We start from the raw sequence: 53,907 nt of genomic DNA, 5'->3' as shown, positions 1-53,907 counted from the left end.
CCCTAATAAAATACCTGCTTTTGCTTCCTCAGCTATTGTGACTTTATTGGAAAACTCAGCTTCACAAGAAAACTGTTGAAAAAAGTTTGGTTTTTTTCCCCTACTTTCCACTACAGTTGCACAGCTTATGTAATGTTTTGGACTCTCACCTCATCCTCTACCTTGTTCCCTCCCTTTAATTCTGTATCAGAAGTCTCTAGCTCTGTGGTTGAAAAATTGATGCCAAGAGTCACTTTTATCAAAGGAACTACAAGAAGACTTGGTTATATCCAGCAGCTGAACTGAGTTAGCCTTTTACTTAACTTACATTGTCAAGTCTGTGCTTTTCTACAGGAGAACAGAGAACATAATATTTGATAGGTGCCTTAAGTGAATCAGGCAGGCTAAGGCCTTATCATTAGCCATATGGAACACAATTACTGTATGGAATGAGCAATCAGAGGTAGGTGTGTGCCCTTCTGCCTGCTGCAGTAGCATGCCAGGGGAGGTGAGTCTGCACAAAGGTGTAACTTCTTCTAACGCAGGAAAGTGAGCTGTGCTCCAGAGAAAGGATTGGATTGTGACAATTCAGTCGCAGCAGCCACTTGAGCGCAGTGGCACGGTTCTGTGTGAGCCCTACCCTGCCCCTCTGGTGCTACCCTCACTCCCCCTTTTCCTGGAGGGAGGAGGAGGATGTCACACTCTTCAGGCATCAGGGCATAGGTGGGCAGCATGCAGTGTTCAGGTACCCCAGGTAGCCTTGCAAGGCCCCACATGGAAAAGCTTAGAAGGGAGTGGAGTGATTTAAATCCTGTGATTTAGGCTTTTAGACTTGGGATGGAGGGGGTTTGCCCCAGTGTTTGGGAGAGAAGAACTAGTAGCAGGGATAAGCAAGGAAAAGCTGCTTCTCCCAAGGCTGGGAGTCTGTTAAAGAGCAAGGAGACTTATTCCAGTATCTGTGGCAGGTAGTGCATACAAAGGCAACAAGGAGGGGCTTTGCCTTTTGGCTAAAGCACAAGTTTGCAGAAGTAGATGGGAAAGATGTGTGACTTTAGGGAAGTCAAAAATGCACACAAAATTCTTAGCACACACTCTTAATAACAATCATTCATAATTTGCTGCATATCTGCTTTTAAAAGACGGTTTTAAAATGTCTAGTGTGTTTGTTTTTCCAGCTTTGTCTACCTTTTGTCCTTGACAGCACAGAGGCTGAAAACAAAGAAGAAAAACAAACAAGAAAAACAGCTGAGTTCTGCCAGCCATGCAGGACTAGTAATTGATAGTGCCAGGTTCTGGGAAGATGCTTTGAGATGAAGGTGGAAGGCAAGAGGGACACATCACTTTTGTTTTCTCTAGTTGTGGTTAGTGAAAAAAGTAATGAGGACTTGTAATGGCTATTTGGATTGAGGGGTTGTTGAATTAGTTTTCTGTCAAGGTATCAAGGTATGAAGTTTACAGTGCTGTTGGTGTGAAGGATGCAGCTAGCACTCTAGGCAGGAAGTATGATCAGCTGAAAGCCTCCCTCTCAACAGTAGTACGTCCCATTAGCATTTGCAGGAAAGACAAACAGTTTTGCATGTGTTTTTGTCTGAGTATATCTGAATTTAATAATATTAACTTCTTGCATGTGAACCTTTGTACAGGTGTGTGGTAATGCTTTCTGCTTCCTGCTACATCTGCACTTTCATTTCCATGTTTCCACCTCATAGTCAGTTGACAAATGATAAAGAAATATCCGGGTTGCTGATATCCAGGCCTTTGCAGGCTATTGCTCAGCTGGTTCAGGCTATTGCTAGTGAAGTGTTATTACCAAATACATAGGAGATTTTGCATTTACAGAGCAGGTGTGACATGTAGTAATGATCAGAAAAAGCTGGCTGTTTAGACAGAAAACTGAGCAAACAGTGACACAGAGCAAACAGTTCTTTTTGTGTTCAGTGCCTGTGTGTATGCTTCTATAAACAACAGAGGAATAATGTCATTTGAAAGGATTTTACCAGCACCTGCTTTTCAGTTTCCCTGGTGAGACTATCTGAGTCTGACAGGCAAATTTGCTCAAGAGGGAAAATTGACTCATCTCATTTGACGCTTCTAGGTTTATGGTTTGAACCCAGTGGACCATTCTGCTAAACATGGTTGCATGTAATGAGACTTTACAAAAGAGATGCGTTTTTTGCCTTCTTGGGTTTTAAACTCGGTGTAGTATCATTTTATGAATGTAGAGCCTCATAATATCCTGTTTTTCACTGAACAGCCACAAAAATGTATGTCAGTAAATTTCATTTAAATGCATCTAAAGTTACTCCCTGTTTATCACAACCCAGCCTGGATTTTAACAAAAAATCAGTCAAATGCAAACAATAAAACAACGTACAATCTACAGTAAATCCACAACATGTGTGAGAGTTTATTCCCTGAGCGTCATGGAATGTTGTCATGCCTGTCACTAATCCTGTCCAAAATACAGGCATTTCACTTATACTGTTGTTGTTTCAGACCTTCTGGTCTTCTTCCTGGAGGCACCTACTTCCCCTCAAGTTTCCATTTAGTCAAACTGGCCAGTGAGACTATGCCTACTCATCTTGGATTAAATATCAAATTATTTGGGTGACAAAGCCTAGATCTAGCATCTATAAGACTGTGATTACACTTGCTATTTGTAGTACCCTCAAAGGGATGATCCCAAGAAGGAACTGATTAGAAGTGTGCTATGAGAGGATACTAGCAGGGTTAGTACGATAATCAGAAGCAGGTTTTTTTCTCCTGTACTTAGTTTCTTATCTATTATAATTTACAAACAAGGGGTCAGGATGCAGCCCCTTAGCAAATAGACTTTGAGCAGGAATTAAAGGTATGTCAGTGAAGCCTTTCCCAAGACTGTGTCTCACTTACAAAATGGACAAGAATATTCCAGTTATCTCCTACTGAAGTGGCAAATGCTTTGCTTGAATCACTTTATCTATTTTCCCCACAATGGGCAGTATTTGTGCCAAAAAGTTCACCCTGAGTTGGATGTCTGTTCACTAAGTAAACACCTGTGGTAATGACTTTGGAAATTAGTTCAAGTTCTTGAAGACAGTTGTTGTAGAAAAGATTGCCCTGCCCTGCCAGCCTCCATGAGTTCAGTCTGGATAGCTCTTCCGCCTGATTGTTTTTTTAAATTTGTCCACTGTGGATAGAGCTTCTACTGATGTATTTTACTGTCTATGTGACTTTTTTATTTTTCCAGTTTCTGTACTAAGTCCATTAGGAAACTGCTTAAATGTTCATTATGTTCTTAAATTTTAAAAGATACCTTTCCCTGGCTTTACATAAACAGCAAGCTCATGTCATGATGATGTAATGGCTACATCATGTTCTGGAGGTGTGACATTCTACATTAAGCTTTATAACAAGGATTTTATAGTCTTTGGCAATGTACTTTGGACTGTACAATAAAGGCTCCTTCAACTCCTGTTCTCACTTAATGGTATTGATAAGGTAATTTTCCACTGACTAGGCATTTTAGCAGGAGATTAAAGGAAAGTCATTCCAATGTGCTGTCAAGTACTAAATTAAAAATCAGCTCTTCACACTATCTACAGGTAGGTGGATAAAGGCTCCCTCCAAGAAGAAAAGGTAATGAGTAACTTAATTATAACCTTACATGCTGGATCTGGCATGCAGGACAAAAAACAGCTCTGAATTCTTCCTGCACTTAAAGCTTGCTATCATGGCAGTGTGCACACGTGGGCTCATTCCAGAACAAAGGCAAGGTGGGAGGAAAGTCAGCTTGTACTAACAGCTGTTTCCACAACACATATAAAGATCCACAGACCTTCTCTCACAAATGGATCATGAAACTTAAATGCCTCAGCACTGGCTTATGATACTCACATGAAGAGAAGTCCTTCTATGTTTTTTCCAAAAACTGTTTAAACGATGCCACTGACAACACACATGAAGAAAACAATATAATCTACATTAGTTGGCTTGAAAATGGTCACACTTCTAAAGACTCTGATCAATAGTAATGGCTGTAAGAGTGCTGTGTGAAAGACCAAGTTTGTGATTGTATGAACACATCTTCTACACTTCTTTTCCAAGTCTCTTCATGTATTTCTGATTCTGCAATCACTCTTTGACCATCACAGTAAATGCTACCACAAAAACAGTTTGTGGGTTGGAGTTTAATTGAACTAAGAAAGTACAAGATTTGTGTTAGGTGTAGGACTAAGGATATGAGACTGCTTGTAGTTGAATACTGAGAGTTCTAGTATTTAGCTACTCCCTTCTTCTCTTTGTAGACCATCCTCTGCCTCCCTTTCCCATGTTGTTCTACCAGATGTAGCCTGGTTCCAAAAGCTGATCTTCTGAATAGTAACCCATCCAAAACCAGTTAACTTTCCACCAGAGATATGGATAAGAGCCTGTAAAAGAGCCTAGTATCAAATGCAGGCATGTTGAGCAATGCCTAAAATAGTGCTTTAGGAGCTTTGCTGACATTGCAACTTTTTTCCTCAATTGTTTCTCTAATTGTATTCGATGTAATGTGAAGAAACACTGGAAACTTGGCAAGAATATTGGCAAGAATATTGGCAAGAACTCTGAGGCGAACTCCAAAATACCAATGTCTTATCCCAGTTTCTGAGGCGAGTTCTCTGCACACCTGTCCTCTACCTGTGTGCTTCCCCAGAGAGCCACGACCACAGACAATGGGCCAGATCTGTCAGCAGCAGTAAGTTAGGCTTCTACACAACTCTGGTGTCTTTCCTGAGATTAAAAATTAATTTAAAAAATCAGCAGTGTCTGATCCTTAAGGTTTTAGTCATTCATCTGCCTAAGTCCCTTCAGATTCTTGCGCATGTCTGTTCCCTCTGCCATTAAGCACTTAATTCAGTTGTGACTGTTGTCCAACCTGCCAGCAGCTGCTTTCCTTACAAACCAGTATTGCTGTCACCCTACCATCACTACCTTACTGATCATGTGCTGCTGCTTCCCATCCCTACTAGTACACCTGTGGTGCAGTATCCCTTATTTTCTTCCAGGAAAATCAGCTGGAGTTATTTTGTGCAAAGTCCATATCGCAAAGGCATGTTGCATCACCTTTGCTGCATCAGCTTTGCTAAACAGATTAGAACATCTGAGTAATCAGTTTGGTGGAGGAATGTGGAACTGGAAATTATGAGAATAATACTTTTATATCTTAGGGGCAGATGGGGAAGATGCTGCTTCATGTGTCTATTTCCCTTTTAGCAGCACTTTCCTGTGCTTAGGCCAAGGTTGAGTAGAACCATCATACACATCCCTAGACAAAAAAGAAAACAGTTGCAGCAAAATTTTGTTAGATTCCCTGTCCTAGCATAAAGAAAGCTTACCAAATTAGGCTGACAAATGCTTTGGGACAGCAACAGGTGCAGACTTTTTGATGGGCCACAAAGAGAACAGCATTGTTTCAGAGGGGAGCACATGCCCTGTGTGGAAAAAGCAGGATGAGGCAACAGTGTAACCAAGATCCTGGTCAGCCTCTGATTCAACGCACAAGCCAAAATCTTACTCTGCAATGCTCTGACCACATCTGTGTAAAGGAACTCTCTTCATATAGAAATTTGTCACTGCACTGTGTGGCTGTGGAGCAATAATGATTCCTCTGGAAATCTTGAATGCAGGAGCAGACCGCTCAGCCCAAGATGCTCCTGGATTGCTCTCTCCCAGCAGTCAGCATATGCTGCAGTCAAAACATCACATTTGTGGCTCATGCAGCGTGAGGCCTTTTTTGGTAACTCTGACCCCTGGCAGTCAGCCCTGCTGATGAGAAATTGGAAGGCAACCCCAGCTGGGTGGATGTAGGCTTCCACAGGGAAAGGCAGCAGAAAAGCACAGACAGCTTTTTTCTTGAACAAGTAGGACAGCAGAAAAGTATATTGGAGAAAAATACAGCTTTTTGCAGCCACTCTCCTGGGAAAGAGCTGAAAAGGAAATGTTCAGAACCAGATTTTTGTGAGTTGGCTTGCACTCATCTTGCCTGGGTGGAAGAGAGCAAAAATTTATATGTTGAGTTTTAGTTAAGTGGCCTGGTAGATCCAGATTCTCCATCCCCAGAAAATACAAATCTAGAGTAATTAGATAGAATTATGCAAACAGAAAGAGTACAAATTCAGAAGAAGAAAGAGCACAAATATTTTTGGCTCTGCTCTCATGATTTACTGAACCATAACAAAAGTTAACTAATCCCTCAGTACCAAGGAATGAGAAGCTACCGAATGACAAAACAGATAATTTTTTTTTTTTAATAGCAAGTTCATGGAGATGCTATAGAGACTATTACGTCAGTCTACAGGCATTAAGGGGGAAAATTAACTGTTTTGACTTGGATAATATCTGCTATATTTCTGCAACAGAACTTGGTTCCATTTACAGCAGGCAAATGGTGAAAGACCATGGCTTCCACGTTCTAACCCACATTGCAGAAAAAGTTTTCTTAGCAGCTTAAATACAGAATTCAAAATATGTTTTCTGTGTAGCCAAAAGTTATTGAAAACCAAAAAAATCATTCATCTTTTGCATATTCAGCAGGCTCCAAAATACCAATGTCTTATCCCAGTTTCAAAAAAATCCCAAAGAAACAAGCTAAGACTCTGAGGAATTACAATCTTCTCACTTAATTAGGAAATTTGTGGTGTGAAGAACTCAAAAAAGAATTGTGCAAAGTATTCTTCAAATTTACTGCTTCCCATAGGAATAACACAGCATGGAATAACACAGGCTAAGTACAAGGAAGAGTTATCCTTTCTGTGAACTTTCAGTATTTGTTCGTGAAGAAGAAGGCAGTGAACAGCCGGAAGAGAAAATGATATGAGCAGCACGCAAGCCAGAGTACTTAGACAAACAATGGATGTCATAAATCTCACAGAGATTTGAAATGCAGGGTTTGCAACATCAGAGATGACTTTTGAAAACAGAGAACAAAGAGACTGATGTGTTTTTTTGGCTTGGGTTTTTTTCCCACAAAGCATGCTTCATGACAATGGGACAATTTTTACAGCAAAGAACATATTAAGAGGAATACAACTTTCGAAATAATGTTTCTTCTTTTCTGAGATGTCTTTGTCTTCTTGGTGGGTTTTTTTTCCTTAATTGCAAGAGATAGTTTTGACAGCCTGTTAGATTCATGCTTCAATCAATGAATTCTGAACAGATTTGGTGGTTTGGGGTGATACTGTACCTTAGTGAATATGTCTATCTATGTCTCATCTACCATATGTGTTAGCTTAAACTACATCTGGCTCCTTTCCCTGCATTTTCCTCACACAGTAATTCTCTTATCTTTTTATATATTCAAAACCACACTCTTTCAATTTATCTTATTTTGTGCACTCTGCCCCACCTCCCACTTGAAATAGTCTGATATTTCCCAGCATTCCAAATGTATTATCCAGCAGCTAAAATCCTGGTACTGGGTCTTATCTGCCTAGAATCCTGCTTGTGCCTTTCACATTGGCTTCCCCATCACCAGCATCTTATAATTTTTCTGGTGATTTTGAATTCCTCATCCTCACTTTAAAGGCCTTTTCATTTTCTGCAGCTAACAATGAGTTGATGTCTTCCAACATGTTCTCCAGCAAAATTAAGGTGCTTTTCAGACTTTGCAGGGAGTCACTTCAGCATTTCAGGCAGGGGAAAAAATAAATAAATATCAGTAACACAGCTAACTAAAAAATATGGGAAGAAAACAAGCTGGTAAAACAGAGTCACAGCAGCCAGTGTTGGTTAAGCCAAACTGAAGTCCTCATGCTGGATTTTTAACCTACAAGGACTCACTACAACAGCAAATCTTCAGAGGATAGCTCGACTTACACTGTTTCATGAAACATCATCATAATTTTATTCTGCTATTTGTTCTGCTTTAAAGCAACACCATAAATCAACTGTTGTCTAGGTCAAACTGAGAAGAGGAATGTGGCAAACAGACAGCCCCCATCTCTCCCATACATAATCACAAGCACATACAGTTGTACATGAATACAGTCAAATAGGAGCTAGGAAGAGGTTTATATTCTCAGATTCTACAGAAATCCTGAACACTTCTTGTGGTACATGTGTTAAACAAAATATCAGCAGTTGTGGTAAAAAATTTAGTGAGACAAACTACAACTGAAGGAGAGGCATGTGCTACACTTTTTAGACTTATTTCTAGTACAGCTGCCACATTGGACTGAACCGTTTTATTATAGGTCAGTTTAATCAGGCCAGTGACTGAGTAATCTTATAAATCCACAGAAGACAGGAGGCAATACCACTTAGTAACAGTTCGTGGATTAACCAAAAATCCTTAGAAGCAAGAGAGCTTATATTTATCCTGTTCCTTCTGAATCTCCCATTTTTAAACTCACACGCTGCCATTTCGTTACCTCTGTAAGACTGCTCAGTAAGCGAGCAGGTGATGTTAGTTAGCCTCACAGTCACAGCTAAGGAAGTTTGGGACACCTGTAAGGAGGGTGTCAGGGAAGCATGAAACACAATTGCCACACACTGACAGCTTTTCAGACTCTAATGTAATGAAAGGATGTGCCTTTCTCTGAAATTCAGAAATCTAATTTGAGCTGTTTGTTCCTTGTAAGTCCATCTTGAAATCAGGCTGCAGGAAAAGAGCTGTAATGCCAGAGAACACCAGCATACTGAGTAAAGTAGGCATTAAACCATTTGTTCTTCCTGGCTGAAACATTTTAACCTTTGGCTTTTGGAGTTAATGTTTTGTATAACAATTGCACTAATCAACTCAGGCTTTTGCAGAATAGAGTGTATTTAATTACTAGCTCAGAGGCAGCAGTCCCAGATGTACTGGAACATAAAAAGCATTCAGACAAAGAGGTCTGTGTTCTACACAGCTGGCTAGCAAATGAAAAGGCTGCCCCTGGGCAGGCTTTAGCCTGGCCAACAGCGACACCGCGAGGAACACAAAGGTTTTTTAAAAGGCTCTGCTATGCAAGTCCCTGTCCAAAATGCATATGCATTTTCTTATTATTTGGAGGAAAGTAATCAGCTGTATGGAAAAGCAGTGCTAATAATTTAGCAGAAATGAAAGACTTCTAACCAGTATTTACCTTTGTACCAGCTATCCATTGGGCAACCATGTTCAAAATGTGAGCCAAGATGCTTACTCCAAGCAACACTTCAGTGGCAGCAGATGTTTGCACACTGAATGCAATTAATCCATTAGTTTTCAAACCCCAAGCATGTACCACATGACAGCATGGTTGCTGATTAAGGAACACCAAAGAGAAGATACTAAAAAAAATCTTTACTAAGTCACAGTTTTTTACTCAAGAATTTGATTCTGTGTGATTAAGTCATTTTACCCCTATATTATAAGCCTTAATTATTTTTCTGCTTCCACCTAGGAAAACAGGAGGACACACTTGTGCAATACATGACCAACACATTAATGCAGGACCAAGAATGACAGCGATTCAAAAGGAAATCCAGGCAAAGTCTCCTTACTCTCCTGTAATTTACACTTTTTCACATAGTTACTAATGAAATGAATGCAGAGACACGAACAGGTTAGTACACGTAATGAATCTTGAATGCAGCACCTAAATACATGATTTCTTATACAGAAACACAGATGCCACAAATCAAAAGTTCTGGCAGCCATATGGTTTTGAACTCATCCAGCAACAACACAGAATGATGAAAACACCAGATGAAAATAACATGATATAACATGAATGGGCTGGTGTATTACTGCTGAAAGAAAATGGTGAACACTTTCCCCGTTGATTTAAATTCAACACTGCAGGACCACTTTTTGCAAAGTCCAAAGCTGGGACCCACTACTAGCAAGTAGTGTTCTTGGTTTCTAAAAATCATCACCTCTGCAAGAAGCTGTGATAGGACACAACAGGATAGAAGAAAAGCAGCCTATATCTCCCATTCTCACATTTCATTAAAAATAAATTTCTCTGTTTATCAGCAGAAATATTAATAGAATTATCATCTTTCTTCAGGTAATAATATGGCAAAAAGAAAGGAAGTTACTTGTAAGACTGTTCCCATCAAGGTCATTTCACAGTAAGCAATACTGTGCTAACAAATGAATTATTGATCACGTGTCATTTAACACTTGTTATTCACTAGTGTTACACACTCAGTGGTAATTAAGTTTATGCAACAGTGGAAGACGCTGATAGAATTTGTATTAAAACGGCAAGTTCATTATGTTGAACATACCAGTAGCTCCAAGACACATTTTATGAATTCTCAAAATTGCTTTCCTTGGATGAGATAACCCTCTGACAGCTAATGCAGTTCACAGTCTCCTGAGTGAACTTTCCAAATTAAAGCAGAAATTGAGAAACTGTGTGCTTACAGCATCTTTAAACCTCCTTAGTTCATTACTTCATCATAACGATAACTATTTACAGGCACCTGCATACCTGCCAAAGCATATTACAGTCTTTAAAAGATGCTCTTCCCAGAGCCACTTCACAGGAAGTCATTCAGCAAACCAATTCTAGTAGGATTGTTCATCACCGCATGTAAGGAATTCAAAGCTGTCTGGAAAGAGAAGCAGCACTATGAGTACCTGCTCTGATGCCACGCTTGCAATCCGGTGACAGCACAGATAACACATCCTTGGATAGTAATTCCCATACTTAGCAAAAGTGGGGCTGAGTTCGTAACCTACTTACAGAGAGCCCATTCTCTCTGCTGATATAGCATGGATCTAACACACTTACTCCTAACACACAGAAGCAGTTACACGAGTACTTCACGCTGAGTCCCCTGTAAGGCTACCCTTACAAAAGCTTGTATTGAAGGAGGAACTATGTATCAAGATGTCAAGTTAGCCTTCAGAAGTTTAGTGTGTTTGCTATGCAGCCACCTCTTGATCACATTTGTACATTTATTCCATTCATATTAGTTTGCACATGAAGATTTGAAGACCAGTCAAACACTAGATCACCATACCAGTTTTGTTCTCTTCATGAGCTGAGTTCCCATACCTAAAGCCAGGTGGCAGAATCAACCTTATTTCTGTAAATTAAACAACTGGACTTGTGAGATTGTTTTACCTTAAGAAGAGCTTCTATTTTCAAGAAAAAATCAGATGTGACATGAGGCTATCCAAAACCGATTATAAGCAGCAAGAAAAGAGAATTCTTGAATTAATTTCCCATTGTTAACAGTTTCATAGTAACATTCAGTATCACAGAATAACATTAAAGAGTACAATTTCTATAAATTGGTGGTATTTGCTAAGCAATTATATTTGGGAATTGAATTGCTTCTCTGCCGTATGTCCTAGTGATTATCTGCCTGTTTAGGGTACACCATTTCATTCTGTGTGCTAAGGTACAACGTTCTTTAATGAAATGCTCAGACACAAAGAAGTAGAGGAGAGAATACTTCTGGTAGTAAGAGATTCCATAAGAAAAAAAGCTTTTGCTGCCTAATGTCTGATTTACAGAACACCAAAATACCTTGTATAAATTCTAAACACTATGCATTTTAAAATTAAACACAAAGCTGAAAGGAGACCAACTAGCATTGTGGTATGGTGGACTTTCAATCCAGTTTGAATGGCATTGCCATCAAAATAACATCAAAATAAATCAATAGTCAAATCAGATTCCTAGAATCTGAGCCCATAATAAACAGTTCTGTCACATTCAGAGATAGTGGAAATTTGGTATATAACATTGAGAAGAAAAGAAATCCCCAGAAACAATACATTAAGGTCCTCAGAAATTCCTCTGTGGAAAGCTAAAGTCTCCAATAGATTTAGAGTCTAATAGCACTGTGTCTTTTCTCATCCTGAGTCCTGAGCAAGGTTCCTAAATGAGCTGTTGTTGCCTGTGGTCTCCAGTGGCCAAAAGAAACTCTCATTTGAGGTGAAACACAAGTTAACAATATGTCTTTCCCTAGAAAAGTATTTCCTCTGACTGCATCTCCAGGTCTCATCTCCAGCCAGTCTGCTTGTAGGGTATCACAACCTGATATGGACAACCTGAATTGGCTGTAACCCCTTCAAGTGTTAAATGAGATTCCAAGACACTACAGTAGACCTCTATCTCCCAAACATATCCTGAAAGTCTCCTTTCTGGAGAGGCAGGAAAACTAAAGCAGAACTTTTAGCCCAAAGATTCTTTTCCCAGCTAGCAACTCAGTGTGTGAAAATGGATAGTCCTCTGAATATTCCTGCTCAAAACCAGTGAGTAAAACAAATGAGAAGCCCAAGATATTTCACAAAATGTACCTTTATTTATTCATTGAAAAATAGCCCTGTACTGGTTCCCAAATATCCCCCAGTAACTGGTACTGCAAGAAACTTGGCACACAGCTTGAAACACAGATGTCGTAGCTGGAAATACCAGCAAAAGGTGGGGAGGGGATAGAGGCAGTGTTAGTACTGAAATACAGTGTTAAGGCAACAGGTTAACCAGGCCACCTGGACCCAAGGTGGTTAGTTTCAGTCACCCTCCCTTCCTCCCAAAGACCACAGACTTCTGATCTGAAGACTAAATTAGTAAATACATTCATAGAAAGTGAAGCAATTTAAGAGTAGCTGATTTTCTGACAGAATTGGTTTCATGTGATTAATTTTTATCCCCATGATGCTTAGGAGCTGCTTGATTCAGAAATTCTAGGATGGTTCATAGCACAGCCACTCATAAGGTTGTTACTGAAACTTGATTCCTTGAGCCAAGGGCAAATCTTTGCTGTAGTTGATTGTACTGAAAGAGAAACAACAATTTAGAGACCAGACTTAATCACTGAGACAGACTGTGCAGTACACTTGTTATCTATAAGCTGTTATATCTAAACAAGACTTCTCTAAAGCAGTTTGCCTACTTAAAATTATGAACTAACTTTACTCCAGTTTTCAATATAGTAACCATGTACAGGAAAAGACAACATTTGCCATTTTCTCTTCCTTTATGGAGGATCTTACTTCTCTTTATGTATTTAATCCCTTACTAGCAGAACATCCAGATAGAAAAATCAAGGTGGGATTTCTCATGTTCATAAGTCTTTGCATGGAAAAAAAAAAGATAGCACAGGTAAGGGCTATGGAAGTTAGCAGAGAACACTAATGCTCATCCACTATTGGCTGTCAGGAGATTTGTGGATAGATAACCAATATATAGCTGAATCATCTACCAGAGGCAGTAGGGGTGGCCCCTCACTGTGGCTGCAACTCAGTGTATTTCCTGACAAGTTTCAAGCATTTTTCAGATGAATTTAAAATCAACCAATGGTGGGGGGAATCCCAAAACCACCTTATTTTTTTCCTTTGAAAAGTTAAAAAAAAGTCTTTATAAAAACCCTTCCAATGTTCTTTAGCTATGAATGTGAAGAAAAAGCAATTACATTTATAGATGGTTATCTCACATTCAGTAAAGACAGTAGCCTTGTAGCCAAAGATTTATATGTTTTGAACTTGGGGAAGTTCATCTGTAATTTAAATTTATCTGTCTGTCTTACCAAGTAGACCGTCTCATATAAAGTTTCCATGAATCACTTCCAGATTCTCTTCCCCCACCAGTGTGCTTTTCACCACCTGTAGCAAAAACATTGTAAATTAAAACCTATTTTTGGATATGGCAATCTGGACTAATTCCACGAGGTAAGACATTTTTATAAAAGTACATGGGAAAAACGATTCCTTTTCCTTGTCCTATATCTGCATTAAATTACCATCCCACACAACACACACAGCTAGCTCTCTCCTCATGCTTGACGTAAAAAAAATGTCTCCCTGGAGTTCAAAATCCCTTCATGGTGGCACTAGAGGACCTTGTTTTAAAAACATTTGTCTTAACACAAGACAAGAGTACAAGAATGTGCTGGTTCTTGTACTGCTTAAATGGTAAGGTTAATGCTTCTTCCACCCTCTTAGTTCCCTAAGTATATAAAAAAGGGAAAAAAGGCAAAATTTTTTATTATAGGATTTTCTGGCAATAATGCTACATGCCATACATCTTATATAAACTTACCAATAGACACAGAATTGCCCAAGATTGTTTTAATTAAAACTTTTATATAGTTTTCCACCTGGCCATATCTTTAAATACCTCCCGAATATATATCTGAGTAACATTCCTTTGATGGAGAGGAGGAGAAGGAAATAACACATGGAATTTTTAAAAACCTAATACAGCTATTTTAAAAAGTTTAAATCTAACTGCTAGTCAATATCTGTTTTCTGCTAAAGCAGTATGATTCAAAATTAACTTTGATTTCATCACATTTAGTCATTTAAATTGACTGATTAGAACCTTGACAAAGCACAAGTAACATACCAAAAGCACCTCCAATCTCAGCTCCACTGGTTGGGATGTTAACATTCACAATGCCACAGTCAGATCCCTTTGGCCTACAAACAAAGATAAGGTACAATTCCTCCTTAGGATCAGGAAAGGTTGCCTCCCTAAAATGAGGGCTGTAAAATGCTCAACTAGCATTATGCAGAGGTTTACAAAAGACATGAAAGACTAATCTTATGTACCTCAGGAAAGTAAAAAAATAATATAAATTATACCCTAGCCAGCGGAAAATCCTTCCCAAATCCTTGGTAAAGATACTGCTGGAAAGACCTTGTTTTACTTCATTATTCCAGGCAAAAACTTCCTCTTCCTCCTAGAAGAAGCATGTGTCAATGGTTAAGCCATGACTATCCAAAGCAAAGCAGTTACAAAGAAGCTCTGTGAGAAAAAACCCAACAAACCACAGCCATAATGCAAAGGTACAGAAGGGCACTGGGCAAATACATATGTGCCACATCAGCAATACCTCCATTGCTGCACAGAACACAGTCTGCTTTTGAACAGATGTGAACAGTACTGACCATGAACACCAGCAACAGCAATCTGTTCCTGTATCTCGTCGTAACTCCAGCGCTCTCCACAGAAATAGAGCTACACACTGAGTTGAACAGTGGCTATCTCACAGTGCAGAACAAGAGCCACCACTTCTTGAAGTGCTGGGACAACTGTATAGATGTGACACATGTCTGATTTCTCTCTTGTCACTCTACTGTTACCATCCTTGACACTTGTTTCACCACTGTTATTTTACCTTAAATTTCAGCACATACAATATGGGGGCAAACGTCTCAGTGTGGACAATGGGCGCGTTATGAGGAAGGCCAGTCACAATGGTTGGTTCAACATAGTTCCCAGGGCGATTTATAACCTTCAAAATAAATAAAAAATAACCAAGTAAGTTCCAATCAGCATCCAGCTTAGTATTTGTGTAGAAAAGGAATCTTACACGGTCTGACCACTATAGTTGAGAAATCAGAAACAGAAGGCCAGATAGGATGAATAAAATTTAAGTTACTTATTTAAGTATTTAAAATATATAAGCACAACTTATGTCCTCTAAAGATATAATCAAGTTGTAATGTCTAGCAGCTGAAACTTCCTTTCTCCTACTTGTAAGCTACTTAGAATTTTAAAGTATATAGAGGCTGCAAATGAAAGACAAGAAGCCCCAGAACAATTAGTCAATGAGAATTAAACATCCTATATGATTAAGATGTACTAATGGTTGTCTTGTATCTCCAGTATTTCCTCAAGCTAGATATTGTGAGGGACAGAACTGCAATTTTCCTTTTTTACATGTTTGACATTCACCGTTTATGTTGGGTTTTTTTTATTTTCACTATCACTTGTGTTGCAGTGTGGTTTCCTATCTCACCTATCCCATCCCCCTCAGGTACGCCAACCTTTCCCCCTCCCCCTCTGCCCTCCTGCCTGGGAGCTGTCCACTAATCTTCACCTTCCAGCAAGGCGTAGTGTGATTGGCAGATGCCCCCCAGGCCTGGGCTCATTGGTTTGTCCTAGCGTCCACATCCCCTGAGCCTTCCCCTCCTCACACCTGGTTGGCCCTCACCTGTCCCTTCCCTCCCCCTGTCCCTGGGGCTTAAAAGGACACGAGACCATGTGGCCAGGTCTCAGTCTGTCTGTCTGAAAGCTGTTACCACATTCAGAAGTCTACCATGCTACAATAAAACTCTGGATTAAGACTCTACGATAGAACCCGCTCCTTTTCTCTTCACCGTCGCCTGAACCTTTTCCACCAGAGGTAAACTGAGTTCCTACTTTGCCTGGATTTGTTCCGAGTGCCCAGCTGCAGCATCCAGCCGGCCAAAGGTATCTCTGGGGTAAAAACACCACAGCTGCTGCCTTTGGTCCAGCAGTGAGGCCAGACAAAGCTAGGCAGGACACACCCTGAAACATTCGGGGCCTAATATTTAATACACTTGCATCTGGGGAGTGGTGTAAGAGTAGCTTCCAAGTAGAATTGCCTTTACCCTGAAGACAGGATTCCAATTCAAACAATTCTCAATCTGACTAACCAAACATCCTGTAGTGGCTGACAGGACAAGCAGAAGTGCAAGTTTAGCCTAAGCTATCATGTTACTGTATTTTTTTTCCTAGAGCACAACCTGTAGCACGGAAAATAAAAGTTAAGTCACCTTTCCACCACAGACCACAGAGCCACCTTGTTGTTTTGCTTGTTCTACAGCATCAAGGAACATTTTCACTGCTTCTTTGGTATGAAGAGGCCCATAAAGAGTGTCAGCTGAAAAAAAGATTCAGAATCAAAACTGCATATGTTTGCAAATATTCTTATCTTAGAATTAACTGTTTAATCTGTCCAGGATGAGCAGTATTAGCCAGACGCTTCATCTTCCTTTCTGAGTCTGTATTCTAAATGAAACCAGCTATTTCCACCCCCTGGTAAATTGCTAAACTTAGATAATTTGGATCTATAATCACTTCAGAATTTAAACAGAAAGAAACCAACAGCAACTTGTTTCCTAAACCCATGAGATGGAAATAGCTACTTACAATCCCATGGATCACCGATGCGGACCTGGGCATAGGCCTTGGCAAGCTTTGCCACCACCTCATCATGGATGCTTTCATGGAGAAACTAAAACATGGTAAGAAAGTTGTAAGATAGCGCAGCCTATGTAACTACTCCTGAAGTACTACTGCACTTTGAAGGGGGCTGAATGAAAGAATGGAAATACTGTTGTTCATATTCAGCAAATCCAAAAATTAAAAAGAGACAGAAGCCAAGGCCTCTGAAACAGCACTAACACCAGAAAATGAAGATATAGAACCTTCATCATAAAAATTTAAAACAAGCCAAGAAACAAAAATCTGTTTTAATTTTACCCCATCTCAGATCAGTACTATCAATGTGCACTGTAAACATTTCAGTTTAGTGTTCTAGAACAAACATTCCAGAAATTTTATTGCTCCAGTTTGAGGAATCACTGCCCATCCAATACACCTGAATCAATTTACCTCCATCCATTTTACCTAATATTTACTGAATCAACCCAACAGTGACAAGACAGACACTGACACTATAACACTGTTGAATTTGTTGAAAATGATTGGCTAAGAATTAATAACAAAGTAGGTAACACACACCCCCTTGCTTTGCTGCAATATAAACACTGAACCAAAATTTGTAGCAGTCACAAGCAAAGCTCTGGCAATGAAAACAGAAATACAAAACTTTGCCAAGTACTATTTTCCTGACTTAAAACACATTTAGAAATACATACAAAGAAAATGTTTAGAGCTAGAATTACACTGGAATAAAACTATGTTCTTATTTTCCTAACATACTTTTTTTGAAAAAATAAAAGCGTGTTTCAAATATTATTTGTTGCTCTTCACAATATTAGGAATTGTTAGTCATTTTCTGAGCCAATCTGGAATTAAGTTAAAATTCAGAGCTATCCAAACCAGCCTTAATACATCCAAACCCTATAATACACATTTACTCACCAGCCTTCTAGCAGTTGTGCACCTCTGACCTGCTGTTCCCACAGCAGCAAATAGAGCAGATGGAATGACTAGGTTCAGATCTGCGTCTTCAAACACTTTAAAAAAAATTAAAATATGAGCATGTTACTTGAGTAAACAGGCAGTTCACAAGACTTAAGATGCTAAACAATATTAGAAACTGACAGGTTGGTCAAGAATCTTTAGGAGTAGTTGCAGTAGTTGGAACAGTTGCACAGCATGGTAAGATACAAAGAAACACCTTGAAACTCCTACTATTTCTCTGTAGCTGGAATTAGACACATGCAATTGGACATAACTATAGGTTTGAACTACTGAAAGGAGCCTTTTGCAATAAAGTTTGCAAATAATTCTAGCTTACTTTTAATTCAGGAAACCACAAGCAATTTCTTGCCATTTCTCCAATCTGTCCCTCACTGAGTTTATCAGCATAAAGTAACAATCATAAAGTGTATCCACATGGCCTTGCAAAAAGCACAGCTAAAACGCACAGGTGTACAGTAATATAAAATGTACAATGAGCTGAACAAATACATCTGGCTAGAAGACATTGATGCTTTATAAAGATGCTTTATAAAGCTCAAACAATCCCCAAAATATCACTTGGCTTAACCGGTCCCAAAAAAAGTCTCTTAAGCATCCAAAACCTTTATGAAGTTTGGGATGAAGTCCAGCCAAACAATGATTATGTGATCATTCAAAGTCAATTCCCAAAAAACCAGGACTTTAACATTAAAAAATAAACAATTTTCAAGCATAAAACAAGTTTATACTGCTGGCTACAAAGCAGCATAGAAAAAAAGAAGGACCTGCTCAAATGTGATTTTCAAAAGAGTAGATGATGTAGCATCATGTTTCTACTTCAAAAAACTATATATATGTAAATAAGCATATTTGTCCAGAATATTAGAAAGGTGAAACAAAAGGCAACAGCACAACAGGACAGCAATTTAGGTATTTATTGAGCTTATATATTCTTTCTGCAATGTTGCTCAGCCTTGTAGTATTTGTTGTTTTTCTAGGAACTGGATCATACCCTAAGGTACTTAAACCTGAAAAATGTGCTACTGAAATAAATACCTTTATGCTTTTCTTTCAAGTATCATAAGGACCTTATACTTTATATATATATATACTTATACTCTAAAATGCTAGAAGTGTAGTGTTCACAAGATTATATATAAAGTGCAGACAGGCATTTCCCAGGAAAATGGTGGAGTTATTATGGATGGAAGCATCCAGAAGGTATGAGGCACATGGGGACATGGTTTAGTGATGAATATGCTGTTGCTGGGTTAAGAGCTAAACTCAATCTTAAAGGTCTTTCCCAACCTTAATAATTCTACAACTAAAACTATCCTATAATCAAACTTACTTAGTTTAACATTGTCCACAACCCATTATTGAAGCTTACTGCTTCTCTCATTCCATTCTCCTCTTCAACACTGATTACTTAAGAGACCTTGGAATCTTACTTTTTGTCTCAAAACACTGCTCCCTCCACAATACCAAAGACAGAAAAATCCCACAACATTCTATTATTCTACACAAACTAGATGTACTTTTAAAAGCCCAGGGCTGGGGGGGAAACAAATAAAAGAAACAAAAAAAAGTGACAATTAGCTATGATTATTTGCTATGAATACTAGCTTCCAAATATCATCTATGGGACTAAATTTCTACAGCATATTACCAATAATGGCATTGTTTCCTCCCAATTCCAGCAGGCTTCGACCTAATGAAAAACACAAAAAAATAAGTTATACCATGGCCACATGTATTAATTGTACCTCAGTCAATGAGACTACCTCTAACTAGAGCTAAGCTTCATGAAACATATTTTTAAGGATAAACAAAACATTTTAGAGATCACAGTCTAGCCAAAGCAGAAAATTACACCAAATACTACATCTATCACATGTCATGAAGATACGTGCACAGCAGTTATGACACAATGAAGTTTAAAAAGACAGGCAAAAAAATAGCACTGGAAAGAAAAAAATTGAAACAGGAAAAACTTGCAGCATAAATAGTATGACATAGATAAAGAATAAGGTCCTACAAAGATCAAAATGCACACAAAATTTAACTAAGCTCATTTATTTCTGTTTATCTACAATCTGAGACAAAAAAATCACAACCTGCATCTGGGTGAATATTTGCTATCTGTTCTGGTTTCTGGGGGGCTTTTTTACACTTGCATGAACTTCAAATGTATAAAACAAAAAAATATGTTTGCAAGGTGCTGCTCATAAACTAAGAAGTAAGAATCTAGCAGCTGAGATTCTTACCTGTACACTTTTAAATATCTGCAACAAAAACAGCACCTCCAAAATCAGCATTATATTTATCAGGAGTAAGAGGTGAGGGGGACTGTATTCATGTATTCTATTCACATTGGCAAAGGACCATAAGCCTTGGTTGTTCACCCTAACAATCCCCATACAACTAAATACTAATGGACACCACTACACGTCTCCTCACACTAATTGTAAGACTATGGATTTGCAGATAAACTGGAAAAAAAACCTGAATTGTAACAGAACTAACTGAAAATGCCGTATGTATCTACAAGCAGTTTGAAACTCCCGTTTATCCAAGACAAAAAAAAAAAGGTAACACAGCTGAAAACTGTGTTACTGTTATTTTAAAATCTTATGGGGCACTGCTGCCTTCACCAAACACGGAAATAAATAGAGAAGAACCCACAGACTCACCAAATCTCTCCTGAACCATAAGTGCTACTTGTTTGCCCACTTTTGTGCTGCCAGTGAAGGACAAGAGGTCCATTCTCTCATCTCTAGCCATTGCTGTCCTGCACAATGGGACACAAAGCACTGTGTTCAACAAAAGAAATGCAGACAGAAAAGCAGCTTGCACCTTCCACATACATCAGCTTCAACCAGGGAGAGCTTTAAAGCTAGAGTTTCTTTGAAACATCAGGCAACTGAGCTAATGGCAGGACAGCTTCCCCTTAGCCAGAAAAAAAGGAACAAGGCTGTTTCCATCCACCTTTTCTGGCCAAAAAAGCATCACCTGTAGTAACACTGACATTCAGTCTAAAGTATATTGTGAGATTAGTTCCAATTGTTATGATCCATAAGAAAACATGCAAATCCATGACTTTTTTAATGTTTGCCATATGCTTTGCCTTCTCTTAAAGTACTCAAAAGATATATCTGAATATACATTTGTACTGGGGATTTCCTCATAGTAAAAATCAAGTAAAGTGATTCAGATTGTACAGCTTCCAAGCACAGATATACATCTATGAGCAAGTGCAGAGTTCTTCACAAACATGGAAAAGGGGAATTATTCTCCTCCACAACTAATCTAAAAGGCACTATACATTGAAAACTTAAAGAACATGGTAAGGGAACCTAATATTAGCTGTACTCTTTGGGTGTAAGCATATGCAAAAGTGGAATATAAACTTAGTCATGCCTCTTCATTAAATATCTGACAAGTTCTTTGTTTGCAGCTGATCTCACAACAGCAAGTAGACATACGTATTATATTTAATGCAGGACTTGAGCCAGAGTTTCAGACCAGCTGATAAAAATCATAGCAACATGTGTATTCCTAGAGACTAGCATAACTTCACAAATACCTCAAAAGAATATTTTTTTCCATTTATAAACGTTCACAAAACACAAGAAATATTACCTACCCAATGTCTGCTCCACCACAAACCAGAGAGCAGATTGCTCCAGGCAACTTGTTATCCTCCAAGACTTTTGCAATTATCCTGGAATCAAAGATGTAAAAATGTTAGAGATTTCTGACAAGTGCAAATGGGGAATGAACCATTAGAACTGTCTGGGGGTTTTTTGGGGTAGTAGTGGTTTGGGGTAATTGTTCTCAGGAGTTAATATTAGATCTACAAGACTTAGTAATTACCTATTTTAAGGGACCTACTTTTATTTAGCATTTTAAAATAAATGTTATGTGTAATGCACAGTAAGTATTCAAAATGTTGATATAAAGTAACAATAAACCTAAAGGAAGTATCGCTATGAAATTTATTCTTTGGAGAAGTTCTCCTTTTTATTGAGATGAAGATCAAAGAAACCAGAACTCACTTTGTAACAGCAACACTAACAAGGGATGTTGTAGGAGCACCCTTCCTAGAAAGGGAAAAAAAATTTACATTATCTTCTTATTTAATTCTTTAAGAATAAGAAATAATTCAAATAAGCAATTTTTAGGGTCTCTGATCTACAGCACTCTTTGATTAGGCTGGTTTTCAGGTACAAATTAAGACAGGAACTCAAGCATTTCCTTCTGCAGCTGAGCATTCAGAACTTCTACTGAAATCCATGTAGACAATGGCTAGGCCAGACTTTAGAATGAAGGAGGTAGATGAAAGCAAACTAGGAGATAGGAGAGAAAGTAAAGCCACTTATTTAGATTTTTAATCTTAGCTGTACCAACTTGGAATATATTAACTGCCACTGCTGCAAGACCTCACCCTGGGTTCTTTATTCATAGGCCATTTGGCTAAGTCCTGGATGGATCTGCACCATAGTACCTCAAAAAAGAGGTTACCACAAAATTAAAAAAAGCTCTGACTAAAAACAATTTACACCTACACTAGATAGAATCAAATATCCAGAAACACCTGACACTCAATAGCAATTTCATGCCTGAGTTAACAGCTTTCCAATTTAAGAATACTGTTAGCAAGGTGGACAGCTAGCTCTTACCAGAGGCAAGCGTTTCCACAGATCATTGCAATCGCGCTGTTCCACCCATAAACTGCCACGGGGAAGTTGAAGGCCGTGATGACTCCCACCAGCCCAACAGGATTCCACTGCTCTATAAGGGCATGGCCAGGTCCTGAAAGCAAAGCCACAACATAATGCAGTTTTCATCCATTTAATGTCTGGGGTTTTTCTAAAAAGGGAAAATACGTAAGCAAGAAACCTAGCATCACTCTTCAGTCCACCATAGCCTTAGTTTGCAAAGAGCTGTGTTATTTGTGTCCTGCAGCTTACCTGGATCAAGGTTAGCTAGATTGTGCAAAAAGCTAATGATCTGACAACAAAGTTTTATTATTTTAAACATTATGATGACTTGTGGTAATCAATAACTGACAAGGATGTCTCTCCTTTCTAATTACACTTCAAAACTTTTTACATACTTTTCTCTACCACCTTTCATCAATTAAAAAACCAAAGAGAATCTAATGCTTCAAAGAACAGAGAAAATGGATGGACTGACTTGCTTATCTGTCACTTCATTAGGTACTTCAATAGCTGGCACTACTGCCCACCACATCTATTCCTAAAGCTCCCTAAATAACACACAGAACAGAGATCTTGATGCACTACAAGACCGTATATTTAAGTAACACCTCCATATCTTAATTTCTTTTAAGAAAAAAACACCAAACACAAACCAAAAAACTCCACAAACAAAACCAAAAAAATAACACATACTTACTTTCTGAAGGCAAAATAGGTCCACCAATCATTCGGGACAAACCAACAGCATAGTCACAGACATCAACATACTCCTGCACTTCCCCAACACCCTCGACAAAAATCTTTCCCATTTCTAAAGAGACCTGAAAAAATTCAGAGTAAGACAAACTTTTTTACAAAATTCCCTTGGATCCCTAATATATTTTGTCTCCACTTAATGTCAGGTGTATCTACTGACCAAGTAAGATTTTAACACACACTTGTTCATTAGGAGATTCACCTCTTCCCCAGTTATTCAGAACTTAAAGAAATAACACACTAGACAACTGGACAAGGGTCATATCCCAATACAACAGGAAGAAATTAGAAAAGGAAATTAATGGAGAAAAATTTTTAAAAAATTACTGATAGGAGGGTCCAATACTAATGATATATTTTTATCAACAATACCTTGGATTTACATCAGCAGGCTTGCCTGCATTGTGGGCCAGGCAAGGAACAAGTTGAAAAAGAGGGATTACTCTGCTCCAGCAAAAGAAAACAGCCACTTACATTTTTCATAAGCAAACTACTCATTTTACAATATTTCAAAGCAAATTTGAAAGATTTCATTTGCAGACACTGCTGAAAATGCTTTTACATGCTTAGTATTTCAGTAACCTGGGATGTTTAGGATCAATTTATTGATTTTTTTTTTCCTGAAGTTGACCTTAAACTACATCCTTCTCTTAAAATTATGTTAGACTTACTCCATTGAAATATATCAGTAAGAATAATCTGGTATTTGAAGATATTGCCATCCAGAAATGAGAAAATCTCAAAATTTGGGAACTGAAAAATCACCTACTTATCTCCATGCAGTTTTGTGGTCATGCTCTGACAGCTAGATGTGGACTTCATACAGATAACACCTGCCACTTTACAGTGATGACTGTACTTTAAAAAGGCTGTTAAATGATGAATGAGGTTCAAAGGATTTCCACAGGATTTTTCTCTCCATGTGAAAGTTAACATAAAGACGACTAACTGTATTTCTCTGATGCCTGTGGTTATCTCAAGACAGAAGGAAAAGTCCTTATCTGTGACCAAAAACAGAGCAGCATCAGACATATCTATTAAGAAACACAGCAGTGGGTCTGTAAGTGCAGTAGAAACACCTGGATACTTCACCAGGGCATGGCAAGGTGAGGCTGGAAATTTCCTACAGTGTATGACAAAGATGAGTTTCTATACAGCTCCTTTTTACATATCCTAAAGTCAGGCAAATTCCTAAAACGGGAATACCTACTGCACTTCTTTCACCCTGAAATTCATCCCCAATCCTAGCAGAGCTGAACACACATATTATCTGTTTGGGAAAACTAAGAAAATATGGCAAGAAGACGTAAGTTTTGGTCAAGAATAGAGAACAAACTTCTGTATTCCACACTCATCAGGGAAGCTCTATTGTTTTTGAATACAGAAGTATGTTAGCACTCTAATTCCACAACAGAAACTGTGCTGAGGAGACAACATCAAGGGAAACAGCAGAACAAGGTTTTGAAGGTTAACAATATGGGCTTGACTACACACGGAGTTATTCACTGACAGCTGTTTCTGAACAGCAGCACAGACAGGCAAGCTCTGCAAAAAGAAAGTGGAAGTTCCCCACTTGACTCCTTTTCTTCCCTAGCAAGAAAAGGAGTAAAGCAAGAGTTTTAAAGGAGTGGTCCTTCAGCCTTTATGTCCTGCACGGCACTGCAAGATCATCTCATTAAGACCATCTCAACTTCTGAAGCCTCATATTTCCGCATGTCACTTGGCAAAATCCTGCAGATCACCAGAAAGAGTTCAAAGTTAAAAGCCTCTGTATTAGAGAAAGGTTTTTTCAAGATACTTTTAGTATGAGGAAGTGCCCTGTCTGACAGACAGGAGGGAAAATAGCAGGGCAACAGGTGTACCACTCATCCCAGAGAAGCCCATAATAAACTTTCTTTTCCTATTATAAATTGTCAATTCACAGAATCACAGAATATCCTGAGCTCAAAGGGACCCACAAGGATCAAGTCCAGCTCCTGGCCCAGCACTCCCTCCAGGAATCACACCATGTGCCTGAGAGCATTGCCCAAATGCCTCTTGAGCTCAGTCAGGCTTGGTGCTGTGACCACTTCCCTAGGGAGCCTGTTCAGTGCCCAAACATCCTCTGGGTGAAGAGCCTTTTCTCAACAAGTAACCAAACTCTCAGCTGACACAGCTTCATGCCATTTCTATGCCATAATGATTTTTTTTTCTTCTTTTTAAAATTAAAAGTTAATTAGGCACGCTAATGGCGCTAACAGCAATTACTTAACAATTACTAAGGTTAGTATTGCAGAGAAAACTTAGTATTACTGAAAAAAACCAGTTTTGACATACCGCTCACCCTCACCCCCCAAAAAATGTAGGCTACTTCTGAAAACACCTTACCAAGCTTCCTAGAACTTTGATTTTTTGTCTCAGGGCATCACCAATCTGTCGCACTATTTCTCCACGTTTAGGTGCAGGGATCTAGTAAAAAAACCCAGAAGAATCTATGTGAGATTGAAAATCTGTAACTCCTGCTGTATATATACTGCTAGTTTTCTGTCCTTGTATTAAGCAAGCACTGATTGCTGTTACTTGTTCATTTTTATCATGTGCACTGCTTTACAAGAAACTGTTTTCTGCCTCAGAGACTGATAGCAGTATAAACATTTTGTCTGTCCAAAACTTCAGTTTCACTAAATATTGACAAAAGCATTCAGATTAATTCTCTTACTGCTGTTCAACTACATCACCCCCAATGCAACCAATCATCTGCATCTCAAGAAATAAGCATTTTTCATAAAAGTGCACTTACTGGTTTCTGAGCCTTGAAGTGTACTTAATAACACACTTTCAAACTTCCTTTTAGTACGACATTTACCTTGTTAGCAGAAATTAAGACACACAAAAACCTCAATCATGAAAACATTAATATAAACTCTTAATATATTTTTTTAACGTGGTACCAGTATGGTAAAAAATAATCAATAGCCAAGATCAATTTGCAAACTATATGCAAGCAATTCTCTATAAAAACAAGACTGAGGAAAAAATGCATAAACCATGCAAGCATATCTCTTTACAGGCAATATCTTTCAAATAAGCTCATTACAAACAGCGAAGTTCACAAATTAATAACAAATAGCTTTGAGGAAAAGCCTTCAAGAAACATTTGATGTGTTGATTCTTTATCTGTTGGATTGCTTTCAGATTATTGCCGAACATGTCATGAGCTACCAACATTATACTCACAAATTGTAACAAAAAACCACACTAACATATCCTGAGGAAGTTGTTTTGTTTATCCTAAACTTTGTTGTCTTCAGACAAGGTGTTTTGCTGGCTAAAACAGAGAGTGCACATCACCTTTTGAAATCCAGGTTTCAGCTTCTACCAAAGAAACAACAGGTAGCTGTAAGAACCAAGCCTGGTACAGCCATCAACAGAATGGGTGCTGGCTGGACACAGCTAGTAGGGCTGCATGGGGAAGTACAGCTTGCTAAGGAAAAATAGCTTAGCTATTATATACAACGTAACACTAATTCTTTTGAACCACACAGCTGTTCTGTGAAATACCAAGACAGCAGGTGAAACAAAAAACCTCATGCTTATAACCAGCAGTTTTTCCCACACCAGGAGAACAAGAAGATCGACACAAGTTACTCCTCCAAATACTCCACAGTTCTCTCCCAGAAGAGGGGGCGACAGGAAGTGAAACATGCACAGGGACAGTTTACTTGCCACAAGGTTTCTGAACTTCACCAGACCTGTTGGCAACAGCACACAGGCACAAGCCTTGGTAAATCTGCCAGGGTTTTCAAAACAAACACATCCCACAAGTCAATGCCCTCATCTTTGTACCTCAATGGTATCACACACAAACTATCTGGGTTTGTTTCTTGAGGTCTCCATTGCAGAATTTTGCGCTAATGCACCACACACAGTATGAACACATTTTTACATCTTCACTTTATGGGGCAATTTAATAGCCTGTCTCTGCCAGAGATCTGTAATAAAAGAGAAATCTCCATTAACTTACATCAGCCCAGACCTTCCATGCCTCTTTAGCCTTCTTTACTGTTTCTTCATAATCCTCCAAATTACCCTACATGAAGAAGCAAATCAAAGTTAGGAAAATCAAATATCGAAAAGAAATGCCACAAAAAAGCTTCTGCATCCAACTCAAGGTATTTTTATAGAGACTACTTGCACTACAGGATGCGACTTTTATAGGATGCTTGTAACTTGACACAATTTGTATCCAACATTATAAATTATCTGAAGCCACTGTCAATGAAAAGCACATGTGCTGCCTAAATTAAAAAAAAAAAAAAACACCAAAAAACCCCCCAAAAAACCCACCCAAAACCAAAACAAACAAAACAAAAAAAAAAAAAAAAAAAAAAAAAAAGAAAGAAAGAAAAAAAACCACAAGCAGAAATTTTCATTCAGGTGTTAGAGGAAGCTCCATATAGAATAACGGTTTTATATATGTTTGTATCTATACATACATACATAAAACACATATATAAATACGTCCTACTCCATCAGCATCACTGGGCATCAAGGGTTAATTGAGTCCTAATACACAAAAGGAGTAGATTACTACAATAGTGCTATTCTTACAGTAAAAACATTCACAAATTTACTACTTGAATGTCACGTTGCTCTCCTAACTACTTGCTCCCAGGCCTCTCATCCCTACTAAATAGGCACAATCTGCCCCTATTCTGCAACTTCCCTCAGGACAAACGAAAAGGGAAGGGAGGAGCCCTTGCTCTTCCCAACAACGCTTGCAAGAGTGCGAGGCGGAGGGCTGGAGAGACAAGAAGTTAAAAAAAAAGGAAAAAAAAAAAAAAAAGAAAAAGGCAGACTGTTTTTCTTCCCAGGAAAGCCGCAGGCATATTGCCAGCAGTAGGCCCTAGCTGCGACGAGCACCAGCGGCCGCCCTGGACTCAACATCCCACGGACCCTGAGGTGGAATCGGGAGTTTCGTGCCCTTCGCCATCCGGGTGGCGGGCAGGGGCAGCGCCCAAACCAAGGCCCCAGGACGCCCCGCTCCGGTGACGGTGACGCTCCCGCCCGTCCCCGCCGCGCCGGTGCTGCCCCCGGCCGCGCTCACCTGCCGGACGCTGGCGATGGGCTCGTTGTTGGCGGGGCAGTACGTGGTCACCACCTAGAGCAGGACGAGAGCGATGAGCGGCAGGGCCCCTTCCCCCGGGGGACGGGGCAAGACCCCCGAGGCCCCGCCGCCCCCCACCCCCGCGCCCCCCGCACCTGCCCGCGGCCGCCCCAGCGCCCGTTGTACACGCCCGGGTTCTCCTCCTGCAGCCCCAGCTCCCGCAGCCACGCGTAGCGCTCCTGGCTGATCAGCAGCGTGGACATGGCGGCGGCCGGCGGCAACCCTGCCCTCGGCAGCGGCAGCAGCGCAGCGAAAGCGCGACGAAACCCCAGCATGGCCGGCGGCCGCCAGCGCGGGGGGACGGGGCAATGGCGGCCGCGCCCCGCCCGCCCGCGGCCATTGGCGGCGCTGCGCCCTCGCCCCCCGCCCCGCCCCGCCTGGGCCGCCTGGCCGCGCCGGGCCCCCTGGCCGGGACCCCTGACCCGGCCCCCCTGACGCGGCCTTCCTGACCCTGCCTGACCGAGCCCCCCTGACCGAGCCCCCCTGACCGAGCCCTCCTGACCCTGCCTGACCGAGCCCCCCTGACCGGGCCTGCCCGAGCCTCCCTGACCGGGTCTCCCCTGCCCCGCACTGGCAGCGCAGCTCAGACCGTGTGCTGTCCGAAATCCACCCACACTCTGCTGCTTTTCAAGAAGAGACGACTGAGATGGGACCTCATCAATGTCTATGAGTTTCTGAATGGAGGATGGCAAGAGGACAGAGCCAGGCTCTGGTCAGTGGTGCCAAGCAACAGGATGAGAGTCAACAGGTAGAAACTGGTGATGGAGAAGTTCCACTTGATCATGAGGAAGAATTTTCTGTGCAGGTGACTAAATCCTGGAACAGATTGCCCAGAGAGAGTTGGAGTCTCTCTCACTAGAGATACTCAATAACCATCTGGATGCAAATCTGAGCCATGTACCCTGGGATGACCCCACTTAAACAGTCAGGTTGGACCAGATGACCCACTGTGCTCCCTTCCAACGCAATCCATTCTGTGATTCTGTGTGATTCCATATGCCCTTCCAGAGCAGCAGGGGCAGAGGCGTCCCCAAGTCAGGTGTTTCTAATTGCTGCAGAAAATAAGAACAAGGGGCATCAAAACAAGGGGAAAAAACATGTAGCTGTCCTTATGCAACAATAGTAGTATGTGGGAGTATGCACAATTCTTTCTATTCTCTAATACCATGCTTGAATGTCAGTTAAAAATCTCAGTGTCTTTGTTTTCTGAGCAAGCCACTTTATCTACATGCCAGTTTGTGAAATTACAACATTTTATTTCCCATATGCAGGACCAACACACTTACTTGATATGCACTCACCTTGCAAAACTGGAAGTGATTTCTGTCCCATATTTTTACTGTAATTACACTTCAGTGGCTTTGAAAATTTAGATGACTCATTGTGATAATGAAATATTGGTTGTTTTCAGAGATCCAATATTTTCTGAATGACCAAACCAATGAGGAATAAACCTCAATACTAAGATTGAAATGTCTTAGCTTATAGGATAGAACATACTTATAGCATAAAAAAGAAATGCCACTGCTCTTAAAAAGGCCACTGTTTATTTTTTGGTTTTCCACAGCTAAACACTTTTCCTTGATGTGAATTGCATTAAGTATAAATAATAATTTGCTCTTTAAGGAATGGTTGTTCAAGTAATTCTTTCAAATGAAAAATATTTTTGGATGATGTAAAGAGTTTAGGAGTAAAAAATCTTGGCAAGGTTCAAGAGCTGGCTTTGCCTTTGTCTTTGCTGCGTGCTAAATCAAATTGTCTCTTTTACTTGGAAAATGTATTTGGACACTATAAAACTTGTATCAAAAAGGTAGCAATGTTTTCTTTCTGCAGACCTTCACCTTTTTTGGCCTTATATACCTTTACATAATCAAACAGGTGTTTCACAACCACATAGCTGCAATGCATGCATTGTGTTCTAGCAAGAAAGTGGGACTCTCAGGGCAGTAGCTGGGGCATGGGAGCTGAGTTTCAGTTCCACAGTCTCTTCTCATCACCATAAGCAGGCAGTTCTCTAGCAACAGTTGCACACAGCCATTGGTGCTGTAGCTGCTGGTTGAGCCACAGAGAAAACCTGAAACCCTGGCACTGTGCCTGACTTGGCTCTGTTCATATTTTTTGCTCTAGAGCATCCAAGCAGATGAAAATATCACTGTGACAGGTGGTGCCAAAGTCCTTTCTGGAGGGACCTGGGGCCAGCTTGTCTGCAAGCAGCCAGTGATCATGATGCAGGGCTAAGGCTAACTGTGCAGGTCACATGGGAATTAACCAGCCACTGCAAGAACACGTGCTTAGGTCTACATCCAACCTTAGTAAGGGGCCCAAGTTTTTTTTTCTTCCTGCTGTGTCCAGGTCCACATCTAAACCTAGGTATGTCTTCAGAAGTTGCATACACAATGGGGTGTGAATTCAGGGCAGTGTCTGAAATAAAAAACATATACAATGCGTGCTCTGTCCCACAACTGCAGAGCAAGGCTAATCACAGGGGAGTTTGCAGGACATAAAAGCATTGTGCAATAGCCACATACATGGAGGTGGGAGTGGGAGGAGAAGCCCAACATCACATTATTGTATGTAGGTTTTTTTTGTTTGTTCTACATGGGCATCCTGACCTTGATATTTTTAATCTTTATTAGTCAGAGTTTTAGAGAGAAATTATCTGTCTATGGTAAATTTACTTTGCTTTGTGATCGTGCTAACATGACAATTTGCATTCTCCCTGACTGAGATGTTTTGTATCCACCACTGAGAGTACATCTTGAAATTTGTGATATTTAAAACTGATCATGAAATATTATTCTGCCATAAGGTTATAATTAAGTTTGCTAAAATTTTCACTTCAAACAAAGCATTCAAGAAATTTTGAAAAGATTAATTTCAGTGATGCTTGTGAAAGTTGGTAGAAATATGTTTTCATCTTGTCTATCAAAGTTTCCTTCTTTCCAGATCTGATCAGTTGAGCATTGCTGCAGGAGTTCTTGGCTCCAGTTTAGGGTAAGAAACATTGTAGTCAAAGGGGCTTGGAAAGGGAAGCACTTCAATATCCCATGAGACAGACTTTGAATCCCATGAAACTGTGCCCTTGGGTTCTGGATTAACTACAGGGCTCTTCAGATGTAATTCTTCTTTCCTCTTTGCTTATCTTCTCATCTGTAGGAAAAGGTTCAAGTTCCTTGCATCTTTAAAGCAATATCCAAGGAGCAGTACCTGGACACAAAGGGGGTGGAGGCCAAATGTCCATGTTCAGAAGGTCCCAGAGCCTTTACACTTTTGGGAATATAGAACAACTTCAACACAGCTTCAACACAGTACAAGCAACTCAAACAAAAGGAGTGGGGAGGAAAAGGAGGAAAGCTTCCAAAAACATGCTTAAAATTTTACTTCATTTCACATATTTTTACAGCATGACAGAGCCTTGCCTCAGAGCAGCAGGCTCCTCTGTCCTGTTCACATGACTGTGATTTCAGTTCATTTTCAGAAGGAACTGTGTATTTTTCTCAGTGGTAGTACATAAGGAATTCAAAGAACTATAGTGATTCATGCTCTCAAAATAGTCAAATCTACAGGGGGGAAAGCAAACAACAAAATGTCTCTCTTGACCTGAGATATTTCAAATCAGTGCTTTTCACTTTTGTAGTCTGTCAGTCACTCATATTTTGAAGTTTCCTATTTACACTGCACTGAAAGTGATATCTGCCAGAAATCACTTCAATCCTAAGAAATAGGCATATATGTTGTATATCCCATAAGGACAAAATGGTTTGAGGTTTTAGGAAACAACAACAACAAGCCAAACAAGGTATCTTGTCATGTGCACAATGCAACAAGGAACTTAGCATGCTCAAAACCAGATTTTGCATATTTAGCTCCAAGTTACAGTGCAATGGGCAACATTATCTTATCTGGCAACAGTCAGCAATGACTCAATACAAGAAGTGATCAGAAGATCACTTCAGTGGGATCTGAGGCTGAAAAGGAAGTTGATTCAGCAACAACCTCTGCACTCTGGCTTGTCCTCTTTCCATGTTGACCATGCACTGGTAACCAGTGAGTTGCAGTTATTCCATTTAAAATGAAAGCATCCCTTGGGTGCAGCTTGATGACCTATACCAAAACAAGCTCCTCTACGTTTTATGTAGCCTTTTCCACCTGCAGAAGGCAGTTTAGAAAGTAAGTGACCATCATCACTAAGTAAGTGACCACCATTTCATCTCTAAGGAAATGGAAATCCAGAGAAGTTGCTTCACACACTAATGAGGGAAATCCTTTTGGACTTAAGTTTCAATCTGGTATTTAGCCCTCAGGCCTTGCTACTGTATCATTATCAGTGTCCCACTTGTGTTACAGCTCTAGAGTTCTCATATAGACTGAAACTGTACTAAAAGCACTTTCTTCTTTGCAAATAACAGCTCTTAGTAATGTAAAAACAACTAGCAAACCCACCTTGCACACACTTGGCAAACCCTTGTGCACACACATGGGAGTCGTGTATATCTTTACACTAATGGGTGGAATAAATGGTGATCAATGATGTATTTTAGTCAGGCTAGCAGCCTGTCTCCAGGTGGGCTCTGCCACGGATTGATACTGGGTTCCACTGTTCAACATCTCCATAAACTGTCTGATGATGGGATTGAAAGCACCTTCTCTAACTTCACTGCTGATGCCAAATTGGGTAATGAGGTGAATCCATCAGAAGGAAGAGCCATCTTAGAGAGAAACCCTGACAGACTAAAGGAGTGGGCAGGAAAGAAGAGGGTGAAGATAAGTGTGAAGTCCTGCATTGAGGAGATAATCAAAGAATCCAGGACAAGCTAGGATCTATGTGGTGGGGGAAAAGCCTTGCTGAAAGGGATCAGAGGGTCCTGATGGACAGCAAGCCAGACGTGATTCAGCAGCGCACTGCAGCAGCGGCAGTGGCGAAAGGCTAGAGAACCTGCCCCATGAAGAAAGACTGAAGGAGTTGGGTCTCTTCTTCAGGGAGACGAGAAGGCTCAGAGGGGACCTAATCACATTTTTTGAGTACTTCTGGGGCATCTGCAAAGATGATGGAGGCTCTCTTCACAAAGTGCTACATGTAGAAGACAAAGGGCAGTGATACAAGTTGCACTGGGTGAGGTATCATCTTGAGGTAAGAAAGACATTTCTTACAATAAGAACAATCCCTAGGGTGTCGCTATAGGACACAAAAGAACACACGCTCACACCCTCACACCGTTCTCAAGGTGAAAGAGAAAAAAGGGCCGTTTATTTTCTGACTCCAACATTTATAGTTTTCCAAAAGTGACAGTGGATTGGAGGGTGACAGTGGCACCTCTCCAATGCCACTGGTTAAACCAACAGTCTATCAACTCTCTCCTCTTCCATAAAGGAATGCAAAACAATGAGTTATTTACAGAAAGTGTGTGAGAAAATTCACTACAAGAATGTCAACATCAGAAGGCTTAGAAAATCTTAAAAAACCAGGGTGACATCAGGGACTTGGTAGTGTTCCCATTGCTGGTGGCTTTCAAGGTGCAATTAGATGAGGTGCTAAGTAATCTCTTTTAGGTTCCCTTTTCCACAAAAGGACTTAATGATTTTCCAAAGCCCCTTCCATGATTCTTTGGCATGTGTGGGGTGTGTAATTCTAGAGTCAAATATATAAGCAATAGAGAGAAGGACAAGGAGAGGTGCAAAAGAATTTGGAACATATTTGAAAAATTCTGAGGGATTTGACATACATTTTGAATGATGCTGAGAACTAGACCACATGGGAGGGGGAAAAAAAGGGCAGTGTTTAATATATACATGTGGATCTTTGAACAACTTTATTATTCACACAGGGCAAGACTGTCCATGTAAAGTAGGCATCCTAGAAAGAGTTTAATCACCAATTTTCATGTTACCACATGAACAAACCAAACCAAACCAAAAAACAAAACAAAACAAACAAAAAAAATTACAATGAGAAACTGTCACAGACATCTTTTATGAAAAATCCTTTCCTTAGGATTTTTTCTCCTGAGAAGCTGAGAATCCTCAAGAACAAAATGTAAACAGTGGTTATCTTCTGCTGTGGAATGCAACAAGTGAATCTTTGATTGGCCCATGATGGTTGTTTCTAATTAATGGCCAATCACTGCCCAGCTGGCTCAGACAGGGAGTCTGAGACAGCTGCCTTTGTTATCATTCTTTCCTATTCTATTCTTAGCTAGCCTTCTGAAGAAATCTTTTCTTCTATTCTTTTAGTATAGTTTTAATGTAATATATACCATAAAATAATAAATCAAGCCTTCTGAAACATAGAGTCAAATCCTCATCTTTTCCCTCAACCTGAGACCCCTGTCAACACCGTCACAAAAAACCGCACAAAAAAACCCCCAAAATAGCCCCTGAAAACCTCCTGAAAAACCAAAACAAAAAAAACCCAAATAAACAATCAAAAACCCCAAAAAAGCAAAAAACAAGCCAACCAACCAAAAAAAAACCCCAAAAAAACCAAAACAACAAAAAAAAAACCAAACAAAACCAAGCAAACAAAAAAATCCCAAAAAAATCCCAGAACACCAGATCATAAATTAGTTGGAAAGGTGGGACTTAAAAAACAACAGAAAAAAACCCTGTTTGTTTAAAGGGGCTTACCTGGAAATTCAAACAGCCAGCGAGGACTTTTGTGCTCCTAATTGTTCTGGGGCCATGAGCCATACATTATATCTACCTGTTGATTAGCAGTTGAGGATAGGAAGCAACAGGCCAGTCACATTCAACATTTTTCCCATGCTGATAACTTGTGTCTCTTCTCCTGAAGTGTTTATGATAGAACCCTGACTATGAAGGAGTTAAAGAAATTGTGTGAAGAAATTAAATTGTGTAAAGAAATTAAAGAAATTTGTGCAGCCATCATAACAATTTTTGCAAAGGTTTCTCTCAAGTGTAACTTAGCAGCTCAATGCCTATGTGGGTGGTAAAGTTGCTGTGAAAATAGCAGCTCCCCTCTGGGAATGTAATTATTCAGTGCTTTGCAGATTTGCATTTCTTGGTCTTTCAGTAGCATTGCTTGATGAGAAAGGTTGGCTGTGCAGCTGATACAAGCATTAGGCAGGGTTCTCTGTGATACATGTAGAAAATGGCTACAAGAATATTAAGAAATGCAAAACCAAAAAGAGAATCATCCAAATGTTAGCTAACATGAATCTGGATTTCATTATGACAACTAGCATATTAGAATAACAGGGGTGAGAGATTTAGGGAAGAGAATTGACAAGAATGAAATTAGCAGATATTTGACATTACCTGTCTGTTACAAAGGCATTATATCTTTTCATATCTTTGAGATACATATTTAAGTTCAAGCCCAGGAATATGTACAGACAGCAGAAAAAAAAAAGCATTCATTTATGCTTCAATATCCAGTTCAATCAAAGCCTACAACCTCTGGAGACTTGGCACAAGATCAAAAGAGAAAGGAATTCAAGAGCTCAAATTCCATGTGAAGCTCCAAAGGTTTTGAAGGGCAAAGATCCCCTTCCCAGGAAACATGGCTCAGCAGCATCCCTCCTTCTGGATAACATTCCCATGAATATTACAGATTTGGGGCAGAATGGGCCATGTCTGGGAGGGCTAGAGGCTTATTGGTATGGAATAGTTCAGTGTTAATTCTTAATTCCAATCTAGAAAAAACCCTTCCTGTCTTGTTTGAGAGGTGAGGAGTTGTATTTGATCCAGCCAGCATCTTAGACCAAATGGACCTGGAAAGCCTAGTCCCATGTATAAGTACAGTGGTTACTAATCTTTCTAGGCTGAGAAAAGTATTGCCAGAACTCAACTCTTTTTCCAAAATGGAGGGAAATTATATAACCCTAATTTTTGAAGCTGTTAAGTTGTGCAATACTTTCTTCTTCTAATATACATACCCTCAAAAGGAAAATATCCACTTCTGTACAGTTATATCAGTCAAAGTCATTTTTCATGCTAATGCCCAGCAAGACATCCAGAACTAACTAACATTTCATGGCAACTCTGAAATACCTTAAAACTGCTGCCAGCATAGAACTGAAAACACCCAGGGACCACTCAAACACATTGTAAATATAACATTACTTTGATCAATGCATTCCACATTATTGGTTACTGTATAATGAAGTTAACTTAGAACGAATTGTCTGCAACTCAGTTTTATACACAGGGTCAGTTTGTTCAATTCCAACTACTGCAACTGTAACAAACCTCCCATTTGGAATTCTAACAAAGTCAGGAGGCAGTCTTAATGGATCAGTGCTTAAATTATATGAGAGTTAAGAAACCTGAACTTCCTAGGGAGACCTGTGAAACAGATTGCCAAAATCAATCAGATCTGTGAGAAATCAGGCTTGAGGGTGAGGCCCAGTGACCAGCAGAGACATTTTGGAGTGTTTCATACCTGATGGGAGCAGTTGCATGCTCTGTCTTGAACTGCCACTTTCTCCTCTCGATGCCTATATAACTTAGGTCAAAGTTACATTGTGCTTCTATAGCTTGAGTTATAGGACATCAATATAACCTGATATATCTATATAACTTGATATCAGTACAACCTGAATCATAACTTTCTATATGTAAGTAACCTAAATCATAGCCTTTTATACCTATATAACCTGAATCATAACTTTTTATACCTCTATAACCTGGTAAAAAATAACTTTCTGTACAATGTAAAGGCTAGTATATGGTTAACTAGCTGCTTAATGCTGAATAGACAAAAAAGAAGATAAAAACACGCCAGGTGGATAGCTTCAGAGACAGATAAGTACAGTACTAATGAGAAATTGGCAAATGTAAAGCCAGTTAGCCAGAAAACAAAGAATTCAGGCAGGTTAGGACCAAGGAACACCGTAACTGTGCATGCTCTGAAGACAAAGCTGAAAAGTTCAGATGCAAAGAAGACCTTGGAAGCCTTCATCAGAGACCCCTGATGACCCCCAGACTGGGGAGGCATAAGTGCAGTGCAGAAGAGCTTTTTATAACCATGAGATCATACCATGTAAATTAGTTCTGGCATGTATGTGATGATGTTGTAGTGACATAGTGACACGAAGTCACTACAACACTACAACAACAGGTACTGTATAAATATACCACAGCACTTGACAAGGGTGGGTGAGTTAGGTGGAGATCTCTCCTCACCACCAGTGCTGCAATACACAAACACTTGCTCTATAGACACCGGTCTATGGGGATTTATTTACAGCCTATCTTTCAGGCATCACCCTCCTGCAGCCTCATCTCCAGCCAGTGGTGCTGGTGAGCAGGCTTGCGAGCGCAGCTGATGGGTATTTTGCCATCTGGTGGCAGTTCACGGGGAAAGATGTCAGTCACCAACACTCGCTGTCCCAAAGGAACATAACCAGTGTGCTTGTAGCTTCCTCCCAAAGGAACATAACCAGTGTGCTTGTAGCAACTGCAAAATGGTTTTCAGAAGATTCACGGCAGCACAGAACCACCCAACCCCTGCAGAGACCATTATCTGCCCACCTGCATCTCTTGCATGTTTTTTGCATGCCTGTGGTGGCCCTCAAAATGAAAACAGAGAAGCTCACCAGATGTATTTCTCGAACATTGTAGCTACTCTAGGCTATGTGAAAAAAAAATTTTAAAGAAGAAGGAAGGAGGAGAGAGGGAAAGAAAAATGGAAAGGGAAAGGGAAAGGGAAAGGGAAAGGGAAAGGGAAAGGGAAAGGGAAAGGGAAAGGGAAAGAAGACCCCTCCCCTCCCCAAACCCTGAACTTAAAGGCTTGACTCCTCTGCTGCCTTCCTTCCTCAGAGGTGCTGTCACTTCCATGTGTGAGAGGGCCTCCTCCTCAGTCCATGGCCTCCTGCTCCCAGCATGTTCCCAGGTTCCCCTCTGTAAGGGACTCCATGGTGCTGCTGCTGGCCTTGTCATGGGGAGGGATGGGGTAAGATTCAGCACTCACATCTCCACAGGGATCTGAGATTTGCTCTGGTGGGATGCCCCTCTCAGAGGAGGGACATCAGGTACAAGGTCTCACAGGCAATGGTCCTGGTGTCCCCCTGCTGCGTAATACATGTTTGTGTTGTGGAGCAGCAGGGAGGAGTGATGTCACATCTGGTGCCAGAGTGAGCCAAGGAGAGCACAGGGTGGCTAAGAACTGCAGGTCCCAGTGCCAACATCTTGGGCACTGCCAGTGCTGTGGCTGCTGCTCAGCAGGCTACAAGAGCAAAGATCCTCTGTGCCCTCCCCACAGAAAGCTGCCATTGGGCAAAAACACTTTGTAGTGAGGAATTCCAAATGACATGATAGCTCAGGGGAAGCAGATACCTTCTTCCAAAGGGGAAGGCTCTTCCCCAGCCCAAGGAATTTTTTGGGTGGGATGAGGTGGGACTGGTCTGTGTGGATTGTGGGAGAGGAGTCCTAGGGCTTCTTCCTTTCCCAGCTCTGTGGAGGAAAAAACCCCAGAAAGATCTCTTTAGCCTCCAGACTTACTTCTTTTCAACTCAGAAGTGAAAATCATCATACAAATCATCATTTGTACCTTGCTTTTGATGGCCCAGACCACTTGTGATGAGCATTGGTGAACATACACTTGCCAGCACTAGCACAGATTCAGTTGGTTTGTATGGAATACCTCTCAAGTGATATCAGCAGGATGATATCACAGATCCAAGTCTGTACTGCCAGGAGCCTTTGAAAATCCCAGGCTCCCTTTTGTTGATCCTTTGGCCTGGCTCCCACCTCCAGGCCTACTTGTGTGCTTAGTAAATGTCTGCAATAAACCAAAGATTTTCCTTCAGCACTGATGCCTACTTGTGAGAGTACATACACTGATGAGTTACTGGAGGTAAAGAGCTCTTTGCGCAGTGGGCCCACTCCTGGGACACAGGCAAGGATTCTGTGGAGGTCTGGGCCGTGGAGGTCTGGGCCATGGAGTCCTCATGAAGAAGTGGACAGTTTGCTCTTCCCTCTTCTGGAGACACTGGTTGTACATGAGCTTCCTCCTGGCTCATGCTCAAGTGTCCGTGCTCTCAACCTGAACCACAAGAACATGGAAATGGGGTGTGAGACCCAAATAATGAAAACTCTAGTGAGTGAAAACCAGCAGCAAATTAACATGAAAACACATCCCTAAGTAAATAAGAGGGAACTGAGGCCAGAGGCCACACATATACAGCTGAAAGCAGGTGCAAGGAGAGGCAGAGCTACATCCTCTTATGTATCTCACAGAGTCACACCATGGGTTGGATTGGAAGAGACTACGGTGGGTTAGCAGCTCCAGCCTCCCTGCTCAAACTGGGTCATCCTCAAGCACACTGTAAAGGATTAAGTCCAGATAGATCTTGATTCTGTCTTGGGAGAAGAGTCAATGTTGGCTTCCTGAGCAATATTATCCCAACTAGAAGCTGAAAATAGAAGGAATACATACTTCAAATATAGAAAATTAGAATTTTCCTTGCGTTTTATTCTTATTTTAATCTTAAACACAGCTTTGAAATATTTTATGGATAATAATATTTCTCATACTCTGAGACTACTGGATGGCTTTCATAATGGAAATTTAAAAACATCCTTCTGAGAAGTCTTAAAAGTTATGCACCACTAATTCTCCATCTTCTTAATTTTTCAGAAATGTTCAGTGAAAAATATGATACATATTTTTTTCCTGGGGAATCAAACCAACAGGATCTGTTGGCAAGCCTCTTTGGCAGTGTTATTTCAAATGGTGGTCTCTCTGCATGCTCGAGGAAGGATGACCTGGAGGAAGGAAGCTGACTGGAGGATACTGCTTGTGCTCCTTGGTCAAGGATTTGTGTCAACGTGATCTTGTTGGTAGAAGAATGTTCTTAAGGTTGAAAGTGCTACTATCCAGAAAAAATATGAGGCATGTTTCCTCCATGGGAGAACCTTCATTATCTGAAAAGGCAATATGTGCTTTCTTATGCATAAGTGAGATATTGAACATACCAGACACAAAAGATTTGCATGTAGAAAAGTATTCCTCACTGGGTAGTCAGAAACTGGATGTTTGCAGCCTTCTAGAGTATGAATAACCTGCGTGCACAGTCTGTGAAGACATGGGGTCAAAGCAAGATATGTGAGCATAGAGATTTGAATCAACTCAAAGCACATGGACACTTGGTGAGTTCATTCATTCGAATGAGCCAATCAGCAAGTGCCACGCAAGCACTATGTCACCACTGGTGACATAGGAGGTGTGACCCAGAAGTGGAAGTGGCATAGGGCTCTGACGTCACAGGATGTGACCTAGCACTCGGGTGGCACTCGCCGATTGGCTCGTTCGAATGAATGAACTCAGCAATGAAAAAGGAAAGTCTCCATGTCCTTAGATTTTTTTCATTGGTGAGTTCAGTCATTCCTGACCCAGAAATATGAGTTTTTCATTGGCACACTCAAATTGGTGAGTTTGTTCATTTGAACTAGCCAATCAGCATGATGTCAGATCCCTATGTCACTTCTGCTTCCAGGTCACACATCCTACGTTATCAGATGTGATGTAGTGCTCGCGTGGCACTCACTGATTGGCTCATTCGAATGAGCCAATCAGTGACATAGGGATCTGAAAATCATTTGTAATGATTTTCCTTGGTGAGTTTGTTCATTCGAACGAGCCAATCAGTGAGCACCACTCAAGTGCTACGTCACATCCAGTGATGTGGGAGGTGTGACCCAGAAGCGGAAGTGATGAATGAGCCAATCAGTGACGAAGGGATCTGAAAATCATTTGTAATGATTTTCATTGGTGAGTTCATTCATTCAAACAAGCCAATCAGCGAGTGCCATGCAAGCGCTACGTCACATCTGGTGATGGCAGATCCCTACATCACTTCTGCTTCTGGGTCACACCTCCTACGTCATCAGATGTGACATAGCGCTCGAGTGGCGCTTGCTGATTAGCTTGTTTGAATGAACGAACTCACCAATGAAAAACTCAAAGCACATGGAGACTTTCCTGCCTGGAAGTGATGTAAAATACATAGGTTATATAATGTGCTTGCACGCATTCATTCATTGGTGAGTTCATTCATTCAAACGAGCCAATCAGCAAGTGCCACGAGAGCGCTATGTCACATCCAGTGATGTCAGATCCCTACGTCACTTCCACTTATGGGTCACACCTCCTACGTCACATCATTGGTGAGTTCGTTCATTTGAATGAGCCAATCAGTGAGCGCCACACAAGTGCTACGTCACGTCTGCTGACGTAGAAGGTGTGACCCCTAAGCAGAAGTGATGTAGGGATCTAAGCACTGTTATGTGCCTTGCATTTCTTTATCTGCAAAGAGGATCCTGAACTATATGGATTCCTCTTTTTGAAACTAGAGCTGGGAAAAGACTTGTCATGAAAAGCAGATTTCATATTTCCTATAAAGGATTACTGCTATTCACAGGATCCAGTTTCTTTTAGCCTTTCTGACACTGATAACAAAAGATACATATATGTGTACTGCAGATGGAAATCTACAGAGAAGCAATTGAGGTCTTTGAGGCCTGCTCAAATATTGTGCTAGGGACTGAAAAGGAAAAATCATTCTTCTATAGAAACTTGTTTTTGTGGAGGGAGAAGGGACAGGTAGCTGCTAGATGCTCACAATAATGTATAGGAAAGGGTGATGTTTCTCGGTAACATCACCCAAATCAGTTCTCCTTCTCCCCCCCTTCTATGGTTCATGGAGTCAATGAACCACAGAAAAGAGAGGAAATTTGATTTCCTAGATGCAATTAATTCTTTCTCCAATGTGTAAAAAGATGTAAATGTTTTCTTTTTCTTTGGCACAAGACCCTTTCATTTCTCTGAATGAGTTTGCTTTGATACTTTGCTCTCCTTGACAGAAGCTTCAGTTTTCTCTCCCAGAGGCTGGTTATGTTGCCAAGAGAGGGCAGCAAACAAGCACAGAAACTGCATGCCTGGCCCTACATTAGGTCACATGGGAATATAAGGCATCATTAGGACAGGAGATCTGTGCCTTACTATAATTACAGCACTTAACCTGCTGTTTTTTCGCTCTTACTGCAAAAGCAAACCTCTGAATTTCATTTTTTTCCTTCTGTTTTCTTTCAAATAAAATAAATAAGCCCAAACTTCTGTGAAACATTTGAAAATAAATCCTCTGCCATGGAGAGCATGGCTGGACAAAGAGCACACACTGCTCTGGGGATGCTGTGTAGAAGGCATGAATCCCACACCTGCCTTTTCATGGTTTTGCAGAGGACTAAATGTGTGTAACAAAGTGTACAGCTACACTATGTCTTTGTTTCCATGTGTAATATATATCATTGTTCATGCTGTCAGCTGCCTACTGCAGGCCTCATTACACATGACACAGGCTCTGATCTCCAACGGGCAGAACTTTCTTTCAAGTCCATCATTCTTTTAATATCCAGAGCCAACTCCTTCATGTGTACTGCTACACAAACAGATCACTGCATAGCCTTAAGGACACGCTTATAATGGTATTTATTGAACTGATCTGGGCTGAACCTGCTTTACTAAAAAACAAAGTAACCTGATTTGTTTCAATACAGGTAATTATTTTTACCCCAAAAGGGCCTGCAGTGTTTTGACCCCTGTGTCTGGAGGCAGTTAGCTCTACTGCCCATATTTTTGAGATTACATTAAAACGTAACATTCACAGCAGATTTTCGCTTGATGAGAGAGAGAAATGAGAAAAATGTAGTGCCCTGACAAGTAAAATTGAGATAGAAAGGGAAGGTCCATGTGGGCTTTGTGTTACTGCAGGACAAGCTGCTGTTGTTCTCTGAGGTTCTGCTCTTCTAAGGTCAAATATCATTGCTGGCTCTTTACCTATTAACTGGAAAACACCTGAAGTTCTACTGATAAAATGAAACTAATATTTAAGGACTAGAGCACACTGTTCTAGCACAAGGCTAGAGTTGTGGGAAAACACAAAGTAGTGGATGAATCCTGCCACCTGTTCTATACTTAGATTTGAACACATTAATGCCAGCTTAACCTTGTGTACAAAAAAAGAAAAGCCTTGGGTCAGACCAAGACCTAGTTTGGAAGACCTTGGCAGGTTTCTCGGAGCAGGAGGTGCTGAGAGAGCATCAATCCCACAGAAAGGTATCCAGACAATTCCAGACACAGAAGGCCTCCTGTCAGAAATTTCTCTGGCTGGTGAAGCGGAAAAACAATGATTCCACCAGTGACCCTGCTGATTTCTCCTCAGCCAGGATATTGTGCATGAACCTGCATTTTAAGGGGAAAAAGATTGAAAGAGAGGAGAGGAAGGACAGTGAATGGGAGTGGTGGTGTTATGGCAGGCAAACACTCTTCTCTCTGTAAGTACCACCACTCATACGTACATGACCTGATTTTGCCTTGCTTGTCCTCTGTAACCTGTGCAAGAGCACTGGAATCCAGATTAATTTAAAGGCCACTTCAGTTGCACGAATTCCCTGGAGGGTGTGAGCCTTGGCTGCACTTTCATCCTACAGCTAAATTGGTTTGGCAGCTGATGAAAGTGGCAGAGCCCCTTCTGCTCCACTCTCCCCTATGGGGTTTGCTCAGGTCTGCAAGCAGCCTTAGCAGAATTAAAAACTGCAGCTCCTCCAAATGTCTTTGCAGAAAGGTAGCAGCCTCCTGTAAGTTCAGGTTGAACTGTGCAAACAATGATTAAAGAAATAAACAGGAACAAGATAGTGATAGAAAGGCTGGCAATTTGGTTTCTGCAGGTGGTGCACCTTGTATCAACCCCCTGTGAGCTGAGCATTGGCTTCATAATGTTGTCAGCAGTTGAACTGACCCTCTAAGTGTCACTGATTTCATTCGAGTGAGAGCACAGATCATATTGGGGATGGATAAGCTTACACCCTGCCATCTCTATGCCAACATCTTCAACGCAATACCTCCCTTTACATCACACAAACTACAAGAACAGCTCTGCTCCCCTGGACTTTCCTGCTGGTGGTCGCTGATGGGTCTTTGTGGTAAGTGCTTGTCCCTCTTGCAGGCCAGAGAGCTCAACATTGAGTTCACCAGTGAAACAGTCTGGGAAATATGAATATGAATTTTTCTTTCAGCATTTCTGCTTTCTTTCATTTCTGCATGTCTTTCTTCCAGTCAAACAAGCTGGTTGTTTAAAGAAAAGCAAAGAATTCCTTTTTCCACAAAAACATTTTTATCACAGAATTACAGAATCGCAGAATAAGCTGATTTGGAAGGGACCCACAAGGATCATCAAATCCAACTCCTAGCCCTGCATAGCACCATCCCCAAGAATTACACCACTTGCCTGAGAGTGTTGTCCAATGCCTCTTGAGCTCCGTCAGGCTGGTGCTGTGCCCACTTCCCTGGGGAGCCTGTTCCAGGCCCAACCACCCTCTGGGTGAAGAACTTTTCCTGACATCCAAACTAAACCTTCCCTAATACAAATTCAGGCCATTTCTCCAGCTCCCGTCACTGTCAGCACAGAGAAGAGATCAGTGCCTGCTCCTCTTCCCCTCACAAGGAATTTGTAACTGCAGTGAGGTCTCCCCTCAGTCTCCATCAGGCTGAACAGACCAAGTGACCTAAGTCACTCCTCACATGACTTCCTCTCAAGGTCCTTCACTATCCTCATGGCCTCCTTTGGACACTCTCTAACAGCTCAATATCTTTTATTGCAGTGACCAAAACCACACACACTAAGCAAGGTGAGGCCACCCCAGCGAAGAGCAGAGTGGGATTATGTGTGTGTCCTTTCTGTAATGGGCAGTAGTAACTCCAGATATGACATTCTCAGCAGAGAGCAGCAGAAGGCTAATGACTTCAGTACAGGTCTGGGAGACTCCAAGCCAATGAACAAACTATGGGGCTTTTTTTCTGAGATTACAGAGCCTCAAAGCAGCATTTCAGAAGTTTGCAGCAGTAATAAGACTATGGGTGTTTGCTCTAAGTTTGGGATTCTGCATGCTGACGATGACACAGATGGAGCCATCGACACTCAGAAACTACTGCAGAGTAAATTTTGTGCTAAATCTGGAATATCTTTGCACTTCCACTGGTAATGAACCTGTCTTGGAAAACTTAGGTAATATTGTGAATGGCTCAGCATGGACTATTATGCTATCAACAAAATTTTCTGAATTAATCCTATTATGGTTTAAGTCCTTTACCTCCCTTGTCAATGCTTTTAACCATATAAATTATAACTCTTCTGAGGCCATTAAGCAGCCTGCTTACGCAGAAACATTTTTGTTTTGCAGGCTGTTAATGTACTGTTAGAGGATAGCCCTGACCTTTCAAAACAAGGGGAGAAAATTTTCCATGACTACATACAGGCAACAGTGAGAGATACAGAGGGAGGAAAGATGAAACAGAAACTATAGCATTTGTCATGGTGGAAAACTGTTAAAGCAGACCATGTTTAGAATAAAGCAGAAGTGAAATTCATTGCTATTCATTATGAAGGAAGGTAAACCCTTGACAAAACTAATGGTAAAGTTCTCTGTTAAGGCTTGTTAATTAAGTACTGCTGAATGCTTGCCATTTACATAGGCACGCCTGTCACTGTGTCTGCTAAGAGGCACAAGTTGCTGCCAAACTGAAACCTTAGCTATGTTCAGCTTTATCTTGTGAGCTCTGGCAGACATTATTGTTTTCCATTAACAATGTACAGCTTTTCACATCTTGTAGCTGATACTGAAAAACATTAATAGAAGAGGAACTCTTGTCATCAGAATGAAATCAATGCATTATAAAAGGCATTCTATGAAATATCTTCTGCTTTGAGAATAGGACTTTCAAGGATATTTTGGTTTTGTTATAGTTGAAGGTTTTTTGCCTATAATAAAGCATTTGCTGATGTGTTTTCTTATATCAAGAAACATTTTCTGGGATCATTCTGACTAAACCTTCTTTGGCACATTCTTTACAGGAAAATATTAGACAACAATTAAGTTGCAGAAAATAGTGAGAGAGACTGTATTCATCTGTAATGCAAGTGTTTTGATCTGAGGCCAGAAAAGGAAAACAATATAAACAACATCCATTTGAAACACCTTTTTTTTTGCATTTCATGTATGCTAGTTCTCAAGCTTATTTGAACAGATTTAAGACAGTTCTTCAGTGTTTTTTTCTCCTTGTGCACTTGATAGGACTGTAGGACTGTGAGCAGTGAGTCAGTAAGCCAGCTTGCATTAGGTATCACCCTAGTTTGTATTGGTTATATGAAATGTAAATGTAAAACAGCACTGGAAACCTTTGCTTTTTCTGCTAGCAGTTAAATTAAACATGATTATTTATTATTTCTGAATACTGAAAACTGACTGTTCCAAATTTAAGGACAGTTAGCTCTGAGCAACAATTAGTTCCTTGCTGAGAAGGCAGTAAGAGGGGCTTTAGTGTCTGGATCAGCATCTATAATGTTGCTTATGTTGGTCAGCACCATGCTTGTAGGAGGTACCTGGTGTGCTAGCTGTGACAGTTCTTGCATGTGGTGTGATTTTCCATACAATGCTTTGTGCTCTGACTGTTCCTTTTTCTGCAAATGAGGAGAATAACAGCTGTGTATCTCTGTCTCAAGAATTTAGGCCAAGAATCATTTATGGACATACCATGTGCTTCAGCCACATGCAGGCTGTGCCTTGTGCTGCAGGAAAGTAAGTTTGCAAGTCAAGGGGCTGCTGGGTGTCCACAGCCCTTGCAAGACACCCTCAGTGCAGCCAGTCTTGGTGCCTGGGATGGCAGAAAGACCTGAGCAGAGTGAGAGGGTTTCTCAGGTAATCACCCCCAGTGTCCCTAGGGCTGTGAATGGTATCTGTCAACAACAGGCAAGCTGCCTGCAGCAGTCACTGTAAGAAGGGTGGGTCTGGATGCCCGCTCTTCTCTGCTCTTTGCTCCTCTGTGCTCCCTTTGCCACAGTGGGGTGGCCAGAGCCACCTAAGCTCCTTGAGGAAAGCCACAAGCACTGTGAGCAAGGGTGAAGAGTTTCAGCTGTGGGAGGCTTTTGGCATTCCTCTGCCAGTGCTGATTCATTGAAGTGCTGTCTACAGTATTTATAACCTTTTTTATTTTTTCCCTGCAATGTAAACGTACTTTTTTCCTGTGATATTTAAAATGGTGGATAAAAGAAAACATGTCTGTAGCATACAGTCTATAAATTACACTAATAGGAGGATTATGCAAAGAAAACAAGGAAAAGAAAATGGGAATATGTCTAAGAGAAATAGGGGTATATGCAGCCTGTCCTGAAATCTTATGCAGACAAATGTTTACAAAAGGAAAAAACAGGCTTGGAGCAAACCTCAGCAATGCAGAGACTCCTGTTCTTGGGCTATTGACCTGTTGCACTGTTGTTGCTAGTGATTTCTTCCACCTCTAAAAAAACATTCCTTCTGTGTGATCCCAGAAGGTACCAGTTGCTTTTCTGGTGAGAGGTCCATACTTGCAGGTAGTATCCTCCTGTGTAGCTCTCAGCCAATCTTTCACAGTTAAAGTCCTCAGGTCATTTACACTTCAATGTTATTCTCTTTCAATAGCAAGTTCAGAAAAAAGAGTTCCCACAAGTGTTACTGTCTGCTCATATTGCTGCATAGTTCCTTCAAGAACCACACAGACAGCTATCCTGAACACTAAGAGCCTGCAAATAAAAATTACCATCTCAGTTCAATGCTGAGGTGTGATTCTTGTCATTATTTACCACTCCCCATCTGCTTGCCACACTTACCAGGACACTTAGTGTGCTGACCTGCTGGCTGACTACTGCTGCAACTCCAGCCAAATGAAGCTGCTGTTACTTGTCTGAGGCTGTACTCACTGCAGACTGCAGCTCTGCTGTACCTCTCCCAGGCAGCTGCCTTCATGCTACGTGCAGAATTTCCTGAGCACTGCAGCAGAATGCAGCACTCAAAAGGGTATGCAGGGCTACTCTGGCAAAGGGTGGAAATTTGTATGCTTCTAAGAGAGAAGTCTAAGAAATGAGCATTTCATTCAGCTGTGACCTGATCCTGCTCTTGCAGACATTGATGCTAGAGCTGGAAAAGCAAGCTAAGCAACCTCTGTGTTTGGAATGGTAAAAGAAAAGGAGTTTCAGGCTTTGACTACAAATCAAATATATGGAATTATGTCTAAAGCTGAATAACTGCTCTGCAGGAAAAGCTGAAGAAAACCGTTGCCATGACTATTGCGTTTGCAAAGGAGACTCTTTCCTACATCTCAGAGTACTCTACAACCAGCAGCCCCTGTATTATCTCCTCTCCCTGGAGGCTCCAAATTCTACCTTGATAACACCTGTCCACTTTGTATCTTGTTCAAAGTGAACAAAGGGTCAGAGATGGGGAGAGACGGTGGGGATGCTGAGCATCGTGTGGACTTGAGTGAAAGGATACCGGCCTGGGTGGCACAGGAAAAGCATGGTGGCCACCTGGTTTAACACCAGTGTTTGAAGTAGGTTCTTTGTTAATGGCTGTAAATCCAAAGTGCCCAAACAGATGAGGAAAGGTAGTGGTGAGGCCAAAAAGGCTGGGCAAGCAAGGTAACACACTGGAAAAATGCCCTCTGGCATCAGCCTCAGCCCCCTCTCCCCAAAGCAGCTTAGGTGTTCAGAAATGTCTCCCTGCTTTGCCATGCTCAGCTTTTAAATTAAGACAATGATTTTTGTGTCATAGAAGGCTACACATATTTTGTTTAAAAGTCTTGTAGGCATTGTACAACAGAAAGCAGAGCTAACACACTCCATATGCATAAAGGTTTATTTGGCTTTCTTTGCAGAAGAACATTTGGGATTTTAAATTTTTCTTTGCTCTGCCTGAAGGCCTATATGGATTTCTGCAAAAGTGCTGAGACATATCAACTAGAATAAGCCATTTTCTAGGATTTCTTGTTTCTCTTAAAAAAAGTACAATCCTATTGCAAAATTTCTGGTATTCATTTTACATGTTTCTCTATCAGCTTGATGTGTGGAAAAGGTGAAGTCTTGCAGCTGTCACCTTGCCCCACATTGTATTTATTCCTTAGAGAAAGGGCAAAGTAAAAGCAGCCACTCTTCCATCTCAGAAAACCATCAATCTCATTTGGTGTAACCAATAAATGGGAGCAAAAAAAAGCAAAACCCAAAGCAGAGATAAGGCAGCTTCTCCTCAGATTTCAGTGCTGGGAATGGTCTGCCTGCACTCCCGGCTGATAGCCAAAGTTCAGAGGTACCCAAGGTACCAAGGACAGTATCTGCGTACCCAAGGCACTAGTGGCATATATTCCAGAGATTTATTATTCTTAAATAAGCTAAGGCAATCTGTGGAGAACAACTTTAATGAGGTCAGCACAGCATTAAAAGCTAAGCAAACTTCTCTACTCTGCTCTGACTGAATCTTCTGAGGCATGCTTGTAAGAAGCCCCAGTAAAATGCACCCAGCTTGCAGAAGAAAATGGAACCAATGCTTATACCTGCAGCGTGGAACTGGCAGCCTAGATAAGGAAGGAATTGGTTACATGAGTGTCTTTTGTAGACTAATGCAGAAATGTGAAACCCATTGTCAAAGGCAAGTGCTAAGAGTTTGTGGACTTTCCTGAAGCAGACTGGTTGTCTGGACAGGAGGATGTGGGACAATGCCAAGGGGATGGCTGGGATCAACAGCAGTTCCACAAAGAGAAGAACTACTGCTGAAATGAGACTAGTCTTATCAGAAAATCACCAGACAGGCAGAGACACCTCTGCACAAGGGAACTGAGAAACTCAGTAGCTGAAACCTATGTCATTTAAAAAAAAAAACACCAACCCCCTGCATCCTAATGTAGACTTAAGCCAGATTTGGAAATAGTTTTTCTGTTAGTCCATGCCCTGTCTTTCTTCAGGGTCAAGCTAGAGTCAGCAACCAGAGAAAGACAAACGAAAGAGTCCCTAGTCATGATTTAGTAGGAAGCTACCTCCAGAGAACTCTTCACTAAAAGGCCACATGCTCGACTCTGACCAGCTGCTTATGGAAATGGTTAGAAGGCAGAAAATGAGAGCAGAACTTTCCGAAGCATGTAAGCATGTGACAGTGTGCATGCATACTCACAGACATACCCATGTGGCCAGAAACCACTGGGAATGGGATTCTTTCTGAGAGACAGAATGGTTCCAGGATATATATGGCAGTGTAAAAGGTCATGGCTAGTCTGAAGAGCTTGATGCCTCTGCAGACTTCCAGTGACAGTTACAGCTGCAGCTGACTGGAATGTAGGGATGCTTACAGCACTTGCATCTGAAGCCAAGGACTGAAATACTACCCGCCTGCTCCCAGCCACTCAGCAGCTTCTGTGAGAGCTGCAGCATGTGGCGTGCTGCAATCCAGACCGTTGCCTAGCACTCATACTCTGTTTTGTTTGCCCTCTCTGATTGTGCTAGCTGGGGCTTAAAATAAATGGAGTATTCATCCAATTACCCCTGGGCACCCCTTTCTACTGCCATCTATTTGGAGAAAAGTAGCTTTACCACATGGATGTTTACTTCCAACTTTTTTGAACTCCCTGGAGCCTTTAGAACATTCTGTTCACCCAGAGTGCTCACTAGCTGATCAGCTCTGATGTTTTTCTCTGCAATTAATTAGCAGAGAGGTCTGTGCAAATGCCTGGGAGTTGAATATGCATACTCCCAAGTATCATGATTAGCCTAGTAGGTTTCATTGTAGGTGAAATATCTGTTCTATACTTGGAAAGCAGATTATGTAATGTATTTTTTATTCCACCCACTGGGGAAATCTTATGAATTCAATAGCTAAAATTCTGTTTATAAACATTGTTGGGCCCATTTTTTCCTTGGCCTGGGAGCAAAGAAACAAAAATAACAGTGGAATAATTTGTGTAGTTTCAAAAAAGGGCAGCAAGGAAGACTGTGAGCAGCCTGTTCTGAAAGTTTCACATCTATAATACACCAGAATGGGTATAGACTGAGGGATGCTGGAGGCTTCTGGTGTCAGAAGGGCATAACCTGAAGTTTAACAGAGCATAAGTATTAGTCAAACCAATCAACTGTAAACAAAATCACAGTACATTCCTAACAGGTCTCTGATAGATCACACCATGGCAGAGCACTGTTCAATCCCAGCATGATTAGCAAAATGAACATACCTGGCTTTACCAAATAATGGCACAGTTAAAGCACCATGAGCTAAGCCAGCTAATTTGTAAAGCTAAGCTATTGTTTTGTGTCTTTTTTTAAATCTCTATCTTAGACAATTGTCAGCTTTAAACCACTGTTCTTGTGAATCTGAGACTATCTCGTATTTTGCAAATGTTGCTTTGGTAGTGAAATTTACTCTGGTAGTTGATTTTGCTACATTTAAATCCTCCCTTGAAAATTTACAAGTCTTACTGCTCAAGATCTGCTATGGAGCCTAGGACAGTTTCTACCAGAATACCATACTGAAGTGGCAATGTATGGGTATACACTGACTAGCAGGAATGTCTTAGGGTATCTGAATTCAGACATGCAGGGAATGCATGCCAGGGATTGCCAGGAGAGGGAGAAGATTTTGTTTTCTGGAAGAGAAATTCAGCTTCACAAGCTTGGCAAATACTGTCTTAAAAGTAGGTGCGCCACTGCCTCTGATTTTAAAAATATAAATGTTGAACATCTGAAAATTGCGATCTCTGTCAATGCACTTTCAACCTCTTGAAAGAACACCAGGGCAACAGAGAGAGGAAAGGAAATTTGCAACTTGTACATCAAACACCAAAATAATGTGGAAAGCTGCAGATTAATTAGAATGTATGAAACCTCTGAATTCCTTTAAAAATTACTTATTTATGCCTATTAGAATCCTTGTATCATGTGGAATAACATCTGTGTTCTGTACCATATTTCCATTACTAAACTACTGTGTGTATTTGAGGGAAATTAATCTATAAATTATTTCTATTATATGAAAAAATATGCATACAGGCATACAGCTACACAAATGTATAATTTAATAGCTATAAAACTTTAATAATAATTAATATTATCTGTAAACAAACTTATATCATTATCTTCTTATTTCCCTGTTTTCATAATATAGAAAAAAATTAGAGAACCAAATACTATTATGGATAGTTGGGACAAAACCCTAACTCCCCTGGAAACAGAATGTCATCCTTGCACCCCAGGTTGAATAGGCAGAAATGCTTATTTCCTCATAAGAAAAGAAGCACCTCCTGAGACCAGACTTGTCTGTCTCAGCCTGTGTCCACAGGCAGACTGCAGACAGTTTCTGCTGTGAGTTAAACACCAAGGGACAAGGAAAGCTCACAGCTTGCAGGGGGTCAGCAAACAAGCCAAAACTTTTCAGATCCTGCTGACTCACATCTCCAGCCATAATTTCTCACGATTTTAATACAATGTGCACAAGTCTGTTTGCTTATATAACAACTAATGATTCAGCTCCCAGAATATTATTGTGAGGATGATAGAAAGAAGAATTTCCAGTTAAAGGAAGAAACTTTGTCATCTGGCTTGTCCAGAGTGCACTTCCATATGAAGGGCTGGGGTTTTAGACCAGAAGTTGAACATCTAGGTCATTGATGTCACCTAATGTGAGCAAACACAGTTTAGGAGACTAAGCCTATATATGCAACTACCTCATGTGTACAATCTCCCCATCCTCAGGGTGTGTCTAAGGCCCATGGTGCTTGCTTGAGGGAGAGAGGGGTATTTTGTGATGCAGCACACACAGGCACTGCTCAGGCTTAGCCAAGGTGAGAAGGTTCCTTGAGCCTTCATCCTGGCCCTGGCCCAGGGGTGCAGGCTTGCATCCCTGGCCAGCCAATGCAGGAGTCTCCTCCCAGTGTCTGAGCCCCTGGCAACAGACATTTACAGGTGTCTCTGCCCTCACAAAGCTCTTCTGCTTTATATGAAAATACATAAATATTCATGGTTAAGAGTAAGTTTCAGTGATTGCATGTAGCATCAGTAGTGGTATCTGTGATACCACTGGGGCTGCCAGAGGTGTACTGGCAACCAGGAAGGAGCTTTACTAAGGTAAGCTTGGCAGCAGTTGACAGCAGTTTGCCATCCCTCCCTTGTTGCCCAGTAGTCAATGTACCTCAGGGAAGACCTAGGATTCAGGCTATGCTTGAACAGGTGTTTCAATTTATTGCATAATTTAGCCTTAGCTCACAGGCAGGCAGTTGCACAAATGCTTTACACATCTGTCTGCTCCGCTTGCCACTTGCTCTAGCTCCCCTTTTTGGAAGCCTACTTGATATAATATCCTATACTAGCCTCCTGACCTGACTCTCAGCCAGGTCTGTGTAGGCAACTGGGTGCCAGTTTAGGGAAGACACAGATTGCAGACATAACACAGAGCAGCTGGAGTGCATGTCCACCTTGCAAAACGTAACACAGATTTTTCTGAGTTAGCTTCGGGCTTGACAGAAACATTGTTATACTGGGGATACCAAATGTTGTATGAACAAAAGTGAGATAAAGAATTTGAAGGAATCACTGTATTAATGCATATATATGTCTTCTAGTGCCAAAGCCAACAACTGAGATGTGGATTAGATTAG

General features: G+C 40.8%; 1 protein-coding gene across 1 annotated transcript; it reads right to left on the bottom strand.

Annotated features, from left to right (window-relative positions):
- Positions 1 to 12,203: 12,203 nt before the first annotated feature.
- ALDH7A1 (aldehyde dehydrogenase 7 family member A1) lies at positions 12,204 to 28,773 on the bottom strand. Its single transcript, XM_071424345.1, has 18 exons — positions 28,544 to 28,773; positions 28,389 to 28,442; positions 27,306 to 27,371; positions 25,670 to 25,750; positions 23,244 to 23,367; positions 22,505 to 22,637; positions 21,881 to 21,925; positions 21,469 to 21,546; positions 20,516 to 20,613; positions 19,492 to 19,533; positions 17,781 to 17,875; positions 16,824 to 16,908; positions 16,448 to 16,554; positions 15,043 to 15,159; positions 14,507 to 14,604; positions 14,268 to 14,341; positions 13,450 to 13,525; positions 12,204 to 12,698 (listed from the first exon to the last, which is right to left on the bottom strand). Exons 1-18 carry the CDS (start codon positions 28,721 to 28,723, stop codon positions 12,644 to 12,646), a joined length of 1,608 nt encoding a protein of 535 aa, XP_071280446.1. The 5' UTR covers positions 28,724 to 28,773; the 3' UTR covers positions 12,204 to 12,643.
- Between the last annotated feature and the right edge of the window lie 25,134 nt (positions 28,774 to 53,907).

This window comes from Agelaius tricolor, unplaced genomic scaffold, assembly GCF_023055355.1.
Source record: "Agelaius tricolor isolate 1412-34295 unplaced genomic scaffold, bAgeTri1.0.p SCAF_4, whole genome shotgun sequence".
NCBI classification, from domain to species: Eukaryota; Metazoa; Chordata; class Aves; order Passeriformes; family Icteridae; genus Agelaius; species Agelaius tricolor.
This window is presented reverse-complemented; position numbering and strand designations above follow the sequence as displayed.

Excerpts from the sequence above, each read along its gene's own strand:
- ALDH7A1 (XM_071424345.1), bottom strand. The coding sequence starts at position 28,723 with ATGCTGGGGTTTCGTCGCGCTTTCGCTGCGCTGCTGCCGCTGCCGAGG. Across the intron at positions 21,547-21,880 it reads GTTAGTGTTGCTGTTACAAA|GATAATTGCAAAAGTCTTGG; the intron begins GTGAGTTCTGGT and ends CTTTGATTCCAG. Across the intron at positions 16,555-16,823 it reads CATCGGTGATCCATGGGATT|CTGACACTCTTTATGGGCCT; the intron begins GTAAGTAGCTAT and ends TCTTTTTTTCAG.